Source organism: Sinohyriopsis cumingii, chromosome 19 (assembly GCF_028554795.1).
Source record: "Sinohyriopsis cumingii isolate HCF-2022 chromosome 19, ASM2855479v2, whole genome shotgun sequence".
Classification (NCBI taxonomy): Eukaryota; Metazoa; Mollusca; class Bivalvia; order Unionida; family Unionidae; genus Sinohyriopsis; species Sinohyriopsis cumingii.
Window position 1 is genome coordinate 64,199,348 of NC_142979.1, and position 72,089 is coordinate 64,271,436.

Sequence of the window (72,089 nt, forward strand, 5' to 3'; positions counted from 1 at the left end):
TGTTATCAATGGCTGTTTTGTTTTTTATTTACGACGAAATATACCACAGTTGCATGTTAACTTGTAAATAAGATGTGTACCTCATACGTTGTTCAGTTTATCTGGTGGTGATTTTTTAACAAGTTAAAACATTATTTCTTGCAACTTTGTTACAGAAATATAATAACAATAAATGTCGCTTTATTAAAGCTTAAGTGTGAAATATAGAGATTTACTGGCGAAATATTTTTCATATCTTTCATCCTATATTTTCACAAGTAGACTATAAGATTTCCCATCATGCATACGGTTCATTGTGTGTGCCTACAAATCTTGCACCTGCAACAACAAAAACAAGTACTCTGTGAGCTAGAATAAATAAATAGATGCTGCATTACATTTCAAACATGAAAATTAATCTTTGATTAAGAAATTTGACTAGATGACGTTCTCTTCTATCTGAAGTTATTTCCCCTTACTTCCTTGCTACCAGCGATAAACCCGCTGTGATGCATTGCTCAATTGGACCTACGTTGTTTTCATAAAGGGTCAAATAGTTTACAAAAATGTAATTTACTGCGACAGATTCTGCCATCCCTACCGGATACTCATGTCACTTATATTTATATAATCAGGTTAAGAATGTGAGATGAATTTACGAAAAGGGGTTGGGGTGGGTTTGTTGTTTTGAAGAGTGAGTTTTATCTCCTAAAGTTCGATTCTGAAGCAAGTTTATTATGTAATAAAAAGCAGACATACTTCTCCTACATTAATACATATTGTATCCTGTCGTACCAAAACTATATATTTAAAGTATCATGGTCTTGGTATCACTCGATGTGGTACCAAAACTATATATTTAAAGTATCATGGTCTTGGTGTCAGTCGATGTGGTACCAAAACTATATATTTAAAGTATCATGGTCTTGGTGTCAGTCGATGAAGCAAAACCAGTATTAACGTAGGAAAAGAAAATATCCTCTTTTATTAGTTCATATCAAGTGTTTCTTTGTTGTAAATTTACTACATATTTCATGGTACAGATACAAAATAATAATTTTCATTAATGTATAATAAATCTAGATGAGCTTGCGTTGAGCAGTGAAGACTACAAACACAACGGTAGGCAATTGCAACTGTGTATACACGATATATAAATTACAAAAGTTGCACGATTACATTTTATTTTGATCTTGATCGACCTATACTCTATCTTAACATGAAACATAATTCTTAAAATTAAATTATTAAATTATATTGACGTAGAATAACGCTTTAACAAAGGACTAGGTACGATAACTGCCGATTTTGGCCCCCAAATTAGCGATAAATCAAATTGTTTGTAAGAGTATTTGTTATGGTTAATCCATATCCGCTATATATTAACAACTGCAACAAATGTACACATGATAAAATGAAACAATGTGAAAGTAACAGCCAATTGTGTTTCCATGTAGGCCTAAATTCAATCAAAAACTCACATTTTGCCGGATTTCTGATCATTTGAATTCATAAAAACTATATTTTTCAAACCATGTTATAGCACCTAGCTTTAAAAATATTCGAGAATATTTTTTTAATTTTTTGAAAGAAGATAATATTTTTTTAGCCATGTAACAAATGTAAAAATTGTGTACATGTCCTCATTTGCACTCATTACTGACGAGAAGAAAAATGAATTCAAAATGCGTAACTTAGACCAGATGCTATTTTCATCACCATACAATTTTAGGGTGTCACATCACAGTAACACAAAACACCATTTCATGTTTCTTTAAACAAAATATTCATATGTCGATTACTATTGTATGTGCCACTGTATTTGTCTCTTTCTGTTTTAGTTGCATTTGGATGCATTTTTACTGAAAATTAAAATCGGAATACTTGGACGAAAAGTAGTTAAATATCGGAGAGGCTCATTGATAAATGTGTGTGACTTGGATTTTTAACGTAGCTTTTAACAGATTTTCGTTGAGGAATAATGTTCACGGCAAGTAGAAAGCAACCAAACGTACTATTGTTTTTACTACAATGGTATGTTAAAATGGAATAATGGTAATGAATATTATTTATGTGTAAGTTTTTAATTACATGATAATATTAAGTTGCATTTATTATCTATGTTCTAACTTTCTATGATATCAGATACAGTGGTCTATGGGTAAACAGGATCATGTAAATAATAACGTGAAGCACAACCATACATTAAAAGTTGTGAAATATAGTAAATCAAATACAATATTCGTTAGTATCATTGTTCATTTATTTCAATTTCTTGAACCGTTATAGTACCTAGCTTTAAATTATTGTCCGTAAATAGGACATAAAATAGACCTTAACAGTAGGCTACCAGCACATTGTGATACAAACTATTGATAAGCAGCAATCATTGTAATACAAATAATTGAAAAGGAGCAATCCGGCACATTGTAAAATAAACTATTGATACGCAGCAGTTTGCAATGAAATATGTATTGAAGAAAAGAATTATCGTACAAATGGTTTACTTTTAGTGCAACGATGTGCATAAATTTGCTGATTTTTTTTATGAAAGAAAGAAAACACCAAACAAATAATCAAAGCATTGGTTGTACACATTGCCCCAAGGAACCTCATAAAGCGATTTAATTGTTTGTTATGTTGACATTGATAGATTTGGGGTAAAATGATTCATTTTCCGATAACAATGTAACGGACATTAGCTGTTGGAGTCCAAACATATCCTGCTATTTATTGTGTTCCTTTTTCTTTTGATTTTCCTTTAAAATCAAATAGGTTTCTATTTACTTTTCCTTCTGTAATTAATGCGTATTCTGCTCACACCATTTCTTCATTTTTGTTTCAACTTTCATTGGTGCCTATTTCTCATGAACAGCTCATACTTTTCTTTATCCAAAGGCTTGAGTTACGAGATTAAAATAACTCAAGAAAGTATTTGTTTCTTTAAAATACTATAATTTCTACTAGTGCCTTACACATTAATGTTGTCAAAAAATGATGGAGTGGGAGTGGCTGGGTAGATGTGATTTTTGAGAGCGGTTAACATACATTGAAGCTATATCTTGCCGAGGATGTGGAAGGTAAGTGCAATTCCCAATGACCCACAGAGACAGCCAGGCCGGGCAGTGGCTTCGAAAGTTATCGCACCCGCAACCCAACGATTACGAATCCGACGCTTTACCAACTAAGGAACCATGTCTCCTACCCTCCCCCCCCCCAATCAAATGTTTGGTCCTAAGTCATAAAAGAGTGACACGTATTTCATGTAAATTGAATTTAAAAAGATTCTTTATTGCATTCGTTAAAATGTCACTACTCAGCTCTGTATGGCTATACCAACCCTAATAGGCAGAGACTATTGTCGCATGGAACTTGTGAGTTATCATTTTTATGTCACAATCTCTTATGTACTGTAATTGTTAAAGAGGAATTGTGTTAATATGTATGCCTCTCTATATATCATCAGAGATCCATGGTTATCCACGAAGTTGGGCTGTTATCCATGCATACATACATACATACATACATACATACATACATACATACATACATACATATCGATATTTGATTTAGAGCATCTGTGACAAGAGAGAGAGAGAGAGAGAGAGAGAGAGGCAGGCAAATGACAATTTAAAAAGAGAAATGAAAGAGACGAGAGGAAGCATATGTAAATGCAAAAAGGCCATAAAGTAAGGGAAATATAGATGCAGAGAGGAGAATTTTAAATGCAACTGAAATTTAATGAAGAGTTCAGGATTTGGTGTTACTGTCGGAGAGTTGACTTAATTACCCATCGTTGGAATTCGTTTATTACAAGGCTATAACCTTGCCGGAGAGATAATGATGTGCTTAACTCACTTGTAACTGACAAGCCTCGTTTTGATCAAACAGTTGATCCTGTTGAAAATGAATTCCCTGATTCTGCAGTTGACAGAGCTAATTCGAGTTATTAAAAGCGAAAATTATTTGAACTAAAGATTCGAAAATTAATCATATTGCCATGTTTTCCATTTGAATTATAAGTTGTCAAAGGTTTGTGAAGTAGCAACCACTACTGTTCACTCTACTCAGTCAAAATGTGAAATTAAGGTATGAAGAAATACAAAAGTAAAGGTGTTTTCAGTCTTGTGAAAGAGTTTGGCTCTCTTGCCCATACCTCAGAATTCTAGATATTATGGTCCTTGTACAACTGAACAGAATGTAGGTGACTTAAATTATATCATTGATATTCCTGGGACGAGGAAACATAGAGATTTTCCATATAAATATGTTAAAGGAATATGTTGGTAGAGATGGCCATGTTCATTATACAAACAATTTAGTTGTACATGTTCCTCACAGTGCAGATCTAAACGATACCCTGTAATCGGTCTTTATTGAGTTTGGTTTATCCAATCTTCGGAAAGCGGTTTTAATAATTAATCTGGACTAGACACTCTCGCATATACGGTGTCATGTTTACCCCGACCCAGAGTAGCCCAGTTTGAAACATGTATAATCAAGGTAATTCTGACAGGTCATTGTTTGATGTCGAACATTGCCGAAGGCTAGCACTAATCCGTTACGTAAGACTGTTGTGGCTAGAATCGAAAAACCGGACATCGGAGTTGCGAGGCGCCCGATAGCCAGTTATCACCTAGGTGTCGAAATGTTTCCAAGATCAAAATAAATTGCATGAAGAAGTGGGAGTGTCCTAACTTATTTCCCCTGCAAACAGACAGACAGGTTGAACTGGCCGCTAAGACGATTGGACAGGGGCACAGCGCCACCCAATCAGAATCGAGATAGGAGGGAGACCTTGATTTGGGTAGAATGATATCCCTGAGTTTTCCGGCAAAAGTTAGTTCGCTAAGAGAAATTACCCAGAGAAGAGGTTAGCGTAACTCCGAATAGCCATTCGTTATTGGCGGGAAAATCTTAGAGCGGGAAATTCTAAGTACAGAAAGCTTCAAAAGGTCAGTAGATATGTGTTCGGTCTTTGTGGAATGCGACTGCATTTTAATTGTAGGTCGTATGTATACTTTATTAGTACTAGAATCGTAGTACGAAGAATTACTTTGTTTTGTTAATATGTTTGCATATTTTGAAGAAATGAGTTGATATTTGTAAATAATTATATAGCTTGCCAGCCGTCGTAAGAGTTAATATTGTAATTTACTATGTGGGTATCTTATAGTAGACTAACACATATGTTCATATGATTATAGATTTTGCCATTGTTGAATATTTGTAATGTACAGACATGCGTCTGATTTTGTCAGATTGTAGTACGATGAGATTAAATATATATGTGTATATACTGACGTGACGCAATGTATTGATGTCTGTATAACAATTCGCTGATACTGTGTTATTACGCCATTGTTTACCCTGCAAGAAGTGTGTGGGAATTTCGATGTGTATGCATGCGTGGCCGAAACAGTGACAGCTATCTGATGGTTAATTGTCGTTATAGTGTGAGGTGAGGATAAAACATTTGTTAACGCCTTGTGGTTTTTCACAGGAAGCTTTGAGGGACAGACCAGTTAAAGTTTGGTCCCGTTGTCTCAGATAGAGAGACGGAGGAAAGGAGGGAAGGAGAAGAAAGGAGAAGTTGAAGTCTGGGAGCGGAATTGCAGGAGGAGATAATAGAGAGGGAAAGGAGAAGAAAGGAGAAGTTGAAATCTGGAGCGAAGCTGGAGGAGATAATAGAGAGGGAAACAGACAAAGGAGGAGTTAGAGGAACGGAAAGAAGGAAGAATCAGCGGGAAGAAATAGATGAGTAGATGCAAGGGCAGGGGGAAAATCGAACTCACACTGTAAATCACGGGATGAATTAGGCTGTCACTTGGTCGAGGGAAAGACGAGTGATTGGAAGTTATCGTTTTTAAATTATCACATTTATTAAATTGTTATTGATTGAATTTCATCTTCGTGTTCTCTATAATTTAACCGTCGGCATTGCTGACTGGGGGCTCAGAGCTGTAAATCTACATCATCACTAATTTAACTTTCTAACCTAACGAGCCAGGGTGGAACTTTCAATTTAATTTAATTAAATTATATTGGGAGAACCCCACCCCAATACGACAGAACGCCACAACAGTCACAAGAAAAGAGTGAACTAAAAGAAATAGTATGTGAATATGAGCAGCTCTTTCCACATGCTTCAAAAAGAGTCAATAAACTGCATCATAACGTGGAAATTTTAGATTCTACACCTCTGAAGCAGCAACCTCAGAGAATAAATCCTCTCAAGCAGGAATATTTGAAAAACAAATTCAGTATTTGCCGTAGAATGATTAAAACTAAGTGGAGTTCAATGTGCATTCTGGTTCTGAAACTAGATAATATTTTTAGTACGGGTATTAACTATACATAAGTGAACGGTATCATCAAAACAGTGTTATGTATATTTAGTTTGCATTGTGTTTAAGTTAGGTTTTTTTTAAAACGTTTTTAAATTTCATCACATGTTATTGTAATGTAATATTATATGTTGGATTTGGTATTGTCCGAAAATGAATTCATTTCTGATTGACATGAATTGACTTTTTTTATGTAAACAACTAATACATAGCTACAGTATTCTCTATGTGTATGGGTTTATTATCAGGAATTATTATTAATGGAAGTAAATATGTTTATTTGGATCTAGATCTAGGTTTTGGAATTTCCTTAGTGTATCTGATGTCTAATAATAACTAGCATTTGTATTTTGTAAACATCAGGATCATTTTGGAAGATTATGTTACATTAGGTAATAGTTTTTATTTTAGAAAATGCTAATTGTGACGTGAGGTCAAGTAGAGAACGATATAAACTTGTAACTGAGAGGATTTTTCATTCGTGTTTTAAGTTCTAGCACAATCAAGTTGTATTATATGTTGGCCCAGTAATCCATTTTTGGGTTGAATTTTATTTCTTCAAATTATTGACGTCAACGGATTATTTTATATGGTAATACAAAGTGCTCTGATAAAATTATTGGATAGAGTCATTCGTAGGAATTTACAGTGAATTCAAACCTGTGATTCAACAAATGACTGCTGGCACATCAATACTCGCCTTCAGCTTCTGATTTATTTTGGACTTCCACTGAATTGTATTCAAAACTTTAAATTATTAGGATTTGATTCCGTAATTCTAGAATTAATTGGGATGTGATTCTTAGTACCGAAATATCCTTTTTATTACATTTTTACTCTGTATTTTAGGGAAATAATGTTTTTTAAATATTACAAAGCTTGTTGTATTTCACTCTTTTCTGTTACTTATTTTAAGAGCATAGACTCGTACCAAAACAGATTCATTCCCAGTGCTAAGAATCGATGACTTCATTGACAATTTCAGAAATACCAAATATCTAGCAATGACTGTACTTTATAAATGCTTTTGGCGTATTCCACTAACGGAAACAAAAAAAGAAATTTTGGCATTTGCGATACTTATATCAATGATGTCACTCCTACAACGACACCAGGACAAAACACTTTGAAACTAGCCAGAAATATTTTGATGTACTCATTTATGCAATTTTGACAATTAATTTAGATAAAAGTGGGTCTTGCCGTGTTTGTATTCTATCTTAACGCATATTGCGGGTCATGGTCAAGTTAAACTAAGTTAAGGTCAAGACTATCGCGGAATATCTTCTGCCTATCATTAAAAAGCAACTGATGTGATTTGTGGATATTATCGGACATTTTGCTCAAAATGTCCATTATTTCGGAACCCAGACCAATTTGTTGAGTATAAAGACCACGCTTCATTTGCATGACAATTGTCAGGAGGTTTTGAAAAGCTGAAGGCCATACTTAGAGATGCGCCAGTTCTTTGGCTCCAAATTTCAATCATTTAAAAAATATACGGATGTAAATAATGTAGGAAATATTGGAGTATTGATTGCAGGAAAATGGCGAGATCATCAAGTGTACTAATTCCTAAAATATTAAAGAAGCATTAGAAAAAGTATTACAAAATCGAGAAGGAATATTTGGCTCTGATATTGGTTTTGTAAAACTTTGAAGTCTAAATTAGTTCATCATCTTCTCTGATCAATATATTCAATGATTACAGTCCTCTCAGTTTCATTAACAAAATGGAAACAACTTTCAGAGATTGTTGAGTTATAGTTTGATTTTAAAGAAATATAACATTGACATTTAAGCACATCAAAGTAAAATATAATGTGAATGCAGATGCACTTTGACGTATATATGCTGCTTTGTGTATATATTGTGACAGTCATAAGATATCGTCTTATGTAATTTTAATCATTTAAGTGTCATATGCATATTTGACTAGTATGTAAAATAAAGCTTTATTATATAAGCCATTCTTACTCTGTATGAGGGGTGGTGGTATGTATAACTTTGATGTGTGTTTGGCTTGTGTCCCTGAGCTTTTATTATAAAGGTTATTTTGTGAAAAACATATGATACAACTATTTCTTGTGTACGAATGTGGATACATTTTAACATAAATATGTTCACATGGATCTGATTTCAAGACATTATGTTTCGGCTTGGAAATTCATGGTATTCCTTCTTTTTGTCATGTTGTTTATTAAAATGTAAGAAAAATTGTAAGTAAAAGACCAGATCTTGTTGACAACTTAGTATGTTCTGGAAATAAACTGTTGACCATTATCTTGTGCTTCGTATTTTGACTTAGGTTTTATACTAATGTTGTTTATACAGTCGTATTCATTCATTCACACTGTAATGGAATCAGTCTTTTAGTTCTGTTCTGTTAATATGTGAAAGGAATTATTTATTTAAATTATTCATTGGAATTCCAAAGTGCCTATTGACTTTGGGACTAAATAGCTATTGCGAATTCATTCCAAAGACTATCTTGATTATACATATTCAAGACCGGAATTCATTCGGAACGTCTCTGGATTTCATTCAAAACACTCAGAACTACTGGATTTGTGATATGACCTTTTTAGGACCATACAAGATTTAATTCTAAATATAGTAAGTTCTTTTTAAATGTTTACATTATATTCTAGAGAATGATACCAAACTTATTGGTTTTCGCTCATTACTCTTACATAGTCTAAGACCATTGAGTAGTAACAATGGGCACCAAATGTGCTGACAGCCTTGTCGTCACGCGCTGCATCAATCGCTTAGCAAGATGCAAAGCGAGTCGTTGATAGCACCAAAAACGTTGCTGCTAATCGTTTAAAGAAGGTTGGTTACGAGCGTTTCAATAGATTCGAGATCGGTTACAACGATTAAGTACTTGACAACCAAAAACGATTACACTATCATCAACAGAAACATGTAAAATTATTTTGTTGGAAAATTATTAATTACGCCAATCAGCAACGTCTGTCAGATTTGGTTATTGCAAATGAAACCGCTCAACAATGAATAGCCGATTACACCATTGCATATATATGAATGGGATGTGCTGTTGCAAAGCGGAAATGTAATTAGACAAAACATTTAATAAATCGTTTCACCTAGCCCAGTTCGACGATACAGTGAATCCCGCATTTGATATTGGATCGCATGTACTGATAGATTGGACCAAAGAGATTTTCAGCATTATTCGTAGCCGGCAAAAGAAATAAATCAACCAATAAGTATAATTACAAGTGCGCGACTAGATTTATCGTTCCTAGTGTCGTTTTTCTTGGAAATTGAGGGTGAACTAGTACAGGATGGCAATTACAGTTTCAGTGTCGATTACCGAATTAGATTTGTCAACGTTAATATTATAGTGTTGTTCATCTACACACGTTATTCCATCGATATAAAGGAAATATAAGCAATTCTCGACAACGTTAACATTACCATGACGATTCTTAGACATGCCAGATGGGTACCAATGATTCATTACCGCATGCAGTTCGTACATTTGGAAATTAGAATCACGACAAGAGATGAGCCAACGGTCTCTGTAATTACCTTCAGAGCTAATTTCAACTCTTTATTTCTTCAATGTCGACTACATCTTCATTGAGACTCATTAAGAACTTCATGTTCCAGCCAATGACAAAGTCCAAACCATTAGAGATAAGCTTGACAACACAATTTCAATTGATTCGTCATCACCATGTAGTTGGGATACAGAATTTCAACGGCAACCATTAGCAGCATTTGAACTTGTCATCTTTGGATTTAGCACATACAATGGTGATGAAGAGTGCACCAGAGTCAAGTGAACTTGATCCAGTTTCAGCATCACTGCTGCTTGAGTGCTTAGATCCAGTATCGACTTCACTAACTGATGTTAGTAATACCTCTCTCTAATCCGGGGAATTCCCATCATTTTTCAAAACTGCCATTGCAAAGCCTCTGCTGAAGAAACCAACACTCGACTATAACGATTTAAAGAACTATCGCCCACTTTCTAATCTCCCATTCATATCAGAACTCTTAGAAAGGTTGTTCTATCCCAGCTTGTCTCTCATCTGAATTCAAACAGTCTTTTTAGCCATGTATAATCTGCATATCACCCTTGCCACAGTACTGCAACTGCTCTTCTACAAATAGTTAATGACATTCTCTCTGCTTTGGATAGCGGAAAGATTACAGTCTGATCCTCCTTGATTTGTCTGCAGCATTTGACACAATAGGCCATGATATATTACTTCCTTCACCGTCTCAAGCAGGTATTAGGCATTCATGATAGAGCCTTACTGTGGTTCAAGTCCTACTTGGTCAACAGGACACACATTGTGTCTGCAAATGGAACACGATCCAGCCCAGCTGTTCTTGGACCTGTTCTCTTCATTATACACACTCAACCGCTCTCAAGACTCATAGATCATCATCCAGTGTCTCACCAATTGTAAGTTGATGACACCCAAATATACAAATCAAGCCAACCAACTGAAGTTGATGCTACCATCCAACGGGTAGAGAGGTGCATTTCTGATGTGAAATCATGGATGAAATGTAACAAGCCGCAGATTAACGAGGATAAAACTGAGGCCATTCTGATCACAACACAAAGCCTTTCTCAGTCATATCCTTTACCTCAAACAACAAATATCAGTAACAACAACATTAAATTCACACAGTCAGTACAAAACCTAGGTGTCACTCTGGACAGTACACTCACGTTGCACCAACATGTCATGAATATATGCAAGGCTGCATATCTTGAGCTGAGACGCATCAGCTCCATTCGCAAATATCATTCAGTTGATGACACTAAAACACTTGTATGTTCATTACTACTTTCAAGACTGGACTAGTGGAACTCAGTTGTGTTCATCTCAATATCTATTTCAGAAACTTCAAAAAGTTCAAAACACAGCTGCTCGGATCATACTTAGAGTACCACGATCAGAGCACACCTCCCCGCTGCTCTGTACCCTACACTGGCTATCCATTCGATCCAGAATCAAACACAAAACTTGTTCTCTGTGCTACGTTTCACTGACGGACTCCAGTCCAACATACCTATCTGACCTCACCCATGTGTAGACACCAGCAAGATATTTACGCTCCTCTTCTGATAATAGTATACTCATTATTCCCACTACGAAAACGGTCTTATGGACAACGTTCTTTTGCATGCCAGGGCACAGCAACGTGGAATGAATTGTCCACTGAACTTAGACACAAAAGCCACATGATCCCATTCAAGAGTTCACTTAAAACTCACTTATTTCGACTGCAAGAACAAACTTAAAGACCTAATAATGTTCCCTACCTTAAATATTTTTAGCATGTTTTTTAATTTTTTGGTGTTTGATTTTTGTAATAATATCATTATATATGTTTTCATGTTATAGGTGTTGTCTAATGTTGTAAAGCGCTTAGAGCTTCTAAAGATTATACGTTATACAAAGTCCTCATTATTATTATTATTATTATTATTTGGGCTTTGCGGAGATTTTCACAAGTTACTTTTGGAGCAAAACTTAGTCACATTAGTTCGTGGTTGTTGTTATTGTTTTTGTTGTTTTAGAGATGAACGCCATTTTCAGTACAAGATAGTCTATACATGGCTGCCGATGTAAATGATGGAGGACAAACTTGTGAAAAACCCGGAAAGATCCACCGACCATTGAGAAGCTGCCGACAAACTTTCCCACATATCCACATTGGCCAAGCCCGAGACTCGAACCCACGCGCAGACAGAGGTGGAATGGCAGTGATCGTTAACGGTGAGCGCCTTAGACAACTCGACACTCGGGGCTCCCTCATTAGTTCGTAGGAACAACGTCAACTATGCAGTTTAGCGTACAGGAGGTGCTACTGGTAATTGTTATGAACAACAATGACCTTGTGGATGCCTGTTATAACCCTGCGGCTGTCTACAGCACTTTTGTTGTTTATCCAATCTGGATCCGCGTAAACCCGATCGTTTCCCACTCGTGCTATAGATGCGCACACAATAAGTAATATGATGGGGCCGTTGAAATGGCAAATAAGTACCCAACATGGTCTTACAGCAGCAAAATACGTGGTCGTGGGGTTTCAAATACAAATCGAGATAATAACCAAGAGTGTATCAAAATGTCAAACTTTGAGAATCTGGGGTTTCTTTGCGGTTTTACGGTCACCAAGACCCCTCTGAAGCAATTATGTTTAACGCTGGCAACAATCAAATAGTAACGATCATGTCAAACTATGATATCGTATATGGACCGGCATGAAAACGTTGATAACCGTTTTTAAATTTCCTCCAATACGGCATTCGTACCCTACTTTTTTACTTTTCATCGGTACATCTGGAGTTGTTCAAACCGTATTTTGTCGATATGTAATTTCAAGCGTATATAGATGGGCTAGTTCCCACTATGCTGCTTCTTTCTCACAAGAACTCGTTGTTTGAAGTAGCTGAATGAGGTTCCTTAATGTGCTTGTCGAGAATTTATATAATTTTAATTGAACCTGGTACCTTTTCAAATAATAATGTTCTATCTTTAAGTTAAGGTCGACCTCAGCAAATACCAGCTTGAGAAAATAAAAATCGCTAACGTTCCAACGTTGAAATTCAAGATGTGAGGGTGCGAGGTGATGTCGCCAAGAATCTGGCAGAAATTACTGAAAAATGCGAAATCGAGGACGCAAGCATGACGTTTTCCCGTATCGGAGATAATATTGACAATGCTGCTGCTACAACAAAACAATATGCGTATGAACACATTGCATATGTGCCCGTCGTGCACGCGTAATAAGTTTATACACATTATACGAACCTGCTAACCAGCAAAGAAGAGGAATCATCTGAATATAAAATAAGAAATGGTCGAATTATTTTTACTGGCATTAATAATCCTAAACCTAACACCTGAACAGAACGCGAGTCAAGATCGTACTGTATTAAGTTATAGTGGATGGAGTCAACTAACAGCATTGATAATTAAATAATCAGCCTAGTATACGGGTAATAAAACGTAACGAACCAGTTTTACCAAAATCTTTCATAAATTCGACATATCTCATTGATAGCAAAAAATGATGTTCAGTCTGAATCATTCTGAATCTATCTGTTGGAGTTTGTGTTTAAGATTAGATTTATCATTACAGATAATGGATTCTGACCATGATGATATGGTTGCGGAATTTTGTGACAGTGTTAGACAGGCTGCCAGCAGATGCTCACATTAATGGCAAATTTGTTACACTTGTCGCCGATTTTCTGCTTCGAAACGATGTAACAAAACTCTCGTATGCTCTGACATATAATCTTGTTAAGAGCCAAAATGGAACTTGATTGTTGGGACCGACTTAATGTGTCAATAGAAACTAGAAGTCGGCAAAAAGAATTATAAGCACCAAGCAAAAACAAGGATGGCATTTATCATGTCAAATCCATTAAAAAATGTGCCATTGTAGCGTGATAATTGTGGTTTTGTCAGTTACTGATATTTCCAAACATTCTTTGTCTTATTTATGGTCTCATATTGGTCACTTTCACTGATTATTATTGGTGGGTTTGCACATACACATATGTCTTTTATAGTACATGCATATGGCGATGGGGAAATAGGCCGTGACATATAATAATACCCGAAATCTAAAGCAAACATTATCACATTACTCCATTCAAATTGCATTTTTGGTCTTTATGGCAATCTTGATTACACGTTTCAGCACACGCACGGCAAAATGATGCATCTGTTCTCCGTGTTCATGATGTTGTCAAGTTGGGTGGTACAAATTCATTGGTTTGTACCTGTTCCTCCAAAACGGAGATAGGGAAGTTATAGGGGGATAGGAGTTTGACTTTGATTTTAAGAGGTTTATATGGTTATATAACCAAGAAGAGAGTTGCCTTTATTTATAAGGGATTTACTTTCTGTTTTGTATGCCCTTCCGTTGACATTCTACCTTGTGTGAATGGGATGGTAGCTAACCTTTTACTGTACGTTAGTATTATGGCTGAGCTACATAAGTTGCAGAGAACGTATCTATTAAATCAGTAATTTAGCATCACTTTTCAGTTTACTTCTTGGTTAAAGATATTTTGTAATGATATATTTGTTCTGGACAATGGATGGATATTGCGTATACTTTATTTCAGCATGATGATCAAATGTTTGGTTTTAATGCCAACTAAAGCCTGCCTATAATGTGTGCAGATCATGACAAAGCTACATATTTTAGTACTCATGTATGCTGAGGTTGCTATTTTCTTACCATATGTCATGCTTTGTTTTGCTAATTCTGTGCTTATATTTTTCACTAATATACTAACATGGTGTTAAACAAATCAAATGTATCAAATTATATTTGTCAAACATTAAATTTATTTAGATTGATATCAGTTCGATTGAGTACTAAAGCAACAGTTCAAAACAGTAAAGGAAAGTATTAAAATAATAAAGCATATTTTAAACCATATCTCAAACAATTATTGTTTACATTCATGTTGAAAAGAAGCTCAAAGAAAGCAGAAGATATACACATAATTAATAAACAGCATGATCATAAAATGTAGCATATTTGTTCATACATATACAAATGCACATACTTGGGTAATAAATATTAAGGTTTGATCCATAAACTAGAAAATTACCGTGATGACCAATGATAATAAGCCAATCTGTTTTATCCAAATATCATAATTCTATGAAGTGAAATTAAGATCAGATTTACAATTTTGCAAGACTTGACTGTTGATGCAAACATTAGTTAAATCAGACTTTTGCATATAGTCAGATATTTACTGTCTTGCATTATTATTGTATGTAGTCATGGATTGAATGTCTCACATACTTATTGTATATAGTCATGGGTTTAATGACTTGCATACTAGAAGCAAACATATTTTATGGTGAATGCCTAACGTTCACATAGAAAAACACATTTAATTTCATTGAATAATCTCCATCATATGAATTTGCTCATCTTTTAAAGCTATTTTTCAGAAAAGATTGCAATGATGCACACCAAGATATCATATATGCAAAAGAAATGTGCCAGCATACTTTAAATATGCCATTCCAATGGAACTCTCTCTATGGCAAGCTTGTTACCGTGTAATAATTTTCGTGTACGAACTAGTCAATGCACGTATACTTAGCTTGTCTGAAAGAAGTAAAACCCAAGTTTTAAAGGCCTATCATCAACACTAATTGTGGAATAGAGCATACAAATTCATAAATCGGCAGTAATGTATATTACAATCTTTAAAAGAAAAATAAATTGGTATTAAACAAACTTCGTGACAACACACTACTTTCTGACGTTGAGGCTGAAACATGAATCATTAATACTATTTCAGCAGTCGTGAAAAATATCAATGAAATCTATGTAGCGTGTTTGGAAGCACGTGATGTTAATATTCAGTCTCGGAAAACACGATCAGCAAATAAATAATCAGGTGCTCTCTTGAGCTTGAGATTTAAAAAAAATATTCATAAGATATCACAAGAAAGAACGAAATTGACTTGCATCAGTTAACATAAATATTTTAATCTCTAGTTCTCAAGATTTTATTGTAATTTAAGTTAGTACATGTATCATTCACTTCACAAAATTGTTTTGTGGTGTAAGTAGACAATTAGGATATGATTATCATGTGACTAATCTGACAAATCAGGTGTGACGCCTACTTGAAATCATTAACATTTCATTATGAGAAAACATAAAGAGGACGAACATTAATATTAATGACAAATGGGATAGACATCATTCTGAATACATTTTGATCAACATGAATGGAAAGAAGAAAAACATCTGAGTTGAGTACCGTCAATGGTATTGGGAATGCATTTCTCTGAAATTGTGACACCCAAGAAACTGTATAAAAATACTTGACCTTGTACGGTAGGCATGCGAAATTCATTCAGCTTGTAATTGTAATACCACCTTTATTAAATTATCACATCATCGAGAAGAATGACAAAAACAACAACGCCTAAACGGGTGTCTTTAAAAAAAGTATCTAATTAATCCTAAAATATTTTTAAATATATATATTTAACAGTCAATAGACCTACATAGGTTCAAATCATTGAAACTTCTGTGAAGTGAAGCTTGAATGAATATAACAAAATAATGATGCATGCATCCTAAAATAATCACCAACAGTAACTTTATAAATTGAATCCCAAAAAGTGGACAAATTAGTTTTATTTGCTTCCCAATATTTATTATTATGTGCCCTTTAGCATCGGTGACAGATAATTGCTAACTTACATGTTTTCCCTTTCACTAAATTGTATATTTAAAAAGCAAATCATGGCAAGCCTGTTGCAGAAATTACGTCTCTTGTTTACATAGTCAAGTCTAGTGTTTTTAATTCGCAGACTATCCTAATTGCACAATTGCATTGTTTAATATTACTTGTATTATATTCAAAGCAGAAACAGCTTGAAATGTGTTCTAGTAGTAATTAAAAATTGCCACTGATTAAAACATAATAGATTTACAGATCACTGAAAAGGGGAGAGGGGTTGGGCTAATTGGTCATGAATACTTACTGTTGAGTAATATTTAGTATATTTTGGTAGGTTTCAAAATGGACAGCGCTTGATTCACTTGCTGAGGTTTGCTATCGTGCATCGACCTTCTTGTGAAATTCAGCAAACTTTAAACTCTAATGATTTAACAATAATACGTGACATTAAATAAAGATTTAAACGTATTGAGACATGGTTCTTTGAGGACATATCCTTAATTTTACTGAGGTCAACAGTCGCCAATAATTAGCGGAGTTGAGCAGGATTCATATGATCAACAGTTGTTCCTTGTTTTTAAAATTAGTCAAATTTTCGTGAAATTTATTTGTATAATTTTTATTCCTATTACTATAAGAAGCAGCAAGTCAATGTTTTAAAAATATTGAAAATTCATATTTGTGAGAGAAAGGTGATTCTTGATCACATCATTTTGCTGAAATGAAGGATGTAAACTTAAACGGTGAACACAAGTCAGTAAGGTATTTATAGTATATAGCCTCGTTCCAAAGTTCTCAGTCTGTTCTACTCTTAAAATATTATGGTGAAATCGTGATAATTAACGGAACTGTTTCAGTGAATGACATATCCCTGTGTACATTATCAAAAATGTTTTAACTGTATTATTCTAAATTTTAAATGACGTCACGTCGCAACAGCGAGATGTAGAGCACATAATTACCAATGGCAGACAACCTATTACATAAAATGAGGTGACTCGATTGTACTGCGCAGACGCTTTAATCCTGCGATTGAGCTAATGATATGGTTCCATATTCACTTTCTAGATTCATTATTGCAGCCGTACAGATGATAGTTACGGGTACAATTACATGCATTTGGTTTTACTGTGCATCTTAATTGCGTTTGCCATGAAATGTGTCAAAATGGATTTATATGTTATCAAGGTTTTGGTGTCGAAATGCGTCAGTATGCCGTAAAGGGACTGATGTCAAAGGGTGTCAATATGCAGCAAAAGAAGTTCATGTCAAACTGCATCATTATGTAGTTAAATGTTCAAATAGCAGTGTAAGGAAGTCTTGGGATATTATAAAAGGCTAGAGATTGTTTACTTAATTCATTTTCATTAATTAGACTCAGCGGTGATCAAAGGGTGATTTAAAAGGGAATTCAATTATGCTGTAGTTATAATTTTTATTACAGACTACCCTTTGTGGCCAGTAAATCAATGAATGATAGCAATTCCAAACGGCATTTTAAATAGCAAGTGGAATTTGTGTCATATTTCATCTTATAGACCAACTAAATCCATACATGCTAAACATATATTCATTTAAGTAAGAGTGATGACAAACTCCAACTTATTATATTTCACATGAAAACTAGTGCCAACATGCTACAAACAAGCAGTCTTATTTTTGTAAAACGGACGATATAATACGGCGTTTGAATTAGAGCGCAAACAAACTCATATTTCCCATCAAAAACATCTAACATACTGCACTGTTCCAAACAGATTCAGCAACATGACAAACTTGCATATAATAATTTATTTCAGTTAGAGTGCAGACAAGCCATATTTCCTACTAAACATCAATGAAATATATGCTTCATTGATGCAGTCCTCCATGAATGTACATGATTAATAAACATATTAATCACATAATTATGTTCATATTTTGCTGCGTTGTAGTTGAAAATGATTGTATATAAAATTATACTGATCTCAAACTACGCATGTGTAATGTATGATTAAATGGTAACATATGATAGGAATCAAATTTAAAATGTAATTCATAATACTGCTGCTAAAGGAAATTCCTGTTTATTTTCATTTGTCTCCATCTGTTTACCAGTATTTTTATGTAATTGGTTTACTTCAGCTACCACATCGATATCGCTAACACACCTAGGAAGTTCTGTATGAACTACGTCAGTGATGCCATGCTGATGCAGAAGAGAACGCAAAGCCTCAATCTCTTTTTGTTGAGCCATATAGTACCCTCTGTACTTTGTCAGTTTCTGTTCACATTCCTCTCGTCGTTTACGTTCCTTGTGAATTTTCTCGTCTGCCTCTTTCTTGACGGACATAACAATTCCTAAAATAATAATTTAAAAATACTATATTGTTCTGATGAATGGGCCGATCATTTGACTGTCAAAAGTATAATCTAGGTCTTCATATCAATATGATTTGAACGTAGTATCTGGCGTTACATATACATAAAAGACTGACTCAGGCTGTTCGGGCCTAAAAAATATCTATTTAATTGAGGTGGCCTGCGTACAGAGGTTTTATGGAGAAGACTTATATGGTAGCTTGCCACTATTTTCCATCAAAAGTTTTTAGAGTTGTGGTAACTGGTTGACTTTGATCTGCAATTAGCAGTCAATGACTTTTCAAGGACTTCACGGACCAACGCCAGATTTTTTTTGTTTGAGACTGCATTTAGAAAACCTTAGTCAGGTTTGCTTTTAATTGTTATGTGGTCAAATTTTATGGAGATGAGGACCTTGTTTAACTAAAATCGTACCCTTGCAAGTTCAGCTATATAACATTTGATATGAGGTTTTATAAAGGTATGACCTCTGTTAGACCTAAAGCCTTGCAATTCAGTTGTTTCACATTTTTCCAGGGTATCTATGACATATGGACGTATTTCAAGTTGGTATTAAAATGGCACTATGATATACTGAACATGTGGTTAGTTTAAAGAACCTAAATTATAGGAGACAGATTAGGGAATTATCACTCTACCTGGTTTCATAATATTCCCATATACTTTTCAAAGATATCCTGCAATCACAATTCGTTGAATTTAAAGGCAAATAGCGGTATACCAGGCAAATCCTTCGAGAATGGAATAACGAAGTTAGGCAGGAAATGATTTCGGTATTATTTTGTGCATCTTTGTATATCTTGCTTGCACGCTGAGTCAGTAAGAAGAATAAAATGCTGGCCTGATTGAACTGTTGCCTTTATGCACAAATATATGGATGAAAAATGGTTCACAGTATTCATATTAATGAAGTAATATATATATATATAAAATTTTTTCATCGTATGAAGTATTGCTGGTATATCAGTATTGACTTATATTTTATCCCAAAATAAAAGAGTGCAACCATTTTCTATTTGGGGATGATCATTAAGCATCGTATTTCAAGTCCACGTTTCTAATTTTAATTTTTGCTGATCTCACTCTACATTTCTTTCAGCCTAAAATGTATCGTTTGGCACTGTTTCAAGCCCGGTTGAAAATTCACTATGCTATCATTTCATACATGGCTGCCTGTTACGAGAGTTCCTCATTTCGCAGTCTAACTGACATCTACACACTGCCAAACACTTCAAATAAGTCCAAGTTTCTCCTGAACACTGCAAAATATGAACCAGACCAATCTGCCTTGGTTGGGGGATAAAAAGTGCTTAATAGAGACCAAAAGAAAAATACGTCATACACAGCAATGAAAAGTATATGTGTCTGCATGAACTGTACATAATTTAATTTATGATATATAAGTTTCACGCTAATTCTGAAAACGAAATCATGTAAACAAATCGGCAGAATGCATGAAAATAGTATTTACAAACGTACATTTGTTTCCTGTTAAATCTCCCATATTTAGAATATCTCCCCTTCGTTAAATAGACTAGAAAGGATTGTTCATCACTAAACCTTTGGTTCTAAAATAAATCTGCCCTTAGAAAACTGGAAATCGGTTCAAAGAATAAAAATACCCTGCAGTCCTGCATTATTTAACATTTAGTCATGGTCACTGTGGTTTCTACTTTTCATAAACAGGTGATTCATTCACTACACCAAGCTTTATCATTGTGCAACCTAAACTGTATAGGGAAACTGACATCAGTAGAAAAATTAACCAAGGTATGAATGAAATGACTCACTGGAAATCATAGGTAAAACTAAATATTCCACCTCTGTATACATGGCATGGTATAAAAATGTGAACATAAAGTCTAAATAATACTTGCCATTAAGAATCCGCACCACTCTCCATAATCTCAGCACTATCAAAAGTCCGGAACTACTTTCTGGGCCTTTGGTATTTCGGAAAACTATATCCAGAACAAAAGATACGATAATAATAATTGCATCGAATATCTCTATCTTGTGACGGAAGAACTCCAGTCTAACGGCATAGAGTCTGATAATAAGCTCAATAATAAACAGACCGAGTATTCCAATACTAGCATAATGCAGTATGTGAGGCACTTCGCTGTGTTCAGGCGCATGTATTATTTCCAAGTCGAAGAGGAGTCCTGCTATGACAAGCAAACAATCAAGGACTACAATACAAATAATGATAATCAGGAATTTGTGGCTATGGAGAATGGACTTCAGTTTCTCCCTAAATGAGGTGACCTCTTGTTTCGTTTCATCAGAGTCTGAGCTTATGGAATCTTTTCTTTCACATACTTTCTCTGAGTCATCTTGCAGTTTGCGTAATTCTTCCATCTGAATCTGAAATTAGAATTTATAGTACATCTTCACACAATCGATTTATCAAATCACATATTAAAATATAATCCAAATTTAAAACATTTTAACATTTGATTACATGTTTCGAATTATATGTAACTCTTTATAATTTTCTAATGAACATACGTTTACCAAATTTTTGTTAATTGAAAAACTGCTATTTACAACAATCTGTAAAATAAAACAATAACGTCGTCCTGTTTTAAAGGTGTATATGTTCATTGCACATTCCTTTCTCAACTGCAATTGACGATTCACTACTGTGATTTTATTTTATGTTACATTGAACTGAATCCCAACACCACATGCCATAGACTAAGTATATGTATCAACAAATCTTATTGACATCTTCAAACCAAACAAATTTTGGCAGTCTTCAATTTGTCTTATAGAGCATGAGAAATTATCAGTCTTTCTTTTGTGGCTTATTTAATACTTTTGCGATTTCTTGTTAGATAAGATTCAGAGAACATACAAGTGTCTCATTTTGAAAATAAACGCATCGAACACTGTTTAGAATATGCCGTAAGAGTGAAGTGGTGGATTATAACTGATGTATGTATGAAGCAATGCATCCTCTATTGTACTGTCCAAACAAGAGAATTAAATACAGCCGCGTGATTTCACAGAGTTGGCATGTTATGTTGCAACTGTTCTTGTGTTGTTAACAATAAATCCACGTGGCCCAACGTGGCAAACCTGGCTAGCATCTGCTATGTAGCAAAATGCAGCTGGTCATGAATAACGGGTCCGTATGTTGCTTCCTGTAGACATTTGTTTATTTCTATTGATTGCATATGTTTAGAAGACAAGTGGTTGAAAGATTTTCTATATTTTGCATCCTCATCCAAGTTTGACGGCATATACTTTCCACTTGTCCAAAACTAAAAGGCATATAGTTTCCACTTGTCCAAAACTAAAAGGCATTTACTTTCCACTTGACATGTCCAAATATAAAAGGCATTTACTTTGGTCTAATTCTGTTGTGTTATTGTCTTGGTGTATGCAAGGGCTTTTAATGATACCGGTTTTGTAATGCATAGCTATATGTCTTGCAAATTTGCAAAATAGAATTTAACAATGGATACGCAGAACATAATTTTGTCAATGAATGTTAGTGGTCTACACATTTGCAGTCTCAAAGGAAGACATATTTTCTGCTCGGTCAACCCAAAGAATGCCTCCATTGTATGTTTACAGGAGATACATAGTCAGTGGAGATTGAAAAAAAAATGGCAGGATCAACATAAGTGTATTTTCAGCAGGTGTTGCTATCCTGTTCAGAAATAATTTTGAATTTCTTATTCTCAGAAATAGATATGAAGATATATTCACTTAAAATAATCAGTTCACGATAGCAATTAGCACAAACGAGTTTATATGGTTTTAATTATGATAGACCAGAAGGTTAGTTGCAGAAAATGTCGAAGATATTATACATTTTGACAATACTTCTGTTATTTTTTGTGGTGACTGGAATGTTGTTCAGGACATGTTCCATGAGGCAGTGCAGGACATTAACAATCAGCTTGACTTACTGGATCATAATTTAAATACTATAGATAATTTAAAATCACACACAAGCTGGATAACAATGTTTTTGTTGATATTCAACATTGCTTGGATGCTTACACATCTCTATTTAGTTCTGATGAAATATATGAAAAACACAAGCTAATAATTTTGTACAATACTTTGCTATTATCTCAAATGTATCATTACAGTGGAAAAAGAAAAATTAAAGTTTGTTTGAACTGTTGAAATAAAAATGATCGTCATGTAAATTTTGACAAAACTTCACTTCTTAGGATAAGAATAAAAGGAATACATTCATTTGTAAAATCCTGGCGAGAACCAGGATACAAATTTCAAGCGGTAAGGGTAAATTTAAACTTAGTCCAGGCACCTAGAATGTGCAATTGGTATAAATAGATCAACTATTTTGTTTTGGTTCAGCTTGGTGCAAAAGATATAAAACTGATTATAGATTTCATCTTAAATTTCTTCACCGCAATATTGCGATAGCCCGGTTTTTAAAAGGATTACTGATATATGTAACTTTTGTAAGAAAAGAATAGAATAAATTGAGGACTTCATGTAAGGAAAGAATAGAATATATTGAGGACTTCTTATATTGCTGTTTAGTTGCTGAACACTTTAGTAAATAATTTGTGACATCGATACAAACTCATGAAACAAACTTTAGACTTATACAAAATATGACTCTATAGGACATAAATGATGTTAGTAACATTCCAATAATGCTTGAAAAATATGTAATATATAAATCACGTTATACATAACAAATCCCTACGTTCACATATAAATCTTGCGTTGCATCATATACAAAATATATTAAGCCAAAGTACATAACAGAACAGAAGAGTTTACGGAAAGGTGTCAAATTTTGGTGATTTTTTACTGTAGGGGCGGATGGGTAAAAATACAAGATTACTTATAAAAGCACCAAAGAAATAGGCAACTTAAAAAGCCTTGAAGTTTATATTCGAGTGAATTTTGTGCAAAATATTTGTGATTATCTGTGTGTGTTCACGAGTATGTGTGGTGTATAAGTGATGAGTGTTTGTAAATATGTCAGTTGGCGGTGTAGGAGAACCTGTACAATTCCGACTTGTGTTCAATAAAAGTGTATTTAATAAAATATCATTTGTCCATAAAATAAACATTTATGCAGAACAATCTGGTCAAATTGTGTTGTGCGATTTAATAAGACCTTTAAAGGATTTCTATATTTAGTAACAGCAGCAATAACAGAAGGCAGACCATCATCAATTTTACAAGCCTAAAAATGCTTCATATTAGAATATTCTGTCAAAAATAGTCAAATTTGTCAGAGCGTTTCCTAAAACATAGTCATTTAAAGGTTATTCTACATTTAGTTATGGCGGCCATATTTCATGGCAAATGGAAATCATTTGAATAAATTTAAATTGTGTGCATACAGTCTGTCAATTATGTAAATACATTTTTCAGAGGAAGTTATTTATATATTTATTATTTGTAATAATGTGGAAATATTTAATTACAGATCAGGTTTAGCTGCACCAATCGGAAATCCCTCACTGCAAAACGTTTCCAAATTTAGGTCAAAATTGTTCCTAGGACCAGGTGTTTTCCAGAAGAAGTGTTTCATAGCAGTTGTTGATAAACAAACGATAGTTAATACTTGCTGCAAGGTGTTCGCAGGGTCTTGCCATACATAAGCTCCTCTGGCCTCTTGGCCATATGAGCTAAGAAAAACGAGAAATAAACCCTTGGAATATGCGATGTATGGGTATAGCACAAAGCTCCACTTCATCTGTTCTGATACATGGGAAGTGGTTGAAGTCCTGGATCTGTATTCTCAAAGCTTCCTTAACAAGAATCTCAATTTCTAGATTTCAGTTACATTGGTAATTTCCATATATTGAAATAATTGAGAATTGTCACTTTGTGGCATGACTGTTCATTCGGATATGAAGGTTGTGGGCAGAAGCACAATATAACACTGCTGACGAGAGATAGACTAATTGTGTTTATTTGCACAAAACAAGAAACCAAAGTGGACATGACATTGCTAACCTGGCTGGCATCTACCAAATAGCTAAATGCAAGGGCAGTTGGCAAGAAATGTGGGTCATTGGGATGCTCTCTGCTGACATTCCCACCGATGCTATTGATTGCATATGTTATGAAAACGATTGTTTCAAGATTTATTTGCTTTTGCAGCTTCATCCATATATATGGGTATATACATCAGTGCCAAGTATCGAAAACTCAAAGACCCCTATTCGAAGGCCCCTATGCTGCGATGCCTAATCTTAAAGTTGGTCAAAATTTGTTTTAGCAGTTTCCAGAGACAAAGTCGTGTAAATGTTTTCCTACTTTTCGTGATGGATTAATATAATTAGCACAAATTTCAAAGCCTGCTTTTGGTAAAAGTTTGATCAAATTCCGTTGAGCAAATTCTTTCTATTTACAGCAACAGTGGCCATATTGCTTTTTGGCATTACCTACATGATCGTTGTCAAATCCGATCAAGAAGTTTTGCGAAGAATTTGGTTAAAGATTTTTAGGTTTAGTAACGACAATCCTATCTGAAGTGGCTCAGCGTTAGTGCTACTAATTTGAATGTTCTCATTCCAGAATACTGTCTCCCAAGCTTGCTGAAATTCTATTCAACAGTTTTTGACACAAAGTCATGTAAAGTGTTTTTATTTTACTAATGGCGACCATCTTCGATTGCAGTTTACCATAGTTCGAATAGATTTAAAACGTTCGTGCCAGGATAATTTTTCTTTAATATGATCCATTTCTGTCCGGATTTTTTTGAAAACTTGTTTAAATCTTTCTTGTTTTAGTAACAGTGGTTATTCTTTATAAAGGATTAACATCGGTTGTATAAGTTTGAAATCACTCTAGTTTAGGATATTTCATATTGGATTTAGCAAACCTATTTCAAGAAAACTTTATGAAAGTTGTTCGAAGTCTTTTCTCTGTTGGTATGACCATGTATTCAGTAGGAAGAGCCATAACAAGACTTTTAAGATGGGACTGTGTCAGCCGTAATGAGACTAAATAGACATCTCATGGTGATAACCCCTTGTTGATACGAGTTTCTGTTCAGGGGTTGTAGCGATAAGAAAATTTTGAATATGGCCGCAATTGCTGCCATATTCGATGTCATATCGGCACCATTTTCATCTAAATTCAACTAGACATCATACAAAATTATTTGGTGGAAAGCCCATGTTGATATGACTATCCATTCAGGAGAACAATAACACAACTGTAAAAGAGGAGATGTCAGCAACTAAACATGTTTTGCACCTATCGCCATTTTCATTTAGGAATGTATCCACCATGAGATGAATTTGTGCGCAAAGTTTCATGGCAGTCCTCCGAATAATTTAGGAGAAGTAGAAAAAAGAAACTTGTGTTAAGGACTGGCAGGCCGATGTACGTAAACCAAAGGAAAACAATAAATAATGCATATCATATACTATTCTAGAATATGACAAGTAGAACTAAAACAAAATCGCGTTTACCAGGCAGTGTTATGTTGTGCTGATATACTTATCCGTTTACCGGTTAAACCCAAACCAATGACTCCACGTCGTGTGCATACTGACTGAAGATATGGAATTTAGTCACAGGACAGAAGTTTTATGAGTAGAGCAGTAAGATGTACTCTCCGTTATGATACCTAGTGTTCATTCTGCTTGATTGAAGTGACGATACAGACTGGTTTATATTCACAGATTTGATGGTGATGTTTTCCTTTTCATGGGAGGGAGGTGGGGTGGGAAATGGGAGTATGCAAAAACAAAAAAATTGAACGTGACAATTTGATATCGAGGTTTTGACAAATCCCATCAGGCTCGGACTTCAGTCACCCATCTGCCATTGGCGAATGTTGATGAAACTTAGAAAAAAAGAAAGATTTATAATTTCTGTAATGTGACCCATGAGTGAAATGACTGCAGAATGGTCACAATATTCAGAAAAAATGGGAATGATTCGTTACATGTTTGTATTTACTCCTTAGTTTATTGACGATACATTTGGAGGTCGGCATCCTGTAAATTGAGTTGGATATTTTAGAAAACTTACGTTAATTAAGTTTTAAATTTGTTTCCGAAGGAAAGCATATTGGGTTGCTATTTGCTTTAACCTACCAAAATATGCATTTTAAATTTATTACTAAAGGCATTTAACATATGAAATACCATAAATAATGTATATGCGTGTAATAAGAAAAAAACAAGACATATTGCTGACATATTAACATTGCAATGCTATTTCGTAGGTATTGGCTTTGTTTGTTTTTTTGGTGGGGGTGTTGGGTAATAAAGGAAAAGGACACAATGCATCAAATGCATTCCCTAGCATCGCATACACTTAAATGTTTTCCAAGTAATTCTTCTCGTCAACTTTGAGCATTACTCAGAACATATCTATTTTCAGTTTCAAGCTAAAGAATATTTAATTTAATCCCCAATCTGTAGTCTTTCCAGTTTGTATAATTTGTAATGAAATTCACGAAATATTGTATTCTAAAATTATGTTTGAAATTATGATCTATATGGCTTGTATCGCTAGGCTAACATTGTATGAAAGTAGTTAAACGGTGAAAATTCCAAAGCCGCTCTTATGTGAAAGTCCGTTTAGCCGACGGAAATAATCCTTTCTCGTCGTATTGGCTTATTGGCTCTGATGCCCTTAGTTTCCTACCAAACCCTTGAGTTTCATTTTTTTTTCTAGCAATTTGTTGTTTTGACTGACTTATAAAATGGTGTCTCTGACAGATATGCGATAGCCCGTGGCTTCAATATGCTTTTATATGCTATTTTTATAGACCCTAAAGAACACTGATCATAGTCTGAACCATTCTATTTGGGATGAATATTTCTCCTAAATAATTGTTTAAATGATCAGAATGGTACTTTCAAATACTGCACGCTTTTGACAATCTACAGCAAAGGAGATATAAATGAGTATATAGCTATTGATACTGTCCGACAACACTGCGTCTGTGTAGTGAAATCATATGCATAATAAAGCACATTTATTAACATGCGTTGCTATTATATATGTTGCATACTGAAAACATATGTGTACATGCATTTAAAAAAAACAGGTAGTCATGTGAAATACTTGTATTTAAAAAACAAGTAGTCATGTGAAATACCTTCTTTCACTTTTTCCCCATGAGTCCTCATCAGTCATTGTAGCTTAGGTATGGCACGTTTTGGTGATTAGAAATTTAAGCATTCATTGCAGTGATTGTTTGCTTTGCTTAATAATGCATACCTGAATTACTGCACATTTGGTAAATATTTGTCCAAACTCGTGTTTGTAATGACCTAAGTAAGTACAGTGTTTCCCCCGTGATAAGTTCCAGGTAAAAACCTTGCAAATTTGTTTGAAATTGATGATAAGATGGAGCATAATAGCAGATAAAACATTCAAAAGAAAACCTGGTTGAAATTTAGAAAAATGGGGAATGGGTATACCGTAAGTGAATGTCTTAGATTGGTAGAATAATATTATATACATAAACAATGTAACTCCGCACAAACAAATAATAATTTAAGCAAGAAATAAATTGTTCCCTAACATGTATTTTGCAATATCAAGAATATAAACATATTTTAGACTATCAGCGTTTAAATAACTTCAGACTGTATTTGTCATCCCCAGCAGTGCCCACACATAAAATACATGTTGATTGAGAGACACGAAAAGCACATACGATAGTTCATACTGAAGGAAATAGAGCAATATAAATCAGGTACGCCTGATAACAATTTCATATCTGCAGTTACTATGCGGGAAACCGTAGGCATCACTAGAAAAACGTCTCAGACAACAAAGATAAACAGAAACAAAAGTAGGCATTGGTTTTTGCCATTTGTTATGCGGTAGAAATCTTGTTTTAAGTATGTAATGACAATATACCATCAGCACTTATCTGGCAAGCATACAACAGTATATTTCCTCCAAGCAAAGAGAACTGCAGTTCATTAGATAAGAATTCCGTCTTTCACATCATGCATGTCTTAATATAATACATTTATTATCTGAAGAAATACCAAATATGTATTCTAAGCTACACATTTCTCATCCTCATATTGATAACGCTTTGAAATCAACAAAACAATGTAATATTGGACTGACTGGATAATAATGAAAACATATCCTATAATATGATATACATATAACAGAACATGCATACAAAGTTCATTCCCCATTCTGAAGTATTTTTTTTAGGAGAAATCCCATATTCCGAGGATATATTTATTTGGTTTAGGTACTCTTATGAATTATAATGTTTATGCTGCACACATCGTACTGTGGAATTTGGCATCAAAATTAGACAGGCTTGTCGGTGTTCGAGGATCTGAGAGGTTTCATACAATGATGAACTTGTTCTTGTTATCATGAACTAATACTTCAAAGTAAGGTACCTAATATTCTTCCGAAGTATGTGCACGCATGCTGTGATAACAAATAACACTAGGTGGTTTAAAAAAGCATTAACATAGATTTTTCTTCAAGAAGAATCCAGCCTAATGTTACCAATATCTCCCTGTATTAAAATAGAAATTATATATGTTGCTTTTTAAAACTCGACATCATGTAAAATGCAAACTATGGCAGTTTCAGTTCATAACATATTATATGACACTGCTACCTATATGGACTACAAATGCACCCAAAGAACATTCTACTTTAAATAGCATGACTGAAAGTGGTAGCAATATAGCAAATGATATTAGAGTGGATATAACATGAGTGGAGGTGATAACAACATCATAAATGATAATCTGGTGGAAATATGGTCGAAAGTGGTAACAAAATATCAAATGAAATTCGCGCAGCGATCTTATAGATGGAAGTTGTAACAATATACTAATAATAAGCTGTATACATACATATTCAGGCTGTGAGGAAAATGATCCTAGTCCAGGTAGGCAATGCTGCTTTTCCGATTGTCCATAACGCTAATCTGACTATGCAAATACAGGACGAAATGTATGACGTAATCAAGAAAAGTGTGGAGAGAAGCAAATAGGAAGAAGGCTAGAAGTCAATAAGGTTGGAATCCAAGCTATTGCTGAAACTCTAGGCAACAGACATTTTGTTGATAATTTTGCATAAAGATATATTTTATTATGAAATTGTGCAGACTAGTGTGTGTCGGTATCGTATTTGAATGTCTTCATTATAGTTTGTCAAATAAAATAGATATAGTGAAAATATCGGATCTGAAATAAAAGAATAAAATTAGAACTGCGTTAATAATATAATTATATTAATGGTGTTTTAAGGTACTTAATAAGCTCTCTTTTACCCAAAACAATTGATATAAGCTTTTGCGCAGTAATCCCACACTGGAGATGGACCTATTCTGACTAAAATGGACATGTATTTTAATTGTTGTCCACCAACCGTATTGTAGGTACAATGTGATGCAGTGAATCCTCTCATATAGTTATTTGGAATCCCGCCAAACTTCTTGTAGGAATGATGTGATATACTTTGGACAAAACACACTTGTTCTTATCAATTCTAGTTGCAGAAGAACTAGCTAAGACTCTTAATTTTATTTAAAAGTTTTACTTTCATGCAATTATCTTTTTAATAAAAAAATTATTGTTAAAAGATCAATTGGGAATTAGCAAACAAGTGTTTATGCATTGTTTTCTTTCTTTAGGAGTTGGCTCCGTTTAGAAGACACATTATTGTAACGGATGAAGATATGATATCCTCTATTGTTCATTTTCAGGCACGTTTAACTATATTTCAGTCCATAATGGCAACAATTTTTTCAATAACAAACTTGGTATTTGTCGAAATGTATTCATTTAATTATCATCAGATGTATGGGATTCAACAGCATAATCTTAGCATCGACAATTACATCATTTACAATTTCCGATACATCAACATGATTCGTCCAATCATCAGGAGTAAATAGGACACTATATTTATGAACTACATCTAATCTCTAGTAATCGGTCAGTCCACATACGACTACCTGATTTATCACATTGCTTTCATCATGGGATATGGATCATCGTAAGGATACACGTTTTTGCTTCAGAAACAATATTTTCATTCACAACACGTCTCATTTCCTCTTCACTTTCTGACAAAGTGCCTGAGACACATGCAGCACATGTATGCTTTTTGTTCTCATAAACATCACAAAGTTATGACTTGGACTGATGTGTCAATATGATTCCGAATAATCTGAGTTCACAATGTTTAGTTTTCTTTACAGATCCCACAAGTTTATGTGAGTGCTTGATACTGTCAATAGGAGAAAAAGAAACTTTCAACTCATTCTGTTCTTCACATATATTGCACATACAAGCTGTCCGTTTCTCTAATAAACTCAATTTTGCTATGTTCTACATTTTTTAAAATTTACTATCGCTCCTGCTGCATGGATGCAGATAAGAATTCTGATGTAACCATCACAGTTCGCGTCACTTATTATTTTGTCTTTTTCTCTGTCATTGTTCTTACTGTGATACAAGACAAATAATGCAGTTTCTTGAATTATTTAACATCTGCATAGTACACTTTAGCACAATCTGATATACTTGCACAAAAGATGTCATGTCAAGGCACTTGTTTCTTTTGTCCTGAATTAACCACCTAAAATGAAGTCAATCTCTGCATTGTTGAGAATACATATAGATGATACTGTAACGTCTGGCGTGACTGGTGATTCCACAATAACAACACTGCAGTGATTGCCAAACATGGTTTCCTCATAATTGTCTTTCTCTGGTTGGTCCAGCTGCTTTTGCAGTAAGTGCGACTATTGGTCTTGTCAAACACGGATATTTTAGTTCTCCAAAATTTGCCAACATGGGACGAAATGCCGTTTCATCTGATGATCCTTCTCCTCATAAACTTTTATGGAAAAGCTAAGATTCTATAAAGTCTTTTTGGTTTTTTTTTAATACTTTGTTCTTTGCTTTTGGTATTTTATAGTCTGCTGGAACTATTTCGTTCATCGTGTCAAAGAAAAGAAAATATCATATGAGCAGATTGTAAGTCTATGTCCATCTGTAATATACATATTCGAAATGCAACCAGTATGTCAATATTATATTACAGAACCACTCTGCCACTGATAGACATTCTAATGATGAAAACTACATCAATGTATAGATGATGTATCGCGAATCGTATCAATACGCGGCAGTGGTTGCACCTATATTATAAGGAGACCTCATTTGTAACACCATTACAGTGAGGGGCCATTTTACACTTAAGTAGGATGCATAAGTCCTACTTTTATGATTTGACTGGGTCAACATGTTTTATGTCCCCTTGTTGCTCACAAAAGTATCCATCATGTTGTGATTCTTGCTCATGCATTCTTGGTGACATGGGTTTTGAAGACAGAGGAGATGCAACATTATTCTGCAATATCTCTAGCTGTTTCCATTGACAAAATAACTTCAGTTTTCCATCTTAATAAGTCATCATGATATTTCCTTATATGGTTCAGTGCTGTCCTTGTGGCATTAGTACCAACACACAGTCCTAAATGTTTGAATCTTGCAAACATCTGCAACAAACAATACCTAAAATAGTTAGGTTTGTGCTCTTAAGGTAAACACAACTAGCAAGAAATTTGTGGCACGCTGTGTCTCCCTGCATGGTTGGTGCATACTAATATAAATACATAACACAGGCACTAAAGCAAAAGAATGTTGCTCTCAGTGACCTTCTTTGGATATGTATGGATGAAATTTATAAGGGCATTACTTATGCTTCGTTAGTAGTGAATGGGGACACCCTAGGGACTAGGGGACTTCCATGTTAAAAAGGGTATATCCACTCTGGGGACTATGTAAAATTTAACATAGGAGAAAAAAATATCCACTCTGGGGACTATGTAATTTAACATGGGGGAAAAAAAATATCCATTCTAGGGACAAGGGGAATTTAACATGGGAATAGAGTTTGGGCCTGTCTAGGGACAAGGGGAATGGAACATGGGAATACTGTGTAGGCCTATCTAGGGACAAGGGGAAATGGAACAGGGTCGGGACCCTATTTTAATACGGTCCCGACCTGATGGGTCTATGGAAAGGGAACAGGCAAAAAATTGAAATAGGGAGCGGGTACCTATTTTTTTTTAAAATAAAAAAATAAAAACAAAATATAAAACAAATGGGCTAGGCAATTGAAAGTCAAGATCTTTTCGAGACCTATGAGTGGCCCTGAAAAGGGCCTTTGGGTTTATGTTAATATGCCTTTAACATAAAGGGCATCTGCGACATCTTCGTCTTAGGCTTCGTCTAATGGTAGGTCCATAGACTAAAACTCTTTTGAGGCATCCTTGCCTCTCCACGTAAATCCTACGTATCCATAGGCTTGTGTCGGTCCTATGGACAACTGTCCACTTGGATCGGACATACATCGGTATGTCCGTCCTGAACATCATCGAAGACACAAGCGTAGAAGATTGAACGTCGGTCCACATGTTGAGGCGCCGAGAACAGGTGAATCAATGCAGTGAACTGCGTTTATTTATAGGCAGAGGAAGGATTGAAACGGATTGAGTTCATTGACCAATCCAAACACGTGTTACAAAATTCAGTCAGCCCACGTCCAATCGGAAGAGACCAGTCTGTGACGTCACGTGGCCTATATAGATTCGCTAGCGCCTGTGTGTAGTCAATCCATGTGACAGTGTTTTCAACATGACGGAAACTCCGAAAACGATCAATTGGGGTGCACCAGCAGTGGAGACCGCCCAAGGGAACCCGGACTTACTTTCAGAAGAGGTGAATTGGGATTTTGTGGATTTTCTTACTCGCAAGAATTTGTTCCGGAACCTTCGTCTCCTTCATTACCGCACGTGGAGAATTTTAGACAGAGACAGAAAGAAGAATTGGAGAAATTTATACAACAGCAAAAGGAAGCGGAACAAGCTTTTCTCCTACAGCAACAACAGCAAGAAGAAGAGGTAAGAAAAAATCAACAAGAAGAAGCAGCAGCAGCAAAGAAACAAGGGTGTGAAAATCAAACGGTCACGGTACTGTTAGACATTTTAGCGGAGTTAAGAAGTCTGAAACAAATGTATCAGACGTCTTTATTACGACCGAAGAGAATACGACCTTCCCGAGCTAAACACGCCAACCCTGTGACTAAGCCTACCGTGCCACCCTTAGTGATTTCAACCAAATCATCATCAACAGTACGCAGTCCAGAAGTCGGCCTTGGTCGTGGCAAAGGCTTAAGACAGTTAAAGTTGATTGCTTAAACTCACCCTTACACGAAAAAAGGGCCTTTTCAGGGCCACCCACGTCTCTCGAGAAGAGAAAGACTTTCAGTTGCCAACATCGATTCAAACTAAAATAAACAACAAAAAAAAAAAAAAAAAAAAAAAAAATTTTTACCCCTATAGTACGTGTGTATTAATCTGTAAGTGTACGTTCTTATTTTAAAATCAAAACCCAAAGACACTTACCTTTTTATACCTAATTTATTCTTTTATAAATATTTACAATCCAATTCACAATTCACAACAGAGCACTTTAAAAAGTTCATAGACTTCTTCTGTTTCATTGTTTAGTCTCTCTGTTTTTTCAATTTCTTCACCGTCACAGTCTTTTCCTCCTCAGTTTCTTCCCTTCTTCTTTTCTTCTCCTGTTTCTTTTTCTTCACCTGTCTACTTTCTTCCTCTTCTTCTTCCTCTCCAGAATCCCTCTCTTCTTGCTCCTCTTGTTTCTTAGGGCAATCTGGAGACCAATGTCCTTTTTCTTGACAATAATAGCAGGTATCTTGACTTTTGTCTCTTCTAACCCCTTGTTTTCTTTTTTGACGGTCTGGACACTCTGAAGACCAATGCCCTTTCTTCTGACAGATATAGCAAGTATCTTCACTTTTTTCTCGAAAGGAAGGAGAGTAGTCCGTCGGCTGGTCTGAAGAAAATTTTCTAATGACCCCTCGCAACGCTCTGATGAAACGTTCGATCTGGGCAGTCTCTTCCATCGTTGTGCTCGGTTTGAGAGTGAAATGAAGAGAGAAAGGACAAGACACATACCCTTTATTATACGCTGGTCTGCCATGACTATAAATTAGTCCATGGTGTTTAAATTTTAGTCATTTGACTTTTTGCTATCAAGATGAAACGATCCAATTCATTTCAGAAGAAAGAAGAAAGTAAGAGGCAGAAACGTGATCTATCGCCTCGTACCAGAGCTGAAGTCTTGGCTCAAATTCATTCGTGATTTTGAAGAGGACATGAGTGAACCAGAATCCGAACCCTCTAAACAAAGTTCACCACCCTTAGTTAACCCTGAAAAATACTATTCCATTCGAGAGACAGAAAAGCGCTCCTCTAGAAAATTTAGAACCACGGCTTACAAATACACGGTGAAGTTTAAAGATTTCAAGTCCGACGTACCCTTAGAGAAAGCAGAAGGGTTCATCACCGGGGTGTGGAATTCTTTGCTTACCACACTCAAGCGACAATGTCAACCCAAAGAAGACGATCGCTTGAAACTTTCCATACAACACGACGGTTTGAAATCCCTTGTTTGGATCGAGTTTAGCAGCCCTGCAGAATTGACCGCTTCCAAAGTCATGGACAAGATTCAACACGTACAACAATACAATGACCAGTTTGACATCACCGATGGAAAAGCCACACTGGACATGACCCACGTCTCTCCTCCTCAAGGGACTGGCCGCAAAAAGGTCGTATTGGTGGACGGCCTTCGTAACACCAAAACAAGCCCCGTCCGAATTAACAACCCTCAAGACCAGATGTGTTTAGCCAGGGTTATCGTGGTGGGACGAACCTATGCCAACAAGAACGACACGGTAGAATGGAAAAGAGACTGGGAGAACATTCGAAAATCGAACCGAGCCAAACAACGAAACGAAGCAGAACTTCTGTTACAACAAAAAGGCCTGTCCAAAGACTCACCCTGTGGCATTCCTGAGATGCAAAAATTGCAAGATGCCCTAGCTCCACGCTACACCTGGAAAGTGCACCCTCAAGAAGTGCGCGGACCTCTGTTGTTTCGAGGCCAAGACTTTAAGGACGGAAAATACATTCACCTCTATAATCACGATGACCATTTCGATACCATTACCAGTATCACCAAATTCCTGGGATACAAATATTACTGTGAGAAATGTGACCATGGTTATAATAATCGAGAGCAACACAAACATTGTGGATCGAAATGCTCAGGATGTTTGGCCTCTCAACCCTGTCTGAGCGAAGGGCAAGAACCAGTGCATTGTCCTGCTTGTCTGCGCACGTTTGTCAGCCCTGCCTGTTACCAGCAACATCTGAAGACGCAAGGTTCACAGCAGAAATGTGCTTGTCAACTCCTGAGATTGTGCCCTACGTGTGGACAAGGCATACGTACCAATAGTGCCAAGGCACACGTATGTTCAGGAAAGGAAGAATGTCACATTTGTCACCACATCGTGGACTTGGAACACCAATGTTACGTGCAAAAAACCCAACCCCAACCAGAGAAAGAGGACGGTCACAAGAAGAAAGACAATTTCATCTTTTTCGATTTCGAATGCATGCAAGAGACCGGTATTCACATTCCTAATTTCTGCGTGGCTCATCGAGCGTGCGAGAAGTGCATTCAAGAACCTATCTTCAGTCATTGCCCTCATTTCAGCAAGATTCCTGGAGGGCGTGAAAAAAATCTTTCGAGGACCGAACACGCTAGCCGATTTCGCCCGATGGGCCTTAGACCCCATCGACAAGACGTGGAGCCAAGAGGACATCGAACGTTACGGAGATTGTCATCGTCATGCCACGGTGATGGCTCACAATTTCTCCGGATACGATGGACAGTTTCTTCTCAGATACTATACGGAACATGGCACCGAGCGTCCTAAAGTCACTTTGAACGGAGCCAAAATCATTTTCATGCAAGTGGGACAAGTACAGTTTAAAGATTCGATGAGCTACTTGGCCATGCCTTTGAGCCGAATGCCTAAAACATTTGGAATGACAGAAATGGCTAAAGGGTATTTTCCTCACTTTCCAATCAACACGCCGTTCTACCCCATTTGCCTGAGGCTCACTATTACGACCCCGACAACATGCGTACCGAACAACGAGAAGCTTTCTACGCTTGGTATCAGGCTCACACCTCGGACCCTTTCGACTTTCACGAAGAAATGTTAAAGTATTGTCGTTCCGACGTGGACATTTTACGGCGTTGCTGTGGAAAATTTCGAGAACTGTTCATGGAACACGGAGGGGTCGATCCTTTGAAAGAAGCTTGCATCATTGCCAAAGCGTGTTCCTTAGTGTACCGGCAACGATTCATGCCTGAAAATACCGTGGCTGTCATCAGTCCTCAAACGACCAACTATGTCAAACGTCAATACTCGGTCAAAGCCCTACGCTGGTTACATTACTTATGTGACAAGGAAGACAAATTGGTTCAGCATGCCCGCAACGGAGGGGGCGAAAAGACCATCGGAACGCATTCGGTCGATGGCTGGGACTTAGAAAACCCCAAGATCGTGTACGAGTTTAAGGGTTGCTTATTTCACGGATGCCCCGTCTGTTACCCTGACCGTGGCACTAAAAATCAGTTTTTACAACGAACCATGGAAGACTTGTACCAGGCCACTTGTCAGCGACGCCTAACGTTAGAACAGGAAGGATACCAAGTGGTGGAAATGTGGGAACACGAATACGATCACCGTTTGAAAACCAATCCCGAATTTAAACGCCTCGTGGAAAGTTACCAGTTCATCGACCCCCTGAACCCAAGGGATAGTTTGTATGGAGGATGGACCAATGCCACCTGTTTGCTGTACCAAGCCGACGCAGAAAAAGGAGAAGAAATGAAATACTTGGACGTTTGTTCGCTGTATCCCTACGTATGCAAATATTGTCGCTTTCCTGTAGGGCACCCACAATTGTTGACGGAACACATCGACCTGAAAAACATTCGACAATACGAAGGTTTGATCATGTGCAAAGTTTTGCCTCCCACCGACTTGTACCATCCCGTGTTACCTCACGATTGTCAAGGCAAACTGATGTTTCCTTTGTGCCGTACTTGTGCCGAAACGTGCGACCAAGACCAGCCTTGTCAGCACACCTAGGAAGAACGCGCCTTGACGAGGACGTGGGTCAGCGTAGAATTGTTCAAAGCTCTGGACATGGGATACCAACTGTTAGAAGTGTACGAAATTTGCCACTTTCCCAAGACACAACAATACCACAAGGGTGACCCCACGCAGAAAGGCATTTTCGCAGACTACGTGGATGCCTTTTTCAAATTGAAGCAAGAAGCCAGTGGCTATCCGTCCTGGTGTCACACTCCCGAAGACCAAAAGACATTCAAAGAGAAATGCTGGGCACAAGAAGGCATCACTTTTCACATCGAGAAAAATGAAGGCAGGCGATCGTTTGCCAAAGTGATGTTAAATTGCTTGTGGGGAAAAATGGCACAACGCCCGTGTTTACCCAAGACGGAATATTTGACAGAACCTTCCCGCTATTTCCAGATGATTCACGACAAAACCAAATTCATGAAACACGTGGACGTCGTTCGCGAGAATTTGATCTTGGTCAATTACGAAGAAGATCTGGACTTTGTACAAGACGACCCCTTTGGAAATGTCATCATTGCGGCTTACGTGACAGCTCATGCTAGCTTAAATTGTACGAAGCTTTAGAACTGTTAGGGGAACGCGTCCTCTACTTTGACACGGACAGTTGCATCTACATCGATCACCCGAGTCAACAGCACCCTGACATCGAAGGAGACCGTTTAGGAGCCTGGACAGACGAACACCCCGACGACAAGATTCTAAGTTTCGCCAGTGGCGGTCCTAAAAATTACGGCTACGAATACCGGGACAAACAAGGAGAAGTGCACACGAAGTGTAAAGTGAAAGGATTGACTCTGAATTTTCGTACCAGTCGAGTGGTGAACTTTGGGGTATTGAAAGAAGCCTTGCAGTCTGGAAAAGATGAACACTTTAAAGTGACCACCTATCAACCGAACAAGATTGTACGTTTACCCACTCACCACATCGTCAGTCGACCCTTGGAAAAAAACTATTAAATCGTGTACCAGAAGCGAGTGCGACTTCCCAATCATTTCACCTTACCGTATGGACACGTCGGTATTGGTCTGTATATAAAAAGGAACCCTAGGCAAGATTGATTGTTCATTGTGAGTACCAAGACTAAGCGAACAAGATGAATACTTTCAGAGAAACACAAAACAAGTTCAGACAGGCACACTTCAAGTGTGGGGCTTCTGAAGTAGAATGCGATTGTGAGCCTTGCGATCGGAACGATGCTGTACGCTGTGACCTTAGCGATGCCGTAAAGCATCATGGAAACTTTGTTTTTACTACCCCTATCATGGAAAGTGATGCTGTGCGTGCCAAACCTCAGGGATGCGAAAGTGATGCCGCTGAAAATCGTCTTCAGTCGTTCAAAGGAAAATGGCCTAAGTATCTGGGAGGACCGACCCCCGAAGAATTAGCCAGAGCCGGAGTGTTCTACTTGGGCGAAGGCGATAAAGTGAAGTGCTTCAGTTGCGGTGTGTCACTTCACCACTGGGAACCACAAGATTCGGCCTACGTAGAACATGCTCGATGGTCACCGAATTGTCATTACTTACCCTTAGTGGGACCGAGACATTGAAGTAACTTACCACAACCTGTTTATGGATACTTTACAAGAGAACATTCGTGCTTTGCCTGTGGAGTTGAGAGAAAGGATTTATCGAGAGCTGGTCAATATACAAGTCAAACGTAAAGAACAGTTGCATCCGTTACGTCACCAGATCTTTAACCACTGGTACCTGAATGGTATAAGAGAACTGATTCGTCAGAAATTGTTTCAGTGGTCAGACCTTGTTCAATACTTCCAGGTCCCCGATGATCCACGTGTTCATAATTTTGGTTACTTCGAGATTCACCTAGAGCAACGCATTGAGGAAGACAAGTTAAAGGATTACCAACATATTTTACGTGGAATCTACTTAGCGGAAGAGGAAATTTCTAAACAAACTCTGACGTTTCGGTTACAGTATGCAAGATTTAGATTCCCCACTGGAGAACAAAGATCTCTGGCTAGAAAGTACGTGTATCGTTTCCGAAACAAAGAGACTATAAAAACAGGCTACCATGCCACGACTTATGTCACATGTAATTGAACAGATTCCGTGGAAGGAACTCCATGACCATATTCAAACCGTGGATCATTACCATCGATTATTACAAGAACTGTATCCATTCAATTTGGGACGACAAGTGGTGTCTATCTTAGTGACTTGTTTTCTAGGATTTCGTTTACCAGCCGATTCCTTGTGGACTCTTTACCATCAGTACTTACCACCCCAATGGCCTTAAATGGTCACGAAAGACTCCTTTTGCTCAAAGCCTTGCGGTTTCATCTGGATACTTCTCGACCTCTACGGGAAAAAAAGATTCGTCAACCTTTAGCTACCCAAGAAGGGTATGAGGATGTGTGTGTAGCTTGTGACTTACACCCCCATTAGACAGATGTCCGTGCCTGGAAAGAATGGGATTTTGAGGCTTGGACCCAAGAAGTGGCCCAGTATGCACGAGAGTTGTTCAAGGAAAAAAAAAGTCACTTTTCAACCTGTGTTAGTGACGGTGCCAGAAGAACCCGTCACCCAGGACAGGACTGTAGTGGACATGCCTGAAAAACCCTTTCGGGAGGACACTTGTGTGACCTTACCCCCTATAGAACTGGTCAAAACCTTACCCAAAACATGTTGTACAGACACTTGTTTCTATTCCACGTTGATAATTTCGATGTGCCTTTTATCGTTGTACTTAAGCCTTTGGCTTTTATGTATTTTTGTCTTTCGTATTCATGTTTAAAACATTCAATAAACGTGTCCTGAAAAAAGTATATAAACTCTTGTCTTGTCTGTTTTTGTGTCACAAGTGACATTCCTCACACTATGGCTACATCTGCTGTCTCTGCTTCTTCTTCCTCTACTGTCAAAGTCATCGACGAACACTTAGATCGTGCCAGTTGGGAGGCTTTGTTTCTTCGCCATCCCTTTAACATGCTCATTGCGGAACCTAGCGGTTCAGGCAAAACCGAATTCGTCAAACGTTTGATCGAACATAAACATCATTTGATCGATCGTCCACCCCAACGCATCGTGTGGTGTTACAAAGAGTGGCAATCGGCGTACAGTCTCTTGCGAGAAAGTCAAGGCGATTCCATCGTTTCTGTGGAAGGCATTAATAAACAAGACGATGACATCGTCTCTGACTCCCGTCAAACCCATTTGGTTATTTTCGACTACATGTTAGGAGAAGACGAAGAAGAAATTAAACTGTGGTTTACGCGCAAAGGACATCATCGTAATGCCAGTGTCGTTTACATCACTCAAAATTTGTTTCAACAAAGTAAAGCCCATCGCACCATCAGTCTCAATGCGCATTACGTGGTCTTGTTTAAAAGTCCTCGAGATAAATCGCAAGTGCAAGTCTTAGCCAAACAGTTAGGAACGCCTTGGCTGACTCAGGCGTACGACGATGCCACCCAAACTCCACACGCCTATTTACTCGTCGATTTGAAACCTACGACCCCCGAGGATTTGCGATTTCGTACCCACTTGTTTCACCACGGGTGCCAAGACGGAGGGCCTGTCCTGTACACGTCTCCGTCCTCGACTTAATCTCACTTCAAAAAAATCTTTACAAACCTCAGACACTTTTCCTCTGTCTCACACAGTGTGAACGTGACGTCCCTTCAATCACATCTTCCCGTCAAATTGATTCGTGCCTTGTATGGCATCAGTCGAGAAAAAAATCAACAAATACGGGCTCGTGTCTTAGAAGCTAGTCTCAAAGAAGTCTTACGATGGTTCACGGTGACAGCACGTCAATTACTCCAAGGGATCATTCAGATTCCTCATCAAACCAAACGCTTTTTCGATCGAAACAAAGTCGCTTTGACCCAACTGGCCGATCCCCGCATCGACACTCAAACCAAAAAAACAAATCATTTTGAAACCTAGAGGGAGTGGTACTCTAGGAGGGGTCATCATTCGCTCTCTCTTAAGATGGGATCCTAATGCTCCCAAAGTTCTTCCCAAGAAAAAAGAAGTCAAACGAAGCTCGAAGAAGAAGAAAAAGAGCCACGGTGGCAAGACCAGGTCCCGAAGGAGAAACGTGTCTCCAAGAACTTCTCCAGTGGCGGGACCCTCCTCTTACCAGACACCACCCCGCAAAAAGAAAAGCCCCCACAAAAAGAAACAGAGAAAAAGTCCCCAGAAAAAGAAAAGCCCACAGAAGAAAACTAGTCGCAAGAGAGGCACTTCAACCAGGACGCAACCTTACACTCGCAAACCACGACCTGTCACGACGGTGACCGCGTCTCAGGTAGCCTCAGGTTCAGTCACTTCTCCGTTGATGACACCAAGAACTGAAAAGTACTTGGAGACGTTGATCACACCAAGAACGTATCCGTTGATGACCCCAAGAACTTCCCCAATGGCAGGACCCTCCAGTTTAGCGGCAGTGTCCGCGGCTCACAAAGTACCTGCTCCCAAAATCAATGTCCAAGAGAGATCGGGCATGTTACAAAGTTTACTGGATTTGTCCAAGCAAGAACTGGCTCGATTTAGTCCGTTGCGTACCCTGCACGATGTGTCATGCCTCTCCTCAAGTTGATACGACGTAAAGATAATCAGTGGCGACGCGTTCCAGTATAAAAAAGGTCTGTGACTAAGTAGGGGTATCAGTGTTTTTGGTGCTGAAGACTCAAAGATGTCACCCTCCAGAAAACATCCCTCTTCTAAAACCCAAGGAAAGAAAAGGAAAGGACTGCCTCCTCGTTTAGTCAAACATGGGGACATGTTATCTGTCCTGTCCAAAGCTTCTCCACCCCTACGAAAAAAACTCATTCAATCAGCCTCCAAAGAGGTCATCGATACCGTGTGCGAATGTTGTTTGAACGTGTTGAAAGGCACGATCCCTTTGTCCAAACACCAGAAACAATGTTTAGGCAAACATCGTCACGTTCTGCGCCAAATGGTTCAAAAGAAAATTCCCATTCGTCAAAAGAAGAAGATGTTGGTCCAACGTGGAGGTATTTTACCCCTCTTGTTAGGCCCCTTACTGAAAGGAGTCTTGGGAACCATGTTGGGAGGACTGGTAGGAGCAAGATAAAAAGGCCCTCTGAAGTCCCAAGATCTCAGAATCTACCCCTGACATGCCATGGAAGGACGAAAACTAGCTTTAGTGCCTTACAAACGATGGATGGAATACCATCGTTGGCAAGAACAACGCACCCCACATTTACCTAACAATCCCAATTTGAGTGAAATGTCCCAGTTACAACACGAATTGCAGTCCTTGATGGATCGCAAAGATTTATCAGAAACAGAAAAATCGCAAAAGTACGATCAACTCTTGCAACGACTGCAACTCTTTCACCAGAAAGCTTTAGACGAAATAGCTCTACCCACTCTGAAAGATTTTAAGACCTTGATGAAAAGTCCAGCACCATCATCACTACCGCCACCACCACCACTACTACCATCCCCAGGGGTCACCAGAGATGCTAAACCACGACGACCTGAGGAAGAAGAGATACGAGAAGTGTTTCAAACAGCAGCTCCCATGTCAAGTAAGATTGCAGCATCCTTGTTGACCCCGTCCCCCACACCCCAACGAGAAGAAATGAAAACTTGGGTTAAAAAGATGATGTCCACTCCTCCTTCGACAGAAGTGAAAAAGAAAGAAGGGAAACCAGAAGTGAAAACAGAAAAGAAGACCAAAGCCATTCCATTGCCACCTCCACCACCACCACTACCTTCGACTTCTACTCCCGTAACCCATCGGACACGTAAATCCGTTTCCAAACCACCCTTTCGTCCCACCCAAAGTAGCATCCTCGAAGAGTGGGTGCCTTATTAACAAACCAACAAAATGGAGAAGGTGTTAGGCAGCATTTACTACGATCCCTCCCATCCTGCAGGTTACGCAGGAGTTCAAAAATTGTATCGTGCTGCCAAAACGCGACTGAAAAGTCTCCGTTTACCTCAAGTGCAACGATGGTTACAAGAACAAGCTACTTACACTTTACACAAGCCCATTCGATGCAAGTTTTCCAGAAGTCGCACCCGAGTGAAAGGCATCGATCATCAATGGCAAGCCGATTTAGCCGATGTCTCTCATTTGGCCAGCTACAATCGCGGCTACAAATATTTGTTTTGTGTCATCAACGTCTTTTCCAAATTTGCCTGGGTCGTACCCTTGACTTCCAAATCGAGCAGCGAGTTAGTGCGAGGCCAGCAACGGGTGTTGAAACAAAGCGGTCGTCACCCTCTTCGATGGCAAACGGACAAAGGCACCGAATTTCTGAACCAAGCTTTCCAAAAAGAATTAAAGAAACGTGACATTCATTCTTTTACCACCGAGAATCCTGAAACCAAAGCCAGCATCGTGGAACGTTTTCAACGCACTTTGAAAGAACGCATGTGGAAATATTTTACGCATCATCACACTCTGAAGTACACCGACATCTTACCACACCTGGTGCAAGCGTACAACCAATCTTACCATCGAAGCATTGGACGTGCCCCGCAAGAAGCGACTCCCGACAACGAAGTGCTGGTGTTTGAGCGCCTGTTTGGTACGTCCCCGACGAGGGCTGTCCCCAAGAAAAGTGGAATGTTGGCCATTGGAAATTAGGTGCGCATTGGCAAAACCAAACGCACTTTCGACAAAGGATACTTACGTAACTGGACGACCGAATTGTTTCGTGTCACTGGACGAGTGCATGGCCGTCATCCTGCCGTCTATAAATTGGAAGACATGAACGGAGAAGTGCTCAAAGGAACGTTTTATTTGCCCGAGTTACAACGTGTCACCAAACAAGAAGACGACGTGTACGACATCGAAGGCATTCTCGAACGCAGAACCCGTAAAGTGGGCAAACGACGTGTCAAAGAAGTCAAAGTACGTTGGAAAGGATATCCACCCAGTTTCGATTCTTGGATCGACGCTTCGCAAGTCATCGACTATAAAAAGAAGTGACCATCATGCCCTTTCACACAGACGCAGCTACGTCAACCATTCCTTCACCCAGTTCTTCTCTGCAAGATTTACAGAAACAACCCATGTGGGTGTGGTGTGGAGAGCGTGTGCCTAAAACGCAAATCGTCTTTTTCTGCGAAATCTTTGTGGTGTACTGTGTCATCGGAGCAGCCATCGCCAATTTGAGTTTGCAACAAGGAGACAAACAATTGTGGACCATTTTATTGAGCAGTTGCATCGGTGACCTGCTTCCTAATCCCTCCCTGAAATTCACCTCGAACGGGAACAACGGGAACCTTGTGTCCAGTGTCAGTGCCAGTCACCACTCCAATAACAACAATAACCCCATTTTGGGCGGAGACACGCCTTTGACGTCCAGTAACCCCTAGGACAGCCACAGAACTCTGGAATTATGAGTAATAACAACCAATTTTACTTAACCTTACCCAGTGACAGTTCCATGGAGGTGTTTCCCAAGAACACGTTGTGCTGTTACACGGCCAAATTACCTCAGGCCATCCCATTAGATCACGAAGCCCATTGGGAAGTGGCTTTAGTGGAAATCATTCACCCGACCCAAGTCCTCAATGTCCTTCCTAATCAAAATTTTTTTACGGTGGAAGTTCATGACGAGCCAATGCAAAAGTGCTTGAATACCCATGTCAAATATGATCACAAAACCTATGATGATAAAACTCAAAAGTGGTCCTACCACTTGTTCATTCCCCCAGGCTATTATTTTAGTGGTCAACATTTGGTCAGCACCATTACCTCCAGATTTAATGTCGTGTTTCTGAAACCTTTGGAAAGTGTCAAAAAAAGTGTCACCATGGAGTACCGCAAAGCAGCTCGTCGCTTCCTGATGAAATTTGACGGGGGTAAAATCGTGTCCATTTTATTTTGTCCTGAATTCTTTGACATGTTGGGCGGAGACATGGACATGAGAATGGCCATGATTAAGAAAAACGAATTACCAATCATTTACGACAACGAGCCTTTTAGCAAGTTATTTCGTTCCCCGGTAGAACTGAGCCAAGGACTGAATTTGATGTTTGTGTACTCCGATGTGGTGGAGTATAACGTGGTGGGACACACCTCCGTGCCGTTACTGCGTGTCATTCTTTTCAAAGTGGATTCTGCCACGGCCACTGACGAGGAAGGTGGAAACACTTATCACATTCACCGCGAATTTGTACATCCTCACTATTTGCCTGTCAGCAAATCTTATTTGGACACGGTCAACATTGCCATAAAAGGAGATCTGGGACAAAATATTCCATTCACCAAAGGGAAAGTCACGGTGAAACTCCATTTTCGAAAACGGTTCTCTCACGACTCGTAAGTCATGTATCCAGTGTACCGAGGGGTTGCTCGACAGCGAGGACACGGTTTAGGAGATATGTTAAAATCGGCTTTTCGTTCGGTGGCTCCGGTGTTGAAACCGATGGTGACACGCGGATTGCACGCATTGAAAGATGCGGCACTGACACAAGGCAAAGAATTTCTCCAAAATGTCATCATCGACAAACAAAACCCCAAAGAAGCTTTCTTGAGGGCAGGCAAAAATATCTTGCTGCAAACGGGTAAAGACCTTTCGGGTCGACGAGAAACACCTATAAATGCCATGCACGGTACCGAGTCAGGCATTCAGCAAGGACAAGGCAGAAAGAGACGAAGAAGAAAACACCCTTTCACCAGACTTCACACTTCTAAAGCTAGAAAGACAAAGAAAAGAAGAACCGTTCGAGACTTAGACGTTTTCGATTATTAAAATATTAAGACACAGAGAAAAAATGATGCACCGAGAGTCTTGCGCTTGTTCCAAGTCGGAACTGGATCTGTTTGCCATGCCACCCACCATGATGACGATGCAAGAATCCCAGTGGGTGGAATTTCATCCCGTCTCCTCTTTGACGGATTCCGCTCCCATCGAGTTTGACATCAAAGGTCAGCCCGAAGATTACATCGATCTGAATAGCAGTTACCTGTACAAGAAAGTCAAAGTGATCAAAACGGACAACACCAATCCTGAAGCCAGTGATAGGGTAGCGCACGTCAACAATTTCATGCATTCCTTGTTCAGCTCAGTGGACTTGTACTTGAATAACAAACTGGTCAGGAGCAGCATGGATACTTACCCGTATCGTGCCTACCTGGAAAATCTCTTGACGTACGGAAAAGAAGCCAAGAATACTCATCTGGATGCTTGCGTGGTATGGAAATCTGACACAGCGGGTGATAACACGTTTAACGATACAGCCCTCACAGCATATGACGATCCTCACAATGTGGGGTTTAACACACGTAGAAATAAAATTCTGCAAGAACGTAGTTTAGAACTGATGGATCGTTTGCATTTGGACATGTGGTTACAAGAAAAGTATTTACTGAACGGAGTGGATATTCGCCTGAGACTGAATCGTAGCAGTACCGCTTTCCATTTGTTGGCCCATGCTAACGAGTACAAAACCATCATCCAAGAAGCCAGGCTCTACGTGCGACGCTTGGAAGTGTTACAAAAAAGTGGGAAATGACATCAGTCAAACGTTGAGCAGAACGACCGCCAAGTATCCCATACGACGCGTGGAAGTAAAAACGTTCACCATTCCTGCTGGACAGCGATCCATGATCGAAGATCATCTGTTCCAAGGTCAGTTACCCAAGCGTTTGATCCTTGGTATCGTCAAGAATTCAGCCTTCAACGGAGTCCACAACGAAAATCCTTTCCTGTTTCATCATTACAACGTAGCCAAGATCGAAGTCAGTCGCGATGGCAAGACACTGTGTACCCGACCGTTTGAGCCTAAGTTTGGTGACATAAATTACTTGAGGTCGTACTTGTCCCTGTACGAAGCCACCGGACAGTTAGGAACCAACACCAGTCACGGCATATCGTACGAGGATTATACAGGAGGCTACGGTTTGTGGGCGTTTGATTTCACTCCAGACCAAGGCAGCGACGAGGGACATTTCCACCCTATAAAATCCGGCCAGATTCGTGTGGAACTTCAGTTTACTAATCCTCTACCTGACACAGTGAACGTCCTACTGTATGCAGAATTTCACAATACCATAGAAATCAACAGTTTAAGAGAAGTCATTCTAGATTATTAGAAGCCATGGAAGACTGTTATCCCTCTTTACCTAGTGGAGAAACTTTGGACATGGAATGTGAGGAGACCGTGGAAGAAGAAGAATCCCAAGACAAAGACGAAGAAATTATCATGATGAAGTCAAGATGGCCAGAACAAGAAGCCCATTTAGTCTCCTGTTTTGCCAAACACTTAGTCGAAAAAATTACGGAACTGATCAAGAAAATTGCTATGGATCTCAAAACGATCATCCCAGTCAAATTCAACACGATAAATGCCTAATGCTGAGTCAAGAAGAAAAATTGGACGAGTATCTGGACGAAGCTTGGAGTCTCATCTCGGACAAAGTCGTGTTGCACCAGTGGTATAAAGACTTGCGTGAACATTCTTGTCCACCATTAACCACTCAAGAGATCCATCGTATCGAAGCTCTCCTGAATCAGAGTGAGGAGACGAAACGAAGAAACGGTTATTTGTCAGACATTTTCAAGCAAAAAATCAGGATCGAATTGATGACATATCATTACCTGTGAAGAAAAAAACAACACAAGACATGGATACCTGGGAACTTTATTACCTTTTGAACCACAGTTCGTACACTGCTTCTTGGAATCCTGTCGTCTTTCCTAAAGATGAACTCCCTCATCGCAAACATCAAGACCATCAAGCTTATGTGATCAACACGGACAACAGTCATCTCCCAGGAACCCACTGGGTAGCCGTCTACTTTCCTCAAGAAGGATGTGTGGAATATTTCGATTCGTACGGATTGCCTCCTTTGGAAGACGATATCATTGACTTTATGAGAAGAAATGCTCAGACCACCCGATTCAATAATGTGAAATTACAAGGCACAGATTCCTTGGTGTGTGGACAGTACTGTGTGTATTTTCTGCATCATCGCAGCCTGGGCTATTCCTTAGAACATTTAGTGACTCATTTTGATCCTCGTTCTTTTTCCAGAAACGATGTGAAAGTAGATCAATGGTTTTGTGACCATTATGCTTATCTTTTGTCTCAAGCTAGGAAACGTAGTGTCCATCAATGGCCGAATGACTTCCAACAGTGGAAATCACAATTTCATTCACAACGTTGTCAACCCTGTTTAAAGTAGAGTGTTAATTGAAAAAATGTTTGTGATTTGAAAAAATGTTGGATTATTGTTAAAAATGTTAGAGTTGTTTGTTAGTGTTAAGTGATTTTTGAATAAAAAATGTTGTGTTTTGAAAAAGAGGCCTTTGTGGTTTGTTTGGCTATAGGAATCTTGATTCATGCTCCTTGACTTCTTACTATCCCTCTCATGACACTCATTGAACGTTGCGGCTCGAAAACCGTAGAGGGATGTTTTCCTTCACGTCCGCGCTTTGACTTTAAAGCCGGGGTAGCCTCCAGACTAACCATCCATTGTCGACTCATCCTCCTACGAAGATGTGCTCCAAACTAGCTAAGCTAAACGAAGCCTACGTGAATTTGCATAGGGTCAGACACAGTCTGATACCGAAGCCAGAAGAGATAGAGAATGTGAGAATGTTAAAAGTCACTGAAGACATGATAGAACTGCTCTTCAGAGAAGAAATGAGCAGGGAGAAAGAAGAATGGACAGAAAAGTACAGACTTCAGAAACAGCAGAGAGAGCAGCAACAGCAACAACAACAGCAGCAGGAACCTGAACCTGACAGAGGCTTTGTCGATTGTCGTATCGACACCAAAGAGTTCTTCTTCTCTTTCCGAAGAAGCAGACCTATCGTCAGAGGACGTCGCATTCTTAGAAACTAAAAGATCGTCCTAGCTTCAACTTCACGCAAGCAAAAAAAACAAACAGCCCTTTTCAGGGCTACCCAAATCTCTGGAAAAGAAATAACAATCGATTTGCCAATGTGTGTATGTAGAGTAGTGTGAATATAAATACTGACTCTTTTCTGGTGTGATTGTATGTGTTTGTGTTTGTAAGCATTCACGTACGTTTGTGTGGATAGTAGATGATGTTTTTTGATGTTTGACGTGTGGAAATAGTAGATTTGGGGTTTGTTTATTGCTGCTCCGCGTATGTGGATAGTATATTATTTTTAATAAAAAAGTTTAAAATAGTAATGGGTAGTAAAAAAGTGAGTGAGTGTTTCTTTTAGGTCCGCGCGTTGTTTGGTCATGATCTAGGTAATATAAATTTTGTTTTAGGGGATGTTTTCCTTCACGTCCGCGCTTTTAGTATAAATTGAAAATCGCTCGGCAGTCTAGCTACCCTTGTTGATTGATCAACACCAGAATGAACACCAGACTAGCTAAACTTCTAGAACTCCAGATGCACCTGGAATATGCCAGGCGCATACTAAATGAACTGGCCGCGGAGGCCATCGTCGAAGAGGGAAGGATGAAAGAGGAGGAAAGAAAAAAAAAGAAGAGGAGGAAAAGGAGAGAAGAAATTTCAGAATCCCAGAGACAGAAGATTGGGATTCTGAAGCCAGTTATCCCGCCTCTGCACTCCCAAGAAAAAAGTGAAAGGAGACTGGGGAAGAAGATGTGTGTGTGGTGCCAGGCCTGGAAGATGCCATCATTAACCAGGTGTCACTGGAGTTCAAAAACAAACAGTCCTTTTCAGGGCTACCCAAACCTTTAGAAAAGAAATAGTAATCGATTTGCCAATGTGAGTATGTAGAGTAGTGTGAATATAAACACTGACTCTTATGTGGTGTGAGTGTATGTGTTTGTGTTTGTAAGCGCTCACGTACGTTAGTGTGGATAGTAGATTATTGGGTTTTGTAAGAGCTTAAGTTGGTTTGTGTGGATAGCAGATTTGGGTTTCATTTTAATCCTTTGCGTGTGTGGATAGTAGATTTGTGGTTTGTTTATTGATGCTTCACGTATGTGGATAGTAGATAATATGAAATGAGAAAAGTAGGGGATATTTTCCTTCACGTCCGCGCGTTGTTTGGACATGATCTTGGTAATATAAATTTTATGTTTTAGGGGGATGTTTTCCTTCACGTCCGCACTTTAACTATAAGAACCCACAAAGTTCGTCATTCACACCATTCTGCAAAGAATAAAAAAGAAGATGGCTTCGAACCACTTTGATAAAATGAAAATATTGCAAGACGTCCTAGACAATTTGGGCATGATGGAGCAAATGTTAGTTAGGCTAAACAAGGATCACTATTCTTATAGTCCCCATCGAGTGAAGATGGAGATTAACAACTTACGAAAACTAAAGGAAATCATCAGTGATCTGTTGAAAGAAATAAAGGAGGAGAAGGAGGATGAAGAGGAAAGGATAAGGATGAGAGCATGGAACGAAAAAATTGAAAAAGAAGAAGAAAATGAGAAGAGGAAGAAAGAAGAGGAGGAGAGGCAGAAAGAAGAGAAAAAGAAGAAAAAGGAGGAAGAAAAGAAAGAAAAGAATAGAAAAACTGTAGGACAGAAAATAAGAAGCTGGTGGAGAAATAGAAGAAATTAGAAGAAGAAACCCAAAGGCTCTTTTCAGGGCCACTCATAGGTCTCGAAAAGATCTTGACTTTCAGTTGCCTAGCCCTTTTTTTATTTTTTATTTTAAAAAAAAAATAGAGACCCGCTCTCTGTTTCAATTTTTTGCCTGTTCCCTTTCCATAGACCCATCAGGTCGGGACCGTATTAAAATAGGGTCCCGACCCTGTTCCATTTCCCCTTGTCCCTAGATAGGCCCACAGAGTATTCCCATGTTCCATTCCCCTTGTCCCTAGACAGGCCCAAACTCTATTCCCATGTTAAATTCCCCTTGTCCCTAGAATGGATATTTTTTTCTCCCATGTTAAATTACATAGTCCCCAGAGTGGATATTTTTTTCTCCTATGTTAAATTTTACATTGTCCCCAGAGTGGATATACCCTTTTTAACATGGAAGTCCCCTAGTCCCTAGGGTGTCCCCATTCACTACTTTCGTTTAAATCAGTCCAGACAACAAACAAAACTTACATGCCTAACCGCATACTCTAATGTTTTTCTTCATGTAACCAGAAACCCAGATATTTATGACGTACAATAAATGAATGGAAATTTAAGGCAGTCAATAACCAAGATAATTATCATTGTGTCTGACGTAACAACCATAACAATTCTCAATACCTTAAACTTGCAATTCGTTAATTATGTATGCAGCTGGAATGAATCAAGGACGATACTACATTTTATTTGCTACATTAATTTATTTTACTGTCTTAATTGATGTTTAGATAAATGCATTTTCCAAGACACTGTAAATAGAAAGTGATAAACATGTTACATTTACCTTTTTATTTGATCTTTAAGCGACACAGGATGTTCCATTCAATTCAATCTTAAATAAACTTACAAATTACTCCACATAAGGTTTATGATCCAAATCCTGAATTTATGGTGTTATTTGGGTTGCCACTGCATTTTTCCTTCCACATTAGTAAAACCATGTGCATAAAGCTAATAATGTTTCAATTGTTTCCCCATTTTCGGTCCATGGATGCGTCTTTTTACGTGATTCATTCCACGAAATGTTTCAGTCATTTTTGTGTTCTGTTTTCTGCATCAAAACTAGATGCATCTACTAATGTTTGCTTGCCAGTCCAGCAAGAATTCAGCTCAACTGCAGCCTTGCACACGGCATTATTGAAATTGTGTAAACTTGCCATCGGACTATTACACGTATGACAATCAATCAAAATCTAATATGTATATCACACCAAAAATTAAAAAGCTTTATGACGATTAGCATACGAATACGTATTCCACCGACAAAACAAAATTTGTCTCAAAATCATAACACTATTTTTATATATACGGTATACAACAAACATGCAAGTTCTCCAAACATTGCATAAACATTTTTAATTAAAGCTCTGAGTTACAAAGACAATGCCAATCATGCACATGTAATTAATATTTTGATCAAACTGATTATATACAGACAGCAATTAACAGGTGTCGTAATTTCCTTGTTTGATAAGATCTAACTAACCTATGTGGCTTTACCTGATGTCATTACAATCCGTTTCAGCTCTTTTGATAGCTCTCGCATTGGATGACTGCTACCAGTTTTCTAAAAACGGAGAAAAAGATCATTTTTTTTTCTACGAAAAAAAGCACTTGCGTAACGAGGACCCAGCTGTTGGAATCTGCTTTTACTTGGTTAATGTATTTAGGAATGAGTAAGATCCAAATATTGTATTGCAAGCCTTTTCTGAAAACCGTATTACCGCGATAATCTCGTGTTACCAGTCATGACGATTAGCATAAACATACCAATACATTTTACCATAAACACTTTATGAAAGTCACACATTTTAAAAAGAAAATCTTTTTCCCTAAAACAACATACTTGAATTTGTTGCCACAAATATTGATCACAACTGCAGAATCTTCTGAAAACCAAAATGAAAACTTCAAAATTATTACAGATACTTTTGTTTTCTTAAATTAATTATTGTTGTTAAGGCACACGCTGCGTGTTGCAGATGAGTTAATATGGTGCAGCACGGAACTAATCAAAATTATATGACATGCATTTGACCTGTAGCGTTTTTCGCCCAGTAACAATGGTTATAAGCATAACATTCAAATTAGGATATTAATATTACACAAGCATTCTATATTTTTACAGGCTGGACACCAACAACCCTCTGTAAATTGACCTACATTCCTAATTTCCTTTGTAACGAGCCCCTGTGATTTCTGATTAAGAACTGATGGATTATTTTTAAATTTGTTTAGTTTATTCTAATAACAAAAATGTATTAGTTCTAGTAAATATATCATAGAAGTATCAGTTTCGAAGCCTTCAAGAAAAAATCGCAGAATATATCTTATACAATGTTGCTATATTAAAAGTTCATTTACGTTTTGAATCATCAATATACCTACACTGAAAGTGAAAGCTTCAAACTATTTATGGTCGCAGACATTTATGAGTAATACGTTTTGCTTACCTTATTTATAACGTCATCTGTTTCTGAGCAGTCGATCACAGAGCTACTCGCGGCCATTGTAGACATGAAAAAGAAATGTGACAAAATAAGCAACAATGGTGAAAATAAGCCATCTTAACATGAATTAATATTTTATATTTGTTCTGCTTATTTCCATAACAGAAAATAAGTAATAAATTTGGATGGACTACGTTTTAAACTAGTTCAAAATTAATTCACTGTCAAGTTTGAAATTAGGTATGTATACAGATGAAAACGTTTTCTGAACATCAGTGCCCTCTGACATGGTTTTCCTTGGCAGTTCAGGATGACAAGGATAATCTAAAACCTCATTCTCCTTCAAGACTATTACTACTGTGCAATACTTCAAATGAAACCAGTGACCGCAACCTTGAACACAATATTGTTCCTAAACTACTAACTCGATGTAATCATTGTTTTTTTTATGGTATCGGCTGTTCCTGTTTGCAGACACAGCAGCGCTCACTGGTATTTACAAACTCAGATTCGTCCGTTTCTTCCAAGTCACGTATTTATATTACCTGTTTTTCCGATGGTCAAGCCATTTTTGACACAATCTGTCTGACAGCGTGGGTGTAAAGTTTACTTTTTTCCCTGACTTGATTGAACCTTCATATACTAAAGATTCCTTAAGCTTCTCCGTTTTTTCAATTGTCCATAGTTTCCTTTGCCTTTTTTGACGAAAGCCTTTCAATATGTCCTATTATTTCATGCATAATGCTATAGTCTGTTATAATATTTCCACTAACCATACTTGTTAGGACTTTGCGTTTCTTAGTGATCTACTTTGATATGTCCAGAAATACACTATCAGTTTTGAGAAAGGGGACAGCAGTTTGACAGCTTGGAAGAGCATGAGAACCTAACACTTAGCCCTAGTTGGGAAGAAATCATTAGTTATTTTTTATGGATAGATTGCATGTTGGGCATCGGACATTTTGTTGAAATTCGAGACACTGCTTTGATTGTGAAATACTGTAGCTGGTGTGACTGACGCGCAGCCTATAATAGATGAATTACAATGTAGATCCATATTTTTGCAACGATGCTCGAAATATTTGTACCAAACATATCTAAGATCAATGCTTTGCATGCTACCTCACAAGTGCCGTGCATAGGAACAGATTATGATGCAATTTCTCGCATACATTTCGCCCATTCATTATTGCAGATCTTCTGAAACGGTCCGAAAAACCCTGTGTCGAGTGGTTGTAGGACATGACTAGTGTGATGTTATGTAGTTTTACCCAATCAACGATTGCCAAAGATACATGTGATCAGTGCCCGTCATACAACAGAAGCAGTGGCTGTGATGATTCACATCCTTGTACTTAGCTAATGAATTGTTCCTCGAGATATTTACTGAATACATGACTATTTCATTCAGTCTCAATGACAGCACCAGAAAACCCAGTTGTTGCACCATCTAGCAATTGATTGCTCATTTTCTTTCCCATAATGCAAAATAGACCAGAAGAGAAGTACTTAAAATATTTCCAGCCTACACAACAGTCACATTTTTCATATGTCATTGCACTGAAAATTGCGATCGGTTTTGAGTTTTAGGCGGGGATGACAAAAAGTGGAGTTTGATTGTCTGAATGCCATTTTCGTCAATTTTTTTTAAATGTTCTGTGGTTTCGTCTTCAGGTAATGGGTGTTCACGATTTTCTCATGTTCTTAAAAAAAAATTCTGTTACTTTCGCTATGGACGTGGATCAGAATTAAATTAGACCTTGGCGATAGGAAGTTGCTATACCACTGCAGTGATAACAGATTATCTTTCTAAAGAAGTCCAGTGTCAGCATCAGTGTTAGTGGCAAAACTGCAAACATCTGAAAGGGTACCCGCATAGCCTACCTTCACCAAAAACGAAATGTGGTTGACAAGCCTCGCTTCCTGCTCCAAGGAAAATAGTGGACTCTACTCCGATTTAACAGTGTCGATGACACATTAGCATAAGGTTGTTTCAGGAACACTATGGAACCTTGTCCCCATTATAACTGACATGTTGTTCTCTTTAACCTCTATGTATACCTTTGTTAAATCGTCTTGATCAAACTAACGATACTTTCCATGCAGGCTTCCGCCATGTTACAAATCATGGAAAACGACGTGTAATGCATTCATCACAGGGTGTGGAAGGTTTAACACTTTCGTCTTAAATAATACGTAAATATTCATTTACGAAAATATAAAGCTGTATCTTTATAAACAATATACTTATTTTATTATAATCGATTACTTTTTATTGAAAATGCAATTAAGGAACAAAAGAAAAGAGAATACTCCAATTAAATGAAATAGCTCAACTGAGTACTTAATGGGCTTCCGTAGGAAACAATAACTGCGAAGTGGGTGGAAATGAGAGGTTACCTGATTGTATTCCTTTGACAGACGACAATAAACCAAGTTACCAAAGGTTTTAATTCAATGGCACTATTGAAAAATAAAGATATTTTGAATGGGTATAAAAGTGTATTCGGAAATGTGATGTTTTGTTGTGTTTGTTTGTATTATGTGTGTACTTACGGCATGTAGATGAACTCGGATCATTTGTTTTACTTCCAGTAAACCGTGAAAGGGCTGTCAACCAATCTTCTGAAAATTGCGTTATTAGCTTCATATTATCACGTGATATTAACAACAAAAAAATAACCGCTACGAAACACACGAGATGCCATTACGATGCTTGTGTAGTGGGTGGTATGGAAACTATTTGTTAAGGTCACCAATGTTGTGCGCAGTTTACCGTAATGTTATGACAAATGTGAGCGAAGTTAATTATTAAAACACTCGTAAGCGGATGGTATCCAATTACTTGTGGGTAGTCAGTAAAGCAAAGGTCAAAGAAGCAGATCGGTCACCGACACTGGTGGTTGAAAATAATTTGGTGCAGCTTGTTTATCAGTGAAAATTTCAAGAATATCTCACATAGCATACATATTGACACTGTTTTACACAGATTGACTCTAATTGCTTTAATCAAATAATACTTACTTTGGTGTCTTTTTCCAAACGGAATCAAATCCAGGAACAATCAAGTAGATGCGTTTTCAAGAGCCTTTGGCAAGTATCGGTTTTGTTTTACTGCTTAGTATATTCCGATGACAAATACAAATTTCCGATGCGCGCATACTCGTTGCCATGAAACTACGACGCGTGGCTGTCTTATCACATGATTAAGCTTCATTCCTCGTAAGTCGAGGTCAGAACTATAGACAGGTTATCTAGTTTTGTTGGCAGTCTGTATTGATAATAATGTCGTACCAAAAAAGTCACGTTGCTTTTGTATTACTGTACTACTTATTCACCTTAGTAAACTATACACAAGCATAATCATGTGGCTGAGCCATTCAAACTCGGCTGCGCATTTCCGTTGGTTGAATGACGGTAGTACCGTATATATGTCCAAGAATATTTGTGCGTAGTTAAATGGAAAATGGGTTAAACTGTAATAAGTTTGTGGAATACAAATGACTTAACTGATAATAAAACAATATTTGATTGACATTTGGAAACACGTTCTTGTGGTGTCTTCCGTATGAGAGAGACGGAGAGTACTCTACCAAAATGAAGTCGTTAAGTAAATGAACTTAAAATTAGGTGTATTAATTAACAATAATAATTAAATTATTATGAATTTTCATCGCTTTGAGCCACCAACAAATTTAGTAGTTGTAAACTTGTCGGATATCCAAACCAGCAGTGATATGGAAACCTAGAGATATTAACAATGGAATACAGTTAGCGTGTGAGATTATATCTCAACAAGTGTCTCATGCTCTAGTTTCTCAGGTATCAGGAAAAAAATTGATATACATATATATGGACATATGGATGGATATCGCAATAAGTAGTTCGCTGTATGTGAACCTGTTAAGCAAAAGCCAGTAAAGAGGTCAATGGAATAAAACAAAAGACAACTGCCTTTCTCATTATTGTATATTTTATTAGTTTAATAGTATATGCAGTCATGTTCCAGGTTAGTGCAACGTCTTTTCTCCAACCGTATCAACCATCTAATGCTTAGAAGTGTTATACTTCTTTCGTGATTTAACAATAAGCTTGATCTGTCTCTCAGTATCGCAACATAAGGTTTTCGCTCACGTGACATACGTATACCCTATGTCCCCATCCCCCTTGGGGCTTGGGCCGCTAAACCGTTTGAAAACATTGAGAGTGCTCCCGCATTCTAGCCGACACCTAACCAGGTGATGGTAACTCACGCGGCTGGGCCAACATTTAATTCCTTTTATCAATATATGTACATTTCAATGAAAAACCTTATTTGCTACATTCGGCTATTGATCTGCGGTGAAAAACCAGGTCATCCCGTAATTTGCCATGTAGATAGGAACTAACAGGGGCAAAATTTACTGGTTATTTTTTTTTTACTATGGGAATTAGTGGCTACAGTGTTGTTTAAATAAAAACAAAAATTAAAAATTTAAATAAAAGCAACGTACATTTGGTTCATGAGAAAATAATACGCTAAATAGTTTTATTTTAAAGTAATTAAGTTCCTTAATGCATTAACCATAGGTGTTAAAAAGAGGTCACGCTACTTAAATTTTGATATATTATATCCTTTTACATCGAGTTTCATGACTAAAACACATCAGCAAAGTTGCATATATCACTGCATATTTACATGTGACAATGAATAACGCGCAGCGACTTTACTAGTTAAAGCCGGATGATGCATTAACCATTGTAAAGCTATGTCGACATGGAGATCAGGGAAATGCGAGAGGTCAAAGGCGCTCGCCGCCTTTACTGATTACCTACATCTCATCTCTGTGCATGTGGGCTTGACTGTCAGCTTTTTCCAGACTGGGTACGTGGAAAATCTTGCCAGTAGCTTCCCGTGGGTTGGTGGTTCTTCTCGAGCTTTTCCGGGTTCTTCCTCCATTAGATATGCTAACCGCCGTGGATGGCGTTAACGCAAAACAACAACAACGAGCTACATGAAACTAAGTAGTATATGGAGCATTTGCAGCACTTTTAGTAACTGTGTACTATAAACTATCAATACAATATTTTTTTATGATATAAAGGCGTACGATGTTTAACATCATCAAAGTGAAATGGTTTTGATCTACTGTGTTACTTACGAATATTCCCTTTAACTGTATTTACAATTATGACCTTAGTTACCATCGGACGCTGCAGAGTTACCCCAGAGGGAATATACCCTTGAATGTTGTACGCACGTTCTAACGAAAAGTGGACAAACTATTTTAAGGCAGCTTGGAACTAAATATCAAAGTGAAGGCACTGCACCATATAGTGGTGATGCTGGGAATTGGTCTTGCTCTATGTTCATGTCGATCCGACTGTTTCCGTAAAGCAAACACACGGGATGCGCCCGTTTGCATGCAATTTCCAGCTATGCCTTTCACTGTTGTTTTTTTTTTTTTTTCGAGGACTCCTACCTTTCTTTTGGCTATCATATTTTTATGCCACCCCATCGATGACAACACAATCGTATGCCTTGTGTGAAGCAGTCCGTATTATGTTTTCATAGCCGTATTTTTGTCGACTTCATCGTGGATGAGCTTAAATACTTCCTGGACTGCCTTGGATATGTTGTTGGATATTGTGTCGAGTTTTGCCTTGACGAGAACGCTGATTTCATAGTGCCTTTTAGTCCCCAGGGACTGCCGCCAGCTAATGAAATTTCCAGCTATGGAAACATGCATACAGCTAAAAGTTTGATCTCAAGGTCAATGTCAATGGGGCAACAATGACTGTGGGCAATAGGCCAATCCCTACCAACCCTGTGCCCAATGACACACTTGAAAGTGCGATGTCAAAGCCATCAAACGCGTTTACCGTGAAAATGTACATATGATACAGATCACGCCGTTGTTTGGCTTCAGACTTTACGGAAGATCTCGCATATTTGTTTAGGATGAAATATTGTGGATCTTGGAGCTTTGGGTTCAGCAACATTTATAGCTCCTCTGTAAGGAGCATGAGTAGTGAAGGGGGCCACTATAGGGACAATGGGAATTAGCATTACAGACCCCACCCCACCCCCACCCGGGCCACTATAGGGACTATGTAAATTTAACATGGAGAAAAACCCTGGGCCACTATAGAGACAAGGGAATTTAACATGGGAATAGAGTTTGGACTTGTTTAGGGACAAGGGGAATTTAACATGGGAATAGAGTTTGGGCTTGTTTAGGGACAAGGGGAATTTAACATGGGAAATAGAGTTTGGGCTTGTTTAGGGACAAGGGGAATTTAACATGGGAAATAGAGTTTGGGCTTGTTTAGGGACAAGGGGAATTTAACATGGGAAATAGAGTTTGGGCTTGTTTAGGGACAAGGGGAATTTAACATGAGAGAAAAAAATCTACTTTAGGGACAAGGGGAATTGAACGTGGGATTTTTTTTTTTAAATTTAAAAAAAAAAAAAAATGGGGTAGGCAATGGAAAGTCAATCTCTTTTCGAGACCTATGAGTGGCCCTGAAAAGGGCCTTTGGGTTTATGTTAATGTATCCATTAACATAAAGGGCACCGCATTGGTCTTCTTCTTGTCCTTAGGCTGCGCCTCACTGTAGGACCGTAAATCAGCACTCTTTTGAGGCATCCTTGTCTTTCTACATAGATCCTACGTATCCACAGACTGGTGTCTGTCCTGTGGACAACGGTCCACTTGGATCGGACATACATTAGCATGTCCGTCCTAAACATCATTGAAGACACAAGGGTGGATGATTCAACTGTGGTCCACATCTTGAGGCGACGAGAACAGGTGAATCAATGCAGTGAACTGCGCTTATTTATAGGTAGAGGAAGGATTGAAACGGATTGAGTTCATTCACCAATCCAAACACGCGTTACAAAATTCAGTCAGACCGCATCCAATCCGAAGAGAGCAGTCTGTGACGTCACGTGGTCTATATAGATTTGCTAGCGCCTGTGTGCAGTCAATCTATGCGACAGTGATTCAACATGACGGAAACTCAGAAAACGATCCATTGGGGTGCACCAGCAGTGGAGACCGCCCAAGGGAACCCGGACTTACTTTCAGAAGAGGTAAATTGGGATTTTGTGGATTTTCTTACCTCGCAAGAATTTGTTCCGGAACCTTCGTCACCTTCTTCATTACTGCAAGTGGAGAATTTTAGACAGAGACAGAAAGAAGAATTGGAGAAATTTATACAACGACAAAAGGAAGCGGAACAAGCTTTTCTCCTACAGCAACAGCAGCAAGAAGAAGAGGTAAGAAAAAAAACAACAACAAGAAGAAGTAGCAGCAAAGAAACAAGAGGGTGAAAATCAAACGGTCACGGTACTGTTAGACATTTTAGCGGAGTTAAGAAGTCTGAAACAAATGTATCAGACTTCTTTATCACGACCGAAGAGAATACGACCTTCCCGAGCTAAACACTCCAACCCTGTGACTAAGCCTGTCGTACCACCCTTAGTGATTTCAACCAAATCATCATCATCATCAACATTACGCAGCCCAGAAGTAGGCCTCGGCCGTGGCAAAGGCTTAAGGCAGTTAAAGTTGATTGCTTAAACTCACCCCTACACCAAAAAGGCCCTTTTCAGGGCCACCCACGTCTCTCGAAAAGAGATACACTTTCAATTGCCAATAACTCAAAAAAAAAAACATTTTACCCCTATAGTACGTGTATATGAGTGCGTGAGTGTAGCTTCTTATTTTAAAATCAAAACTCAAAGACACTTACCTTATATAACTAATTTATTCTTTTCTCAGTAGTTACAATCCAATTCATAATTCACAAACAGAACACTTTAAAAAGTTCATAGACTTCTTCTATCTCATTGTTTACTCTCTCTCTGTTTTTTCAATTTTTTCACCGTCACAGACTTTTCCTCTTCTTCCTCCTCACTTTCTTCCCTTCTTCGTTTCTTCTCCTGTTTCTTTTTCTTCACCTGTCTGCTTTCTTCCTCTGAAGAATCCCTCTCTTCTTCTGAAGAATCCCTCTCTTCTTCTGACTCCTCTTGTTTCTTTTTGGACAATCTGGAGACCAATGTCCTTTTTCTTGACAATAATAACAGGTATCTTGACTTTTGTCTTTTCTAGCCCCTGTTTTTCTTTTTGGATGGTCTGGACACTCTGAAGACCAATGCCCTTTCTTCTGACAGATATAGCAAGTATCTTGACTTTTATCTCGAAAGGAAGGAGAGTAGTCCGTGGGCTGGTCTGAAGAAAATTTTCTAATGACCCCTCGCAAAGCACTGGTGAAACGTTCGATTTGGCTAGTCTCTTCCATCGTTGTGCTCGGTTAGAAAGTGAAATGAATAGTGAAAGGACAAGACACACACCCTTTTATATACGGTGGTCTGCCATGACTATAAATTAGTCTATGGTGTTTAAACTTGAGTCATTTGACGTTTTTCACTCAAGATGAAACGATCCTATTCATTCGAGAAGAAAGAAGAAGAAAGTAAGAGGCAGAAACGTGATCTATCGCCTCGTACCAGGGCTGAAGTCTTGGCACAAATTCATGCCAGTGATTTTGAAGAGGACATGAGTGAACCAGAATCCGAACCCTCTAAACAAACTTCACCACCCTTAGTCAACCCTGAAAAGTACTATTCCATTCGAGAGACGGAAAAGCGTTCCTCTAGAAAATTTTGAACCACGGCTTACAAATACACGGTGAAGTTTAAAGATTTCAAGGCTGAAGTACCGTTAGAGAAAGCAGAAGGGTTCGTCAGTGGGGTGTGGGATTCTTTGCTCATCACACTCAAGCGACAATGTCAACCCAAAGAAGATCGCTTGAGACTTTCCATACAACACGACGGTTTGAAATCCCCTGTTTGGATCGAGTTTAGCAGCCCTGCAGAATTGACCGCTTCCAAAGTCATGGACAAGATTCAACACGTACAACAATCCAATGACCAGATTGACATCACCGATGGAAAAGCCACACTGGACATGACCCACGTCTCTCCTCCTCAAGGGACTGGACGCAAAAAGATGTTATTGGTGAACGAGCTTCGCAGCATTGAGCGTAGCCTCCTCCAAATTTACAACCCTCAAGACCAGATGTGTTTAGTCAGGGCTATCGTGGTGGGACGAACCTATGCCAACAAAAACGACACGGTAGAATGGAAAAGAGCCTGGGAGAATATTCGAAAATCGGACCGAGCCAAACAACGAAATGAAGCAGAACTCCTGTTACAACAAGCCAGACTGTCCAAAGACACACCCTGTGGCATTCCTGAGATGCAAAAATTGCAAGATGTCCTAGCTCCACGCTACACCTTGAAAGTGTACCCTCAAGAAGTGCGTGGGCCTCTGTTGTTTCGAGGGAAAGACTTTAAGGATGGAAAATACATTCATGTCTATTATCACGATGACCATTTCGATACCATTACCAGTATCACCGGATTCATGGGATACAGATATTACTGTGAGAAATGTGACTATGGTTATAATAATCGAGAGCAACACAAGCATTGCGGATTGAAATGCTCAGGATGTTTGGCCTCTCCACCCTGTCTGAGCGAAGGACCAGTGCATTGTTCAACTTGTCTGCGCACGTTTGTCAGTCCTACCTATTACCAACAGCATTTGAAGACGCAAGGTTCACAGCAGAAATGTGCTTGTCAACTGCTGAGATTGTGCCCCACGTGTGGACAAGGCATACGTACCAATAATGCCAAGGCACACGTATGTTCAGGAAAGAAAAAATGTCACATTTGTCACCACATCGTGGACTTGGAACACGAATGTTGCGTGCAAAAATACCAACCCCCACCAGAGAAAGAGGATGGACACAAGAAGAAAGGCAATTTCATCTTTTTCGATTTCGAATGCATGCAAGAGACCGGCATTCACATTCCTAATTTCTGCGTGGCTCATCGAGCGTGCGAGAAGTGCATTCAAGAACCTATCTTCAGTCATTGCCCTCACTGCAGCAAGATTCCTGGAGGACGTGAAAAAAATTTTCGGGGACCGAACACGCTAGGCGATATCGCCCAATGGGTCTTAGACCCCATCGACAAGACGTGGAGCCAAGAGGACATCGAACGTTACGGAGAATGTCATCGTCATACCACGGTGATGGCTCACAATTTCTCCGGATACGATGGACGGTTTCTTCTCAGATACTATACGGAACAAGGCACTGAGCGTCCTAAAGTGACTTTGAATGGAGCCAAAATCATTTTCATGCAAGTGGGACAAGTACAGTTTAAAGATTCGATGAGCTATTTGGCCATGCCTTTGAGTCGAATGCCTAAAACATTTGGAATGACAGAAATGGCTAAAGGGTACTTTCCACACTTTTTCAATACGGAAGCCAATCAACACGTCGTTCTACCCCATTTGCCTGAGGCTCACTATTACGACCCTGACAACATGCGTACCGAACAACGAGAAGCTTTCTACGCTTGGTACCAGCCTCACACCTCGGACCCTTTCGACTTTCAGGAAGAAATGTTAAAGTATTGTCGTTCCGACGTGGACATTTTACGACGTTGCGGTGGAAAATTTCGAGAACTGTTCATGGAACACGGAGGGGTCGATCCTTTGAAAGAAGCTTGCACCATTGCCAAAGCGTGTTCCTTAGTGTACCGGCAACGATTCATGCCTGAAAACACCGTGGCTGTCATCAGTCCTCAAACGACCCACTATGTCAAACGTCAATACTCGGTCAAAGCCCTACGCTGGTTACATTACTTGTGCGACAAGGAAGACAAATGGATTCAGCATGCCCGCAACGGAGGAGGCGAAAAGACCATCGGAACGCATTCGGTCGATGGCTGGGACTTAGAAAACCCCAAGATCGTGTACGAGTTTAAGGGTTGCTTATTTCACGGATGCCCCGTCTGTTACCCTGACCGTGGCACTAAAAATCAGTTTTTACAACGACCCATGGAAGACTTGTACCAGGCCACTTGTCAGCGACGCCTAAAGTTAGAACTGGAAGGATACCAAGTGGTGGAAATGTGGGAACACGAGTACGATCACCGTTTGAAAACCGATCCCGAGTTTAAACGCCTCGTGGAAAGTTACCAGTTCATGGACCCGCTGAACCCGAGGGATAGTTTGTACGGAGGAAGAACCAATGCCACCTGTTTGCTGTACCAAGCCGACGAAGAGAAAGGAGAAGAAATCAAATACTTGGACGTGTGTTCGCTGTATCCTTACGTGTGCAAATATTGTTGCTTTCCTGCAGGACATCGACCTGAAAAACATTCGACAATACGAAGGTTTGATCAAGTGCAAAGTTTTGCCTCCCACGAACCTATACCATCCCGTCTTACCTCACCATTGCCAAGGCAAACTGATGTTTCCTTTGTGCCGTACTTGTGCCGAAACGTGCAACCAAGATCAGCCTTGTCATCACACCCAGGAAGAACGGGCTTTGACGGGAACCTGGGTCAGCGTAGAATTGTTCAAAGCTCTGGACATGGGATACCAACTGTTAGAAGTGTACGAAATTTGCCACTTTCCCAAGACACAACAATACCACAAGGGTGACCCCACTCAGAAACGCATTTTCGCCGACTACGTGGATGCCTTTTTCAAATTGAAGCAAGAAGCCAGCGGCTATCCTTCCTTGTGTCACACTCCCGAAGACGAAAAGACATTCAAAGAGAAATACTATGAACAAGAAGGCATCACTTTAGATCACATCGAGAAAAACGAAGGCAGGCGATCGTTTGCCAAAGTGATGTTAAATTGCTTGTGGGGAAAATGGCACAACGCCCGTGTTTACCCAAGACGGAATATTTGACAGAACCTTCCCGCTACATTCAGATGATTCACGACAAAACCAAATTCATGAAACACGTGGACGTCGTTCGCGAGAATTTGATCTTGGTCAATTACGAAGAAGATCTGGACTTTGTACAAGACGATCCCTTTCGAAATGTCATCATTGCGGCTTACGTGACAGCCCATGCTCGCTTAAAATTGTACGAAGCTTTAGAACTGTTAGGGGAACGTGTCCTGTACTTTGACATGGACAGTTGCATTTACATCCATCACCCGAGTCAACAGCACCCTGACATCGAAGGAGACCGCTTAGGAGCCTGGACAGACGAGCATCCTGACGACAAGATTCTAAGTTTCGTCAGTGGCGGTCCCAAAAATTACGGCTTTAATACCGGGACAAACAAGGAGAAGTGCACACGAAGTGCAAAGTGAAAGGACTGACTCTGAATTATCGTACCAGTCGTGTGGTCAACTTTGGGGTATTGAAAGAAGCCTTGCAATCCGGAGAGGATGAACACTTTAAAGTGACCACCGAACAAGATTGTACGTTTACCCACTCACCACATCGTCAGTCGGCCCTTGGAAAAAGTCTATCAAATCGTGTACCAGAAGCGAGTGCGACTTCCCAATCATTTCACCTTACCGTATGGACACGTCGGTATTGGTCTGTATATAAAAAGGAACCCTAGGCAAAATCTATTGTTCATTGAGACTACCAAGACTAAGCGAACAAGATGAATACTTTCAGAGAAACACAAAACAAGTTTAGAAAGGCACAATTCAAGTGTGGGGCTTCTGAAGTGGAATGCGATTGTGAGCCTTGCGAAGGGTACGATGCTGTACGTTGTGACCTTAGCGATGCCGTAAAGCATCATGGGAACTTTGTTCTCACTACCCCTATCATGGAAAGTGACGCTGTGCGTGTCAAACCTGAGAGATGCGAAAGCGATGCCGCTCGTCCTCTTGGACATTTTACTGGGTTTCGTTTTAAAGGTGGATGTTCACCTTCACGTCTACCCCCCTACGGATGTCATCCAGCCCTGAGCAAACTCCTGTCCATGTCACCCAACCCTCATCGAAACGAACCTGTGAAAGACGAATATTCGTTTCCTGTGCGTTTATCGGAATACTGCGACTTTGAAAATCGTCTTCAATCGTTCAAAGGAAAATGGCCTAAGTATCTGGGAGGACCGACCCCCGAAGAATTAGCCAGAGCCGGATTTTTCTACTTGGGCGAAGGAGATAAAGTCAAGTGCTTCAGTTGCGGTGTGTCACTTCACCACTGGGAACCGCAAGATTCGGCCCACCTAGAACATGCTCGATGGTCACCGAATTGTCAATACTTACCCTTAGTGGGACCGAGACATTAAAGTAACTTACCATGTCGTTGACGAAGAAGAAACCAGTTTGGCTAGGAGTCAAATGTTGGACATCACCGAGACCAGTATTTAAACTTCATTTCAAAAACGATATTGAATCATTACCTAAAGAACTACAAGAGAAGATTTACAAAGAAGTTTGGCAGGGGTTTGCCAGAGTGAAATCTCAATGGGTCACTGTAGAACTTTTGTGCCGAGAAATTCATAAGAGGAAAGTGAAAAAAGTCAACCAGTGTGTTAGATTTCTTTGGGTCAAGTGTGCATTCGTCCTATTGTATTACTCCAGACCGTTTACATCAAAAGAGTTCAGTGACATTATTGGACGTTACCCTGAATGGCAGTGGCCAGAAATTACTCACTATGTGGATTACTTTTGCTCTAGGAGAAGAATGTGAATTGTACCGACTGACCTATTCATGGATACTTTACAAGAGAACATTCGTGCTTTGCCTGTGGAGTTGAGAGAAAGGATTTACCGAGAGCTGGTCAAAATACAAGTCAAACGTAAAGAACAGTTGCATCCGTTACGTCACCAGATCTTTAACCACTGGTACCTGAATGGTATAAGAGAACTGATTCGTCAGAAATTGTTTCAGTGGTCAGACCTTGTTCAATACTTCCAAGCCCCCGATGATCCACGTGTTGATCATTTTGGTTACTTCGAGATTCACCTAGTACAACACATTGAGGAAGACAAAGTAAAGGATTACCGACATATTTTACGTGGAATCTGCTTAGCGGAAGAGGAAACTTCTAAACGAAGTCTGAAGTTTCGGTTACAGTATGCAACATTTAAATTCCCCACTGGAGAACGAAGATCTCTGGCTAGAAAGTACGTGTATTGTTTCCGAAACAAAGAGACTATAAAAACAGGCTGCCATGCCACGACTTTTATCGCATGTAATCCAACAGATTCCGTGGAAGGAACTCAATGACCATATTCAAACCGTGGATCATTACCATCGATTATTACAAGAACTGTATCGATTCATTTTGGGTCGACAAGTGGTGTGTGTCTTAGTGACTTGTTTTCTGGGATTTCGTTTACCAGCCGATTCCTTGTGGACTCTTTACGAACAGTACTTACCACCCATTCAACATGAAAGTGGTGCCTTTAAATGTTCACGAGAGACTCCTTTTGCTCAAAGCCTTAGGTTTTCATCTGGATACTTCTCGACCTCTACGGGAAAAAAAGATTCGTCAACTTTTAGCTACCCAAGACGTGTATGACGATGTGTGTGTAGCTTGTGACTTACACCCCCATTGGACAGATGTCCGTGCCTGGAAAAAGAGAGGTTTTGAGGCTTGGACCCAAGAAGTGGCCCAGTATGCACGAGAGTTGTGATCCTTACTTTCAACGTCCAAAGAAAAAAGTTACTTTTCAACCTGTGTTAGTGACGGTGCCAGAAGAACCCGTCACCCAGGACAGGACTGTCGTGGACAGACCTGAAAGACCCTTTCGGGAGGACACTTGTGTGACCTTACCCCTTATAGAACTGGTCAGAACCTTACCCAAAACATGTTGTACAGACACTTGTTTCTATTCCACGTTGATGGTTATCATGTGCCTTTTATCCTTGTACTTAAGCCTTTGGCTTTTATGTATTTTTGTCTTTCGTATTCATGTTTAAAACATTCAATAAACGTGTTCTGAAAAAGTATATAAACTCTCTTCTTGTCTGTTTTCGTGTCACAAGTGACATTCCTGACACTATGGCTAATTCTGCTGTCTCTGCTCCCTCTTCCTCCACTGTCAAAGTCATCGACGAACACTTAGATCGTGCCAGTTGGGAGGCTTTGTATCTTCGCCATCCCTTTAACATGCTCATTGCCGGACCTAGCGGTTCAGGCAAAACCGAATTCGTCAAACGTTTGATCGAACATAAACATCATTTGATCGATCGACCACCTCAGCGGATCGTGTGGTGTTACAAAGAGTGGCAATCGGCGTACAGTCTCTTGCGAGAAAGTCAAGGCGATTCCATCGTGTTTGTGGAAGGCATTCCTAAAGAAGACGATGACATCGTCTCTGACTCCCGTCAAACCCATTTGGTCATTTTCGACGACATGTTAGGAGAAGACGAAGAAGAAATTAAACTGTGGTTCACGAGCAAAGGGCATCACCGTAATGCCAGTGTCGTTTACATCACTCAAAATTTGTTTCAACAAAGTAAAAGCCCATCGCACCATCAGTCTCAATGCGCATTACGTGGTCTTGTTTAAAAGCACTCGAGATAAATCGCAAGTGCAAGTCTTAGCCAAACAGTTAGGGACGCCTTGGCTGACTCAGGCGTACGACGATGCCACTCAAACGCCACACGCCTATTTACTCGTCGATTTGAAACCTACGACCCCCGATGATTTGCGATTTCGTACCCACTTGTTTCACCACTGGTGCCAAGACGGAGGGCCTGTCCTGTACACGTCTCCGTCCTCGACTTAATTTCACTCCACAAAAAAAATCTATAAAAACCTCAGACCCTTTTCGTCTGTCTCACACACATTTTGAACAAGACGTCCCTTCAGTTGCATCTTCCCGTCAAATTGATTCGTGCCTTGTATGGCATCAGTCGAGAAAAAAATCAACAAATACGAGCTCGTGTCTTAGAAGCTAGTCTCAAAGAAGTCTTACGATGGTTCACGGTGACGGCACGTCAATTACTCCAAGGAATCATTCAGATTCCTCATCAAACCAAACGCTTTTTTGATCGAAACAAAGTCGCTTTGACCCAACTGGCCGATCCCCGCATCGACACTCAAACCAAAAAACAAATCATTTTGAAACCTGGAGGGAGCGGTACTCTAGGAGGGGTCATCATTCGCTCTCTCTTAAGATGGGATCCTAATGCCCCCAAACCTCTCCCCAAGAAAAAAGTCCAACGAAGCTCCAAGAAGAAGAAAAAGACCAGGTCCCCAAGGAGAACTTCTCCAGTGGCGGAACCCTCCTCTTACCAGATACCACCCCGGATAAAGAAAAGAAGCCCCCAGAAAAAGAAACAGAGAAAAAGTCCCCAGAAAAAGAAAAGTCCACAGAAGAAAACTAGTCGCAAGAGAGGCACTTCAGCCAGGACGCAACCTTACACTCGCAAACCACGACCTGCAACGGCGGTGACCGCGTCTCCGGCAGCCTCACGTTCATCCACTTCTCCGTTGATGACACCAAGAACTGAAGAGTACTTGGATACGTTGATCACACCAAGAACTTCTCCGTTGATGACCACAAGAACTTCCCCAGTGGCAGGACCCTCCAATTTAGTGGCAGTGGCTGCTGCTCACAAAGTACCTTCTCCCAAAATCAAAGTCCAAGAAAGTTTACTGGATTTGTCCAAGCAAGATTTAGTCCGTTGCGTACCCCTGTTAGACGTGTCATGCCTGTCCTGAAGTTGATACGACGTAAAGACAATCAGTGGCGACGCGTTCCAGTATAAAAAAGGCCTGTAACCAAGTAGGGTATCAGTGTTTTGGTGCTCCTGAAGATGTTACCCTCCAGAAAAAATCCCTCTTCTAAACAACCCCAAGGAAAGAAAAGGAAAGGACTGCCTCCTCGTTTAGTCAAACATGGGGACATGTTATCTGTCCTGTCCAAAGCTTCTCCACCCCTACGAAAAAAACTCATTCAATCAGCCTCCAAAGAGGTCATCGATACCGTGTGCGAATGCTGTTTGAACGTTTTGAAAGGCACGATCCCTTTGTCCAAACACCAGAAACAATGCTTAGGCAAACATCGACACGTTCTTCGCCAAATGGTTCAAAAGAAAAGAAGAAGATGTTGGTCCAACGTGGAGGTATTTTACCCCTCTTGTTAAGCCCCTTACTGAAAGGAGTCTTGGGAACCATGTTGGGAGTACTGGTGGGAGGAAGATAAAAAGGCCCTCTGAAGTCCCAAGATCTCAGAATCGACCCCTGACAACCCCATGGAAGGACGAAAACTAGCTTTAGTGCCTTACAAACGATGGATGGAATACCATCGTTGGCAAGAACAACGCACCCCGCATTTACCTCCCAATCCCCATTTGAGCGAGATGTCCCAGTTACAACACGAATTGCAGTCCTTGATGGATCGCCAAGATTTGTCCGAAACAGAAAAATCGCAAAAGTACGGTCAACTCTTGCAACGACTGCAACTCTTTCACCAGAAAGCTTTAGACGAAACAGCTCTACCCACTCTGAAAGATTTTAAGACCTTGATGAAAAGTCCAGCACCATCATCACTACCAGTACCAGTACCAGTACCAGTGACCAAGACAGAAATAGGAGAAGAAGAAGAAGAAGAAGGGTTTCAAACTCCACCAGAAAAAGTACGCAAGTTAACAACACCACCTACCTCCAGAATTGGATGGATTAAAAAGATGATGGCCACCCCTTCTTCATCACAAGAGAAAAAGAAAGTGAAGACAGAAGTGAAGACAGAAGTGAAACAAGAACCGATATCCCCTGTTACACATCCTCCTCCTCGACACCTATTGCCGGTCGCACACGCAAAGCATTGCAATCCAGGAAAATACCCCAAGAGAAAAAGATTAGCATCCTCCAAGAGTGGGTGTCTTATTAACACACCAACCAAGAAATGGAAAAAGTCTTAGCCAGCATTTACTACGATCCCTCCCATCCTGCAGGTTACGCAGGAGTTCAAAAATTGTATCGTGCTGCCAAAACTCGACTGAAAAGTCTCCGTTTACCTCAAGTGCAACGATGGTTACAAGAACAAGCTACCTACACTTTACACAAACCCATTCTACGCAAGTTTTCCAGAAGTCGCACCCGAGTGGAAGGCATCGATCATCAATGGCAAGCCGATTTAGCCGATGTCTCTCATTTGGCCAGCTACAATCGCGGCTACAAATATTTGTTTTGTGTCATCGATGTCTTTTCCAAATTTGCCTGAGTCGTGCCCTTGACTTCCAAATCGAGCAGCGAGTTAGTGCGAGCCCTGCAACGAGTGTTGAAACAAAGCGGTCGTCACCCTCTTCGATGGCAAACGGACAAAGGTACCGAATTTCTGAACCAATCTTTCCAAAAAGAATTAAAGAAACGTGACATTCATTTTTTTACCAC

At 38.9% G+C, this 72,089-nt stretch overlaps 1 protein-coding gene across 15 annotated transcripts; it reads right to left on the bottom strand.

The window, feature by feature from the left end:
* Window positions 1–14,666: 14,666 nt before the first annotated feature.
* LOC149775850 (voltage-gated hydrogen channel 1-like) lies at window positions 14,667–58,853 on the bottom strand. 15 transcript variants are annotated; one of them, XM_089943926.1, is made up of 7 exons: window positions 56,933–57,375; window positions 56,465–56,533; window positions 53,912–53,954; window positions 52,959–53,025; window positions 30,854–32,404; window positions 20,802–21,291; window positions 14,667–18,903 (listed from the first exon to the last, which is right to left on the bottom strand). In XM_089943926.1, exons 6-7 carry the CDS (start codon window positions 21,283–21,285, stop codon window positions 18,599–18,601), a joined length of 789 nt encoding a protein of 262 aa, XP_089800052.1. In that variant the 5' UTR covers window positions 21,286–21,291; window positions 30,854–32,404; window positions 52,959–53,025; window positions 53,912–53,954; window positions 56,465–56,533; window positions 56,933–57,375; the 3' UTR covers window positions 14,667–18,598. The 15 variants fall into 15 exon arrangements, with proteins under 15 accessions (XP_089800052.1, XP_089800056.1, XP_089800049.1 ...); XM_089943930.1 differs by lacking the exons at window positions 30,854–32,404; window positions 56,465–56,533 and adding an exon at window positions 29,748–29,825; XM_089943923.1 differs by lacking the exon at window positions 56,465–56,533.
* Window positions 58,854–72,089: the final 13,236 nt, after the last annotated feature.

Coding starts and splice junctions, on each gene's coding strand:
- LOC149775850 (XM_089943934.1), bottom strand. CDS start 21,285: ATGGAAGAATTACGCAAACTGCAAGATGACTCAGAGAAAGTATGTGAA. Junction 18,904..20,801: donor AGTGGTGCGGATTCTTAATG/GCAAGTATTATT, acceptor TTATTATTTTAG/GAATTGTTATGTCCGTCAAG.